This window comes from Mus caroli, unplaced genomic scaffold (genome assembly GCF_978045245.1).
Source record: "Mus caroli unplaced genomic scaffold, Mus_caroli_1 scaffold_11, whole genome shotgun sequence".
In the NCBI taxonomy this organism is placed as follows: Eukaryota; Metazoa; Chordata; class Mammalia; order Rodentia; family Muridae; genus Mus; species Mus caroli.
This window is the reverse complement of record NW_028227266.1, coordinates 36,225,790-36,297,878: the sequence shown is the minus strand read 5'-3', so window position 1 is coordinate 36,297,878 and position 72,089 is coordinate 36,225,790. Positions and strand designations below refer to the sequence as shown.

Below are 72,089 nucleotides of genomic sequence, written 5' to 3'. Positions count from 1 at the left end.
TAAACAGGAGAGGGTCAGTTTGCACAATGTCAAGTAAATAAGTAAAAATAATTAAATTAAGTTTTAAAAAAGATTAAAAAGAAGAAAACAAATGAGATGTATAAAGCCTCTCATATAACTGAGCCCTCTTTCAGAGTTTTCCTTGTCAGAATTGGCTACACTAAGCCTCCTCCTGCAAGTCCTTGTTTACAATTTAGTGTTCCAACACTGGCACTTGTTTCATTACAAGGTTCTGTTTTGGAAAGTTTGTGGTAATGATGTTTTAATCTCTCCATTCTTCTCTTTTGCCTGTAGAGATTTATCCAGGACCTGAAATCCTCTGGTGCATCACATTCTCAAGTGTTTGCTTTAGATACACAATACTATCTTATTTAAATACAGCTTGATGACACCCAACCAATGGACAGACTCAGCTGACCCCTGATTTTGAATTAGTGAAGGCTGAAAGAAGCTGAAGAGAAGGGTGATCCTCTAGGAGGACGAGCCATCTTAATTAATCTGGACTCCAAAGATCTCTTAAATACTAGAATCCTAAACAGGTAACATAGACCAGCTGATATGAGGTCCTCCAAGAAACATACAGTGGAGGACTGCAGGGTCTGTGTTCATTCAGAGATGATGCACCTAACCCTCAAGAGACAGGAGGAGGCCCCAGGGAGTTAAGAGGTCAGGTAGGGTTGGGGATGGAGGTATTCATGTGGAGACAGGAGAATGGGGAGGAGGTATGGGATTAGAACAGTCAGACGGTGGATGGAGGGGGGGGGGATAAAATATGGAGTTTAAAAAATTAACTTAATTTAAAAAAAAGAAAAGAAATAGTTGCTTTTGATTTCATAAAGTGTAATCTAATACTTGCTACATAAAGGTAACATTATTTGTGCAACACACTATTAAATCCTAAATTGCTAGGGAGAAATAGTTTGGCTGACATTGTTAAGGATGTTAGTAAATCTCATTTATAGATTATGAAAAATGAACAGAGGAAACTTTTAAAGGAAAATTACCAGTGTTTACATTTGCACCCCAGTTTGAACCTGAAATGAGATATTTATATCTGCATGATAATTAATATTCAAATGATAAAATGCCAAATATTAAAACAAGGTAAGAATTGTGGTATTATATGCCTAAAATCCCAACACTCAGGAGGCAGAGTTCTATGAAAGCCAGGGATACACAGAGAATTCCTGTGTGATGATTTGTATATGCTCCATCCAGGGAATGGCAAGATTAGAAGGTGTAACCCTGTTGAAGAAGGTGTGGCCTTGTTGGAGTAGGTGTGTCACTGTGGGGGAGGTCCTTTTTTTTTTTTTTTTTGAGCTCCTGATAAACTGTTTATTTCCACATGCCCTGTTAGGTTTTTGTTTGTTTGTTTGTTTGTTTTTAATATTATTTTTATTACTTATTTTCCTCAATTACATTTCCAATGCTATCCAAAGGTCCCCCATTAAGACCCTCATCCTAGCTCTCTGGAAAACAGTATTCTGCTACCAGTCTTTAGATGAAGATGTAGAACTCTCAGCTCCTCCTGTACCATGCCTGCCAGGAAGCTGCCATGTTTCAGTCTTGGTGATATTGGACAAAAGGTCTGAACCTATTAGCGAGGCCCAATTAAGTCCTGTCCTTATAAGAGTTGCCTTGGTCATGGTTTCTCTTTACATCAGTAAAGCTCTAACTAAGAGACCTTATATCAAAACCAAAATATAACAAAACACATACACAAAACATCCCTCCATAACAAAACAAATGAAACATAAAATATGATAATATAATAAAATTTGTACATAATCATTGTTATATGTGATTTTGTGCTTTCCAAACTCATGATACATGCTGAATTTAACTCCTGCTATGATGTGAATAGAGCCATAAAAAGCAGGATAGTATAAAGTCACTAAGCCATATTGTCAGCCTTGTTGATATTCAGAAATACTTTATACCTAGAAAGTCAAAATAAAATTAATATTCATACAATTCTTTAATGCATAAAATTGTACTTTTTTGTGGAACAAAATTAATAGCTCTATTACGAGCTGCAGTGCTTCAATTGGTCTTATGCTTTCCTTAAACCTCCTTGTAGAAACTTTCATGTATAGATACCATGTTCCCTGTAAAACTAGTACTTTTATGGGGCCTCTAATTTCACTATTCTTTCTGGATTTTTCCCTACTGCTTTCATTCAGAAAAACTAGACTTTACAAATATTCCCTGTGTTGAATAGCTTTACATCAGCCAGAAACAAGTGAGATTCATTTGAGAACAGGGAATCTGAAATAACCTAGATATCCCTTGACTAAAGAACAAATAAAAAAACGTGCTATAGTTCTACAATGGAGTATTACAGAGCTATTAAGTACAAGAACATTATGAAATTTGAGACAAAAGGATGAAAATAGAAAGATCATCATCCTGTATAGACTCCACAAACCCAGAAAGACAAACATGGAATGTACTCACTTATAAGTGGATATTAGCAATAAAGTAAATGAAAACTATGGTAGAATCCACAGACCAGAGAAGATAAGTAGCAATCTCACTAGGCATGAGAAACAGAATAGTTTTGTGGGTAGACTAGGGATGGTCTAGAGAGGGGTGAGGTAAGGGTGGGAACAGGAGGGCCCAGATCGGAAGGAAGATGGAGCGAGAAAGTAGTAGGAGAGAAAATAGAAGTGAAGGCCATTTATTGGATTAGCTAGAAGCCTAGGGAAATGGAAAGTCAAAAAAATCTATAAAGGTGACCCTAGCTTCACTCCTTCACATGGTGCATATGAAACCTATACAGGTCATCTCTAACCAGGAAAGACTTCCAGTGGAAGCTTTGGGTCACCAAATCAGCCATAAAATCTTCAACGTATAATTAGTTCTACCTAATAGATGGACTGTGGTATAGATGGCACAGAAAATTGTACAAGTGTCTAATGACTGATCCTTATTGAGATCCATGCCATGAAATGGGGCTTATACTGACACAGCCTGGAGAGCTAGGACCCAGAGGTGGGATTGCCCAGAGACATAGAATTGAATAAACCCAACTGGAAAAAAGAAGTCAATGAAATTATTCTTTTTGATTAGATATTTACTTGATTTACATTTCAACTGTTGTCCCCTTTCCTGGTTTCCCCTTGAAACACCACTGTCCATCCGTCCTTCTCCCTGCTTACCAATCCACCCACACCTGCTTCCTGGCCTTGGCATTTCCCTACACTGAGGCATAGAGCCTTCACAGGAGCAAGGGCTTAACCCGTTGCTGACTGACTAGATCATCCTCTGCTGCATATGCAGCTGGAGCCATGAGTCCCACCATATGTACTCTTTGGTTGTTGATTTACTCCCTGGAAGATCAGGGGGTACTGGTTAGTTCATATTTCTTGTTCTTCCTATGGGGCTGTAAACCTCTTCAGCTCCTTAGGTCCTTTCTCTAGCTCCTTCATTAGGGACCCTGTGCTCAGTCCAATGGTAGGCTATGAGCACCCACCTCTGTATTTGTCAGGCACTGGTGGAGTCTCTCAGGAGACAGCGAGAACAGGCTTCTCTCAGTAAGCACTTGTTGGCATCCACAAAAGTTTCATGCTTTGGTGATGGTATTTGGAAGGGATCTCCATGTAAGGCTGTCTCTGGATGGTCATTCCTTCAGTCTCTGCTTCACACATTGTTTCTGTAATTCCTTCCATGGGTTTTGTTCCCCCTGTTAAGAATGATTGAAGTATCCACACATTGGTCTTCCTTCTTCTTGAGTTTCATGTGTTTTGTGAATTGTATCTTGGGTATTCCAAGCTTCTGTGCTAATAGTCACTTGTCAGTGAGTGGATACCATGTAAAACATTAGGTTCAATATCTGGTCATATTTTCCACTGAAGTTGAATTTTTCTAAAACTATGCCCCATATATAAAGCATCCTTATGATCTACACAGCTTCAATGACACTGTTTCAGCTCTATCCTGGATTCCTCCAGAGGAGAAGAATCTGCCTCTTCAGAACCTATATTAGTTAAAATGCAACTAAACTGTTTGTACTACAATGTCTTCATGAAAAAGGAACATTATTATATTAATGGCACTAGTCATTGGATATTCAAATCAAAACACCGTTCTCACATATATTGAAATCCATGGAAAATTTAATGAATCCAAATAATCTCACGGCTAAGATATCATATGTGAACATAGGATAGTTTCATTGCAAGTAAGACACTCCCTCCTTATGTATATAAAAGCACACCTATTGAAAAGGCTCAGTGTAATTTTCCTATGTATATACTGTATTAATATTCTTCTTAGAGTTCCTTACAGGAAGGATACATATAGTGACTGGATGTTACACTCTCCTACTCACTGTCCTACTCATTAAATTCTGTTGTAAATAGCAATGTGCCTTTTAGATAGCTAAAGAATCCCTGAAGTGTTTGTACAATTGAAATGAAAGTGTTGAAGCATGGTCATAGGCAAAGGCTTAAACATGCTAGAAGTAAACAGAATTTGTCACGAAGCTTCCAGTCTGAGGTTAGTCTATCAGACAGGCTGGCAAAAAGGGGAATGATCTCATTTCTATTTCTATGTTTCTAATGTTTTAATCTTGATGAAGAGTAGTGTAGTAAACTTAAGCATAACTGATTCCCCGGGGCAACTAATGACTAAATCATGAAAATCTCCAAGAAATGATGGAGGGGAAAAGGAAGGTGTTTAAGAATTGAGAGCAGAAATGTGCAATACACATCATTGTACAAACACCAAATTCTAAATACTCAGTTATCTTAAAAAACTTTATTTTTCTGAAAAATTGTTTTAATTAAACTAGTACAGATATATTTTCTTAGGTATATGATTTTATGTAAAAATAAATTATACTTTCTCATAAGCTGTTCAATGTGGTAATCTACCTTGTGTGACACTTGGTTTCCTATTCTTGTATTTTAACCTAAATATTTTAAGGTTATATTAGTGTTCAATTGTGAATGAATTTGCATTTTGATCGATATTGTTAAATGTTTTCCTTATAAATAATTGCCATTTACTTCAAATTTTTTGATGAAAATGATGTTCAAGTCGGTTTCTTGTTTTTCTTGGGGTAGAGAAATTACCTGATTATATTCTTATGCTTAAAAATTACATATACTATTTTGTATCAGATATACAAGTTGTCAACATTTTGCTCAAGGGAAACAAGTTTTTATTGTTTTAAAAGAAAAAAATCATAGAATTTTGTATTAATTCACATTTAATTTTCAAGACAGATTTTCCAAACTAATTTAATTTACAAATATGTAGAAACCAGAGTATCCTGTTATAAAATTTATTACCATTATTTACTGTCAGTACATTGACATTCTTACAGTTCTCCAGCATAGTGTATTAACCTTAATTCCCTTCAATTGTCATTTCATCAATGAATAAGTTATCAAGAAACTCGAGAAATCTCCCATTACTGTTTCTTTGTTTTTCTATTTGGTCCCCTGCTGGCTTTAATTGCTCTGTATTATTTTATTATATTTCATTATTCCAACATAGCAAAATTAATTTTAAAGTAATTCAGTTTGTTTTATTTGAAAATAAATCACAAACTGGAACTCTAATATGAGTGAAACTAAGATTACTAAAAATATTTCTGTTAATACTCATAGGAATTGTATATTCAAATTTTGCAATTGAACTGTGATATATGTAAGAATATTTCTGTATAAGTTAGAATGAATCTACAAAAATTGAGTTTATTTTGTTATTTTCTATATAATTTCTTGTTATTCAAAAAATAATATTGAAAACTACATTCTTGGGTAATTTTCTTTGAATGGTTTGTGGATCATAGCCTAACCATACATATGAGAGTCTTTTTTCTAGATGCTTTACTTGGACCTTCTGAGATATGTCTCTAATATCTTATAGGTAATATCCCTCCGAGATATCAACCCTGAATCCCAACCCACTGCATCCCACACTCAACTCCCACCCTTCACATCAATTCACAAAGGCACACCTTCAACTGAGGCCAAACAGGTAATCGAGTTAGGGGAGCAGGATCCACAGGCAGGCAGGCAGGCAAGCAACACATTCAGGGACAGCCACTGCTCTAGGTGTTGGAGGACCTACATGAAGAGAAACTGCTCATCTGCTACAAATGTACAGGGGGCCTAGCTCCAGCGCCATGTTCACTATTTGGTAAGTGGTTCAGTCTCTGGGAATCTTAAGGGTTGAATGTACTTGACACTCTTAATCTTCCTGTGGGGTTCCTGTCCTCTTCAGGACCAGCAATCCTATCTCCAACTCTCCCGTTAAGACTCCCAGAGGTCCTTCCTATATTTAGCAGTAGGTTTCTGTATCTGGTACAACCTCTCAGTGAACTGTTATGCTAGGTTCTTGTTGACAATTATAAGAGAGTGTCATTAATACTGTCAGAGATTGTTTCTTATCCATGGGATAGGTCTCAGGTTGCTCCAATCATTGCTTACACATTCCCTCAGTCTCTGTTCTTTGTTCCGGTATAACTTTTAGGAAGGTCACATTTTGTGTTGAAGATATTATGGCTGGGTTACTGTCCTTGTCTCTCCACTGGGAGTGCTGCCTGGTTACTGAAAGCATTCACCAGCTGATTTATTTTCCCCACTGCTAGGTGTCTCAGCATGAGTTGCAACCCAAAGACCCCTGATCCTCCCTTCACCCCAAGTTTCCAGCAAGTACTAGTGAATACTGATCCCACCCCACACATCCTACCCCTGACACCTGTTCCATTCTCTCTTTCCTGCTCTTTTCACATCTGATCTGATCACAACCCCAGTATGCTTCCCTCCCCATCCTCTCTCCCACTCAGTTCCCTCAGTCTCTCTACCGCTGATATCTATTTTAGTTCCTCTTCTGAAAAATATTCAGCCATCCTTATTTGGATGTATGGATTGTAGTGTGGAAGTTCTTTGTTAATTTAATTCTTCAAGATATCTTTAACCAGTTTTGACTAAAATGTCCAAATCAATGTCAATGAATGAAGAACATAAATGCTGTTTGTTTGTTGGTTTTTTTAAACTAAAGGTGTCACACTATAGTAGTTGAATTACAGCCCCAAATCAAACTGTTTCCTTTGCTAGTCATATTGCTGGTTAATAGCTATTGGTCTAAATTTGTTTCATTTAGTACTTTCTTAAGGAGCTGCCTTTTACCTTTTACCCTTTGGGGGGAAGAATGTGTGTCTGTGTGTGTGTGTGTGTGTGTGTGTGTGTGTATTCAAATGTTCATGGAAGCCAGGAAATAAATTGAACATTATTTTTTATGGGCCAGTTAGCTGATGTATTATTTTTATTATTATTATTGTCATTATTACTAATAACTTTACATCTGGATGTTGCCCCCTCCTCTCCTTCTATCCCATGCTTCCAGTCCCAGCCACACAAATCCCTTCCCCAATTACCCTTCTTTGCTCCTAATACAAATCTTTCACTTTTTTGGTTAATGTTAACAAAGATAATTTATGTACTATGTAGGGCTATAGTGAAAGGTATTTTTTCCATGGTTTCCTTCTCAATAAATTTGTTATTGGTATATAGGAGGGCTACTGATTCATGTAAATTAATGTTGAAACCTTGCACTTTCCTGACAGTGTTTGTAAGCTATAAGTTTTACTTGAAGGATTTTTTGGAGTCTCTTATATATACTATAATATCATCTGCAAATAACATTATATCAATACTAATTCATTATAAACATTTGTTTTGTGAAATAATCAATAAAATTTTATCATGTAACAGAACAATGAAACAAATTTTTAATTTTTTACTTTCTGTTTCTGTGTCTCTGCTTTGATACTCTCTATTCACAAAGGTTGAAGGAGCAAGAAAAAAATTTGAAGAACAAAATTCTTATTCTGGAAAGTTTGCCAGTAATTCTTTTGTGTTTGTTTGTTTGGTTTGGTTTGTTTTTGAGACAGGTTTCCTATATATATTCCTGGCTGTTCTGGAACTCACTTTGTAAACCAGGCTGGTCTCGAACTCAGAAATCCACCTGTCTCTGCCTCCCAAGTGCTGGGATTAAAGGCATGTGCCACCATCACCTGGCTAATAATAGTTCTTTAATAGATAAGTCTCTTACATTTATATGTTCTGTGCAATTGTTTTTGGAAAAAGCTTTTTAAGTCATGATTCAAATCAACTACTTTATTTTCTGAGCTGTATCTCTTAATAAATGGTGACATTTAGAAATAATATTTAGAAATACTAAGACCAAAGTTTGACAAATTGAAATACTATACAAAAGTTTTTAACAATACAGACACGAAAATATTTTCTTTAAAATATTAATTTTTGGTTAAAATAAACCCTAAAATTTAGAAAATATTAAAGTGAGATGATTACCACATAGTAAATATGGTACAGCTAGAATGTTCATAAAGAATTAAGGTGGTACCTACTTCCAAAAGAAAAGGAACTATGCCCCTAAAAATTCCATATCTTTTTCCTTTCAGAATCTGACTAGAGAGCACGGAAAACAGCAATCACTCCAAAGTGAACAAATTGTTCCTCTCTGGAAACAAAAAGTACTATTCAAAGACTCAACCAAACCAGGAGCTGGTTCTTTGTGAAAATCAACAAGATAGATAAACCCTTAGCCAGACCCACTAGAGGGCACAGGAAGAGTATCCTAATTTACAAAATCAGAAATGAAAAGGAAGACATAACTACAGAACCTGAGGAATCCAAAACACCATCAGATCCCACTACAAAAGGCTATACTCAACAAACCTGGAACATCTGAATGAAACGGACAAATTTCTAGAAAGATACAAATTACCAAAGTTAAATCAGGAATAGATTAATGACCTAAACAGTCCTATATCCCCTAAGAAAATTGAAGCATTCATTAGTAGTATCCCAACCAAAAAAAGTCCAGGACCAGATGGGTTTTGTGCAGAGTTCTATCAGACCTTCAAAGAAGACATAATTCTAGTTCTTCTCAAACTATTCCACAGAATAGAAACAGAAGATCCTCTACCCAATTAATTCTATGAAGCCACAATTACTCTGATACCTAAACCACAGAAAGACCCAACAAAGATAGAGAAATTCAAACCAATTTCCCTTATGAATATCGATGCGAAAATACTCAATAAAATCCTCCCAAATGGAATTCAAGAACACATCAAATGATCATCCATCATGACCAAGTAAGCGTCATCCCAGGGATGCAGGGATGGTTTAATATATGGAATTCAAACAATGTAATCCACTATACAAACAAACTCAAAGACAAAAATCACATGGTCATTTCCTTAGATGCAGAGAAATTATTTAACAAAATCCAACACCCATTCATAATAACAGTCTTGGAAAGATCAGGAATTCAAGGCCCGTAGCCAAACATAATAAAAGCAATCTACAGCAAACCAGTAGCCAACATCAAAGTAAATGGAGAGATGCTGGAATCAATCCCTCTCTTGTTGAGAGACCATGGAATTGATCCATTCTTATTTCCTTTTACAAAGCTCAAGTCTAAGTGGATCAAAGAACTCCACATAAAACCAGAGACATGGAAATTTATAGAGGAGAAAGTGGTGAAAAGCCTCAAAGACATGGGCACAGGGGGAAAATTCCTGAACAGTACAGCAAGGGCTTGTACTGTAAGATCAAAAATTGACAAATGGGACCTCATAAAATTCCAAATTTCTGTAAGGCAAAAGACACTGTCAATAAGACAAAAATACCACCAACATATTGGAAAAGGATTTTTACCAAACTTACATCCAATAGGAAAATACTATCCAATATATACAAACAACTCAATAAGTTGGACTCCAGAAATTCAAATAACCCCATTAAAAAAGGGGTTCAGAGCTAAATGAAGAATTCTAAACTTAGGAATAGTGATTGGCTCAGAAGCACCTGAAAAAAAAATGTTCAACATCCTTTTTTTTTTAATTTTTTTTGATTTTTAATATTTTTATTACATATTTTCCTCAATTACATTTCCAATGCTATCCCAAAAGTCCCCCATAGCGCCCCCCACTTCCCTACCCACCCATTCCCATTCTTTTGGCCCTGGCATTCCCCTATATTGGGGCATATGAAGCTTGCAAGTCCAATGGGCCTCTCTTTCCATTGATGGCCGACTAGGCCATCTTTCGATACATATGCAGCTAGAGACAAGAGCTCCGGGGTTCTGGTTAGTACATCATGTTGTTCCAACAATAGGGTTGCAGATCCCTTTAGCTCCTTGGGTACTTTCTCTAGCTTCTCCATTGGGATCCCTGTGATACATCCAATAGCTGACTGTGAACATCCACTCCTGTGTTTCCTAGGCCCCGGCATCGTCTCACAAGAGACAGCTATATTTGGGTCCTTTCAGCAAAATCTTGCTAGTGTATGCAATGGTGTCAGCGTTTAGAAGCTGATTATGGGATGGATCCCTGGATACGGCAGTCTCTAAATGGTCCATACTTTCATCACAGCTACGAACTTTGTCTCTGTAACTCCTTCCCTGGGTGTTTTGTTCCCAATTCTAAGAAGGTGCACAGTGTCCATACTTTGGTCTTCATTCTTCTTGAGTTTCATGCGTTTATCAAATTGTATCTTATATCATCCTTAATCATCAGGGAAATGCAAATCAAAACAACACTGAGGTTCCACCTCACATCAGACAGAATGGCTAAGATCAAAAATTCAGGTGACAGCAGATGCTTACCAAGATGTGGAGAAAGAGGGACATTCCTCTATTGTTGGTGGGATTGCAAGCTGGTACAACAACTCTGAAAATCAGACTGGCACTTCCTCAGAAAATTGGGTATCGTACTATCGGAAGATCCAGGTATTCCTCTCCTGTACATATACCCAGAAGATATTCCAACTTGTGATAAGGACACATGCTCCACTAAGTTCATAGCAGCCTTATTTATAATAGCCAGAAGCTGGAAAGAACCCAGATGCCCGTCAACACAGGAATGGATACAGAAAAAGTAGTACATTTACACAATGGAGTACTACTCATCAATTAAAAACAACGAATTCATGAAATTCTTAGGCAAATAGATGTATCTGGAAGATACCTTCCTGAGTGAGGGAACCCAATCCCAAAAGAACTCACTTGATATGCACTCACTGGTAAGTTGATATTATCCCAGAAACTTAAAACATCTAAGACACAATTTTCAAAACACAGGAAAATCAAGATGAAGGAAGACCAAAGTGTGGATACTTTATTCCTCCTTAGAATAGGGAACAAAATACCCATGGAAGGAGCTACAGGGACAAAGGTTGGAGCTGAGAAGAAAGGATGGACCATCCAGAGACTACCCCACTGGGGGATCCATGACATAATCAGCCACCAAACACAGACACTATTGCATTCACCAGCAAGATTTTGCTGAAGGGACCCTGACATAACTATCTCTGGTTAGACTATGACAGTGCCTGGAAAATACAAAAGTGGATGCTCGAAGTCATCTATTGGATGCAACACATAGACCTCAATGGAGGAGCTAGAGAAAATACCCAAGGTGCTGATGGGTCTGCAACCCTCTAGAAGGAACAACAATATGTACTAGCCAGTACCCCCTGAGCTCATGTCTTTAGGTGCATATGTAGCAGAAGATGGCCCAATCCAGCAATTTTGGGAAAAGAGGCCCCTTGGTCTTGCAAAGTTTATATGCCCCAGTACAGAGTAATGCCAGGGCAAAGAAGTAGGAGTGGGTTGGCAGGGGTGCAGGGCAGGGGGATGGTATATGGGACTTTCGGGATAGCATTTGAAATGTAAATGAAGAAAATATCTACTAAAAGGTTGAAAAAAAAAAGAAAGCATAAGACACGTTGTATTAAATGAATGAAGGTCCCAAAGGGAAGCCTCACAGAGGTGACATTGAGGCTTCAAAAAGGTAGATGGTATCCCTAATTACATGTGTAGCTCAGTTTTTCAATACAGGAATTAGAATCCCTAGTCACAACTCTTAGATAGTTCAGTTTCTATATTTCACTTCAACATGATAAGAATCTTTTTGGAGTTTTGAATTTGTTTTCATTAAAACTGCTTTTGTGTGTTAATGTGTGTGTAGTATAGGCGTTTATGTTATATACATATGTATGTGCAGACTAACATATACGTGTGTGTCTGTGTGTGTGTGTGTGTGTGTGTGTGTGTGTGTGTGTGTGTATGCATGAATGTGTCTGGAGAAACATGTCAGGCCAGAGGAGGGCATCACTGTGTGACCTCCATAACTTTCATCCTTGATCACATGAAGTAGACTTGCTTGCTGAAGATAGTGCTCATACTTTTGGGCTAGGCTGGCAACCAGCAACCTCAAATGACCTTCTTACTTCTGCCTCATTTTGAAATCCATGGAATATTTAATGAAATCAAATAATCTCTGGGCTAAGATTTAATATGTGAACACAGGATAGTCTCATTGCAAGTAAGAGACTCCCTCCCTATGTATATAAAAGCAAGCCTTTTGAAAAATGCTCAGATGCTTGCACAGACCTTAAATTCACTCCTTTACAGTTTATGTCATTGAGATTTTTTTCTTGATATGCTGCAATGCAATGTGACATTTAAGGAACCCCACAGGGTTTGTTCCTTACTCCATGGATGATTTCATAATTGTCTTAGTTTTCAGAACATCAGGAAATTATGACAGAGTCCAGGAAAGAAGCTTGAAATGCCATGGTTCAGGAATCATACACGGCTTAGCTCACTCCCCAATTTTGTGGTTGAAGCTCCAGTGCATAATTTTCCAACTCTACTAAGTGAGCTCTTTTTAATTTCTTAATAAAAAAACCATTGTACTTATAAAAATACTTTAGAACCTTATAAATATTCAATCAGCATTGATCTTTCAATAAAATCATGTCTACATGGAATACTTTATACTGATTGATAATTTTCCTCTGTATATATGGTAGTACATGCTTTTTAGAGGGCCTTACTAGAAGGATTCATAAAGTGACTGGAAGTTTACACTGTCCTATTCAAAAATTTTGTTCTAAATAGCAATGTGCATTTTAGATACATAAAGAATCCCTGAAATGTTTGTAGAATTGAATTGAAAATATTGAACCATTTTCACAGGCAAAGGCTTTATCATGCTAGAGGGAAATAGAATTTGTCAAGAAGCCTCAGTCTGAGGTTAGTCTATCAGGCAGGCTGGCAAACAGGAGAATGATCTCATATCTATTACTAAGCTTCTAATATTTTAATCTTGATGAAGAGTAGTGTAGTAAACTTAAATATAATTGATCCCCCAGGGCAACTAAAGACTAAATCATGAAAATCTCCAAGGGCATCTGAAAGAAATGATGGAGGGGACAATGAAGGTGTTTACGACTTGAGAGCACACACATGAATGGACATCATTGTTCAAACACCAAATCCCAGAATCCAAGGCTGAGAAACCCTGAAGTACAAAAAAGGGTGACTTGAGTTTCCTTTACAACACAGTAGAAAGTCTGATGTGGTATAAAGTGGCAAGTATCTCCATTTCCAGTGTTCTTGCTGGGATTAAGTTGGACATCATCCAAAGGACATCAAAGTAAGTTCAAGTAAGCAGGAAATGGTGAGACATTGTCTCAGAGAACCCAGACCTGGGGATATAGCACAGTCATAAAGCATAAAGTCATAAGTTTATCTAGTAAACTTAGACACTAGGTGTATTCCTCTGCATTGAGAAGAAATGCAGGTGTGCTCTGGCATGAAAAATGTGTCTACAAGTTTTTGTTTTCTATTAATACTTTACTACACATTCAGTGACCACATGACAATTGAAAACAGGAAGGATCTAAACATTCAGTTATTTTAAAAAGTTTTATTTTTCTGAAATGGTTTTAATTAAAATAGTACACAGATATTTTCTTAGATACTTGATTTTAAATAAAAATTAATTATACTTTCTCATAAGCTGTTGAATAATGTAATCTACCTTGTGTGACACTTGGTTTCCTTAACTTGTATTTTAACCTAAATATTATAAGGTTATATTAGTGCTCAATTGTGAATGAATTTGCATTTTGATCAATATTGTTAAATGTTTTCCTTGTAAATAATGCCATTTACTTCAAAATTTGGATGAAAATGATGTCCAAATCAGTTTCTTGTTTTTCTTGAGCTAGAGAAATTACCTGATTATATTTTTATACTTAAAAATTACACATACTCTTTTGTATCAGATATATAAGTTGTCAACATTTTTCTCAAAGTAAACACCTTTTTATTGTTTTGAAAGAAAATATCACAAAATTTTGTATTTATTAATATTTAATTTCAATCAAGTTTAGACATATTTTCCAAATGAATTTTATTTACAAATGTCTAGGAACCAGAGTATCTTGATGGCAGTGAGCAAGCTGTTATAAAATTTATTACCATTATTTATTGTCAGTACATTATCACTGTTACAGTTCTCCTTGATAATGACTTGACCTTAATTTCCTTCAATTGTCATTTAATGAATGAATAAGTTATCAGGAAACTCCAGAAATCTCCCATTGCATTTTCTTTGTTTCTCTATTTGGTTCACAGCTGTTCTTACATGCTCTGTATTGTTTTACTATATTTCATTATCCAAACATAGCCAAAATTTAATTTCAAATAAATCAGTTTGATTTATTTGAAAAGAAATCACAAATTCCAACTGGTGTATGAGTGAAACAAAGCTTACTAAAAATCTTTCTGTTAATACTTATAGGAATTTTATTTTCAAATTTTGCAAATGAACTGTGATGTGTGTAAGAATACTTTCGTAAAACTTGTTACAAAGAATCTATAATAATTGAGTTTTTATTATTTTCTAAATAATTGCTCAGTTATTCCAAAAATACCATTGAAAATAACATTCCTGTGCTATTTTTAATATGGTTTGCAGATCATAAATTTACCATATATATGAGTCTTTTTTTTCTAGATTCTCTATTTGGACCTTTTGAGATATGTCCCACCTTATAAGTGATACCCCACCAAGGTATCACCCCAGAACCCCAACCCATTGAACCACACAAAAAACCACCATCTTTCACATTTATTCACAGAATAAAAGCAAACCTTAACCTGAGGTCAGACAGGCAACCCAGTTAGGGGAGCAGGATCCACAGGCAGGCAGGCAAGCAACACATTCAGGGACAGCCACTGCTCTAGTTGTTGGAGGACTTACATGAAGACCAAACTGCTCATCTGCTGCAAATGTACCAGGGGCCTGGCTCCAGCCCATGTTTGTTCTTTGGTAGGTTGTTCAGTCTCTGGGAAAGCTAAAGGGTTGAATTTACTTGACTCTTGATCTTCCTGTGGGTTTTCTGTTTTATTTGGGACCCACAATCCTATCTCCAACTCTCCCATTAAGACTCCCAGATGTCCTTCCTATATGTAGCAGTAGGTTTCTGTATCTGGTAGAGCCTCTCAGAGAACTGTTATGCTAGGTTCTTGTTGGCAATTATAAGAGAGTGTCATTAATAATGTCAGAGATTGGTTCTTGTCCATGGGATGGGTCTCAGGTTGGTCCAATCATTGCTTAGCCCCATTCCCTCAGTCTCTGCTTTATCTTTCTTCCTATATATCTTTTAGGAAGGACACATTTTGGGTTGAAGATATTATGGGTGGGTTGCTATCCTTGTCTCTACACTAGGAGTTCTGCCAGTGTACAGAAAGCAGTCACTTCCTGATTCATTTTCCCCATTGCTTGTAGTCTCAGAATGAGTTGCCTTCCAAGGACCCCTGGGACCTTCCTACACCCCAGGTTTCTAGCAAGTACTAGTGATTACTGATGCCCCTCCACACACCCTATCCCTGACACCTATTCCATTTTCTCCTCCACATTTGATCAGATCCCTACTACAGTATGATCTGTTCCCCATCCTCTCTCCCACTCAGTTCCATCCCTCTGTCCACCAAATATCTATTTTAGTTCTCTTTCTGTGAAAGATTGGCCATCCTTGTTTTGGATGTGTGGATTATAGTGTGAAAGTTTGTTGTGAGTTTAATTATCCAAGATGTCTTTGGCCATTTTTTACTAAAATGCCCAAACCAATTTCAATGTTACACTTTTTTTATGGTGTTTTGTATTGTTTTGCTTTGTTTTTTATTTTTTTTATTTTTTTGAGACAGGGTTTCTCTGTGTAGCCCTGGCTGTCTTGGAACTCACTCTGTAGACCAGGCTGGCCTCGAACTTAAAAATCTGCTTGCCTCTGCCTCCTGAGTGCTGGGATTAAAGACGTGCACCACCAACACCCGGCTCAATGTTACATTTTTAGTCAATGAATACAACCCCAAATCTAACTGTTTGCTTTGCAAATCATATTGCAAGTTGATATCTATTGTTCAGGACTCTTTTCATTTAGTACTTTCTTAAGGAGCTGCCTTTTACCTTTTACCTTTTTGCAGGAAGAATGTATGTGTGTGTGTGTGTGTGTGTGTGTCTGTGTCTGTGTCTGTGTCTGTGTCTGTGTCTGTGTGTGTCTCTATGTGTCTCTGTGTGTCTCTCTGTGTTTGTGTGTGTGTCTGTGTGTGTTTGTGTGTGTGTCTGTTGTGTCTGTGTGTGAATGTTTTTGTTTATATGTATATGTGTGTGAATATGTTTGTTGAAGCTAGGAAATAATTTGAACATTGTTTCTTATGGGCCAGTTACCTGATGCTTTATTATTATTATCATCATTATTTATTATTATTATTATTATTATTATTATTATTATTATTATTATTATTATCACTAATCACTTTATATCTGGATGCTGTCCCTCCTCTCCCTCCATCCTCTGCTTCCAGTCGCAACCATACCAATCCCTCCCTCAATTATTCCTACGTTTCTCCTAATACAGATCTTTCACTTTTTTGGTTAATGTTACCCATTATATTTTATGTATTATGTGGAGCTACTATGAAAGGTATTTTTCCATGGTTTCCTTCTCAATAAAATTTTTATTTGTATACATGATAGACACTGATGTATGTCAATTAATGTTGAATCCTCTCAATTTGCTGACAGTGTTTTTTTAAGCTATAGGTGTTGCTTAGAGGAATTTTTGGAGTCTCTTATATATACTCTAATATCATCTGCAAATAACATTAAGTCAATACTAATTCATTATGAATGCTTATTTTGTGAAATAATCAATAAAAATATTTACTATGTAAAAAACAAAGAAACAAATTTTTAATTTTTGCTTTCTGTTTCTGTGTCTCTGCTTTGACACTCTATTCATAAAATTTGAAGGAGCAAGAAGAAAATTTGAAACATAAAATTCTTAATCTGGAAAGTTTGCCAGTAATTTTCATTTAATTGATATGTCTCTGCCACTTATGTGTTATATGCAATTGTTTTTGGAGAAAGCTGTTAAAGTCATGATTCAAATCAACTACTTTATTTTCTGAGCTGTATCTCTTAATAAATGGTGGCATTTAGAAATAGTATTTAGAAATTCTAAGGCAAAGGTTTGGCACATTGAAATACTGTACAAAAGTTTTTAACAATACAAACACAAAGTATTTTTTATAAAAATATTAACTTTGAGTTTCAAAAACTTTCAAATTTAGAAAATATTAAAGTGAGATGATTTCCACATAGAAAATATGATACAGAAGTAGTTTTCATATAGAATTTAAGTTGGTACCTTCTTCTGAAAGAAGAGCAACTGTGTACCTCTGAAGTCCATCTTTTCCTTTCAGAATCTGACCAGAGAGCATGGAAAAAGGAAATCACTCCACAGTGACCAAATTCTTCCTCTCTGGCTTAACAGAACAACCAGAACTACAGCTGCCACTCTTCCTCCTCTTCCTTGGAATCTACCTGTTCACAGTGCTTGGGAACCTGGGCATGATCATCCTAATCCTGATCAGCTCCCACCTGCACACACCCATGTACTTCTTCCTCAGCAGTCTGTCCTTCATTGACCTTTGTCAATCTACTGTCATTATGCCCAAAATGCTGGTGAATTTTGTGATGGAGAAGAATGAAATCTCCTACCCTGAGTGCATGATTCAACTTTACTTCTTTCTCCTTTTTGCTATTTCAGAATGTTACATGCTGGCTGCAATGGCATATGATCGCTATGTTGCCATCTGTAGCCCCTTACTTTACAGTAGCATCATGTCCCATCATCAGTGCCTTTCTCTTGTTTTAGGAGTTTACATTATAGGCTTAGTTTGTGCATCAGCTCATGTAGGGTGTATGTTTAGGATTGATTTCTGCAGATATGATGTGATTAACCATTATTTCTGTGACCTTATTTCTATCCTTAAACTCTCGTGCTCTAATGCTTTTGTTAATGAGTTGATGATTCTAATTTTTAGTGGAATTAATATTATTGCCCCAACCCTGACCATCCTCAGTTCTTATGCTTTCATCATTATCAGCATCCTACGCATAAAATCCACTGAGGGTAGATCCAAAACCTTCAGCACCTGCAGCTCCCACATCTCAGCTGTTGCTGTCTTTTATGGTTCTGCTGCATTTATGTATCTGAACCCATCTTCTTCCAATTCTATGGATGAAGGAAAAGTGTCTTCTATATTTTACACCATTATTGTTCCCATGCTCAACCCCCTGATCTACAGTTTGAGGAATAAGGATGTCAATATTGCTTTGAATAAAATGATACAAAGAAGATAATTTTTCTGACAAATGTAATGTGTCAAGTGTATTATAACCCTTAATTTTGGCTACTACACAGTATGAATTAAATATGTTTAAATTTATTCATCCTATATAAAGTTTCTTCATTTAATTAGATTCTATTACATTATTTTTCTTCCTTGGCCTTACTAATTTTATTTTCCCCAACAACTCACCTTGTGTCTTCAATTCCAGGGTCACAACCTTATTCTTAACATACTGAATATTTGCTACCAGGCCTTGATATTTTTCTTGATTTTATTTTCTCCGTTTCTATTGCACATGAAATCCAATATGTAGCCATCATTTTTTTTCTTCTTAACCATTCTATGTTTTATTCAGCATTTTTGCTTTGGTTAAACACATTAAGCATATATTTCAGAAATTCTTTAAGACTGTGTAAAGCAACTGGCAACACTCGTATAATAGTAGAAAAGTTCTTATAGATTTAGATTTCTCTAGATCTTTCTTTAGATTTCTCTGAAATAAAACATAACACATGTTTGATAACGTGGTTTATTACTTACTTTAATATTCTGCTTTTGGGTTTGCATGCTTATGTTTGTATGTTAATGTTATTGTACACATATATCTGGATGAATGTATACATGTATGAGGAGTTCAGAGGACAAGTACAGGTATTGATCCATAGAAACTGTCTCTCTTATTTCTTTCTATTTCTTTCTTAATTCTAGTAAGAAAATGCTCATGAAGATACAAGAGGAATATGGGGCAGTAAAAAGAGCAAACCAAGGAGAAGTCCCCTTTCTAATGTAACATTGAAAACCCTAAACCTATAGAACAAAGTAAAATTATTAAATGTCACAAGGGATACCAGAGCACATATAAAGGAAGATATATTTGAATATGAGCCATATTTTTCAACATGATCACATCATTTGATGCTTAAAAAGCCTTTGACAAAATCAAACGTATTTCCCTGATATAAGTTATGGAAAAATCTAGGAGTGCAGCATACATATTCTAATATAATAAAATAATAATATACAAGCCCACAGCCAATATTAAATTAAATGGAGAAAATTCAAATAATTTTACTAAAGTCATTGATAAAACAGTGTGTTCACTATTATCCCTCTTGTTAAATATGTATCTCCACACCTTAGCTTAAGAAATAATATGGTTGTAGAGATAAATAAGATAAAAATAAAGGAAGAAATCAAAGTGTCCTTGTTTGCATATGATATGATTTTACACATAGGAGAATATAAAGGCAACACCAGAAAACACATACTGCCACTAGAACATGTGTCAAAATATAAGAATATGCTGGGCAGTGGTGATGCATGCCTTTAATCCCAGCACTTGGGAGGCAGAGGCAGGTGGGTTTCTGAGTGCGAGGCCAGCCTGGTCAACAGAGTGTGTACCAGGACAACCAGGTCTATACAGAGAAACCCTGTCTTGAAACAACCAAAAAAGAAAAAAATATATATAAGAATATAAAATCAGCACACAAAGACCAGCACATTTTCTATATACAAAAAAAAAAGGAAGAAGGAAGGAAGGAAGGAAGGAAGGGAGGCAGGGAGGGAGGGAGGGAGAAAGAAAGAAAAAAAGAAAGAAACAAAGATACAAACAAACAAAGAAACAAAGAAAGAAATAACAAAAAAGACAGAAAAGAAAAAGAAAGAAAGAAAATGGAAAAAAGGAAAGAAGGGAAAAATGGAAAAATACCTTTCACAAGACCGTCCAAAGTAAAATATATTAGAACAAATTAAAGTAAATGAAAAATCAGTTCAATGCAAATTTATGATTTTTTTATCAAAAAAATCAAAGAAGATACCAAAAATTTTAGACCACCCACACTCTTGAAGGGTTAATATTGTGGAATAGACTTCCTTCCTATAAAATAAATAAATAAATAAATAAATAAATAAATAAATAATCTACTGATTTAATATAATCTCTCCTTTCATCAATTCTGGAAAAGAATATTTTTCAGTTATAACAAATACCAAAATACCCAAAAAATTCTGAACAAAAATGGGGGAAGAAATTAGAGGCATCAAGTTGGTTATAGTGTTTTATTAATCAATAAGAGCCCTAACTAAAAGTTATGATCCAGATCTTGATGGTAATACCTCATTGCTGAAGACACCACATACTTGAGTCACTGCATATGGAGAAGTCATGTAGGACTCAACCTGGAAGTGTTAACCCTACTGGTTTGTTTTCTTAATATCTATGGGTTCTACATATCCTAGTATAGAAGAAAATTCAACAGTCTTGCTTAGCAACAATCCTTGATTTTCCTAGAAAACTTTGTGCAATGTTATATTAAGGACACAAATGTTATGGGAGTACACAAAAGTTACATCTATGTACTACTCTCCAAGATAAAATTCCTTTCTAGTACTGTAGACCCCTGAAGCTGGGCCTCAGCTCAAGTCCTGGGATGAGCTGGCCAGCACTCCAGTGACCTGAGAGAAAACCACACCTGATGCAAATCACAAGAGGTTTTATTATCAGCTAGCTGAGGATGAAGTCCCTGTGCCAAGCAGGGCAAGGGAGTTCCACCCAGAAAGGTGACAGTAGGGGGCTTTTAACAGCTAGCTGAGGAATTGTGAGGAGTTGGGAGGAGAGTTGGGAGGAGTTGGGAAGAGTTGGGAGGAGTTGGGAGGAGAGTTCTTCTCTTCTGGGTGTCCTTGGTGAAATTTACAAGGCAGGAGTGGGGAGTGAGTTCTTTCTGAATTTTTATCTCCATGTCCTCGGCACAGTAAGGCAGGCATCTCTGGTTGTAAAGTATAGAAATAAAAAGGCTTTTTGCTGGCTATAGAGAACAAAGAGCTTCTTTCTGACTGTATTTTTAGAGATCAGGGAAAACAAGCTTGGGCTTTACCTTCCATGGAGAAATGCACTAAGTCGGGGTCCCACAGTACCATTAACTGAATCACAACCCCATGCATAGGTAGATCATAAGCAGCAGAGTTGGACCTACTACTAATCAAATATATATATATATATATATATATATATATATATATATATATATATACTGCTAGACATGGGAAGTTGGATTCATCTTTACTGCTGTAATTCCCTTGCTTGTACATACATACAACGATAATTTAATTCATTGCTACTATAATAATTTTTGAACAATATATCATCTGTTAGATCAATTAGGACTATGAAATATAGGGACTGTTGAGATCATGCAGTTAATAAGAGTGCTTCCTGCAGGGTGCAGAGTAAACACTGTAGTATAAGTGGCTAGGTGAGTTATTAAGCATTAATGCTTAATTTCCTTATATACTAAATGAGCTGCTTTTAATTCCATGAGAAAATAGTCATTGTACTTGAGGAAATACTTCAGCTCCTTACACATGCTAAATCAGTATTGATCTTTAAATAAAATATAATATCTACATGGAATAGTTTATATCCTCATTTCTTATTTATAATTTTCCCCTGTATATACTCTTTTTTCACATTTTTAGTAGATATTTTCTTCATTTACATTTCAAATTCTATCCCCAAAGTCCCCTGTAGAGTTCCCTTGCCCTGCTTCCCTACCCACTCACTCCCACTTCTTGGCCATGGCATTCCCCTATACTGGGGCATATAAATTTTGCAAGACCAAGGGGCCTCTCTTCCCTATGATGGTCCACTAGACCATCTTCTGCTACATATGCAGCTAGAGACAGGAGCTCTAGGGATACTGATTAGTTAATATAGTTGTTCCACCTATAGGGTTGCTGACCCCTTCAGCTCCTTGGGTACTTTCTCTAGCTCCTCCATTGGGGGCCGTGTGTTCTATCCTATAGATGACTGTGAGCATCCACTTCTGTACCTGCCAAGCATTGGCATAGCCTCACAAGAAACAGCTATATCAGGTTCCTTTCAGCAAAATCTTGCTGGGAAATGCAATAGTTTCTGCATTTGTGGTTGATTATGGGATGGACATCCGGGTGGGATAGTCTCTGGATGGTCTATCCTTTTGTCTTACCTCCAAACTTTGTCTCTGAAACTCCTCCCATTGGTATTCTGTTCCCTCTTCTAGGGAGGAATGAAGTATCCACACGTTGGTCTTCCTTCTTCTTGATTTTCTTGTGTTTTGCAAGTTGTATCTTGAGTATTCTATGTTTCTGGGCTAGTATCCACTTATCAGTGATTGCATATTAAGTGACTTCTTTTGTGATTGGGTTACCTCACTCAGGTAGCTAAAACCATCCAGTGGAAAAAAGACAGCATTTTCAATAAATGGTGATGGCACAACTAGCAGTTATCATGTAGAAGAATGCTAATGGATCATTCTTACCTCCTTGTACAAAGCTCAAGTCTAAGTGGATCAAAGAATTCTACATAAAACCAGAGACACTGAAATTTATAGAGGAGAAAGTGGGGAAAAGCCTGGAAGATATGGGCACAGGGGAAAAATTCCTGAACAAAACTGTAATGGCCTGTGCGGTAAGATCAAGAATCGACAAGTGGGACCTCATAAAATTGCAAAGCTTCTGTAGGGCAAAAGATACTCTCAATAAGACAAAATGGCCACCAACAGATTGGGAAAGAACTTTTACCAATCCTAAATCAGAGAGGGGACTAATATCCAATATATACAAAGAGCTCAAGAAGCTGGACTCCAGAAATTCAAATAACCAGATTAAAAATAGGGTACAGTGCTAAACAAAGAATTCTCAACTGAGAAATACTGAAGGGCTGAGAAGCACTTGAAAACATGTTCAACATCCTTAATCATCAGGGAAATGCAAATCAAAACAACCCTGAGATTCCACCTCACACCAGTCAGAATGGCTAAGATCAAAACTTTAGATGACAGCAGATGCTGGCAAGGATGTGGAAAAAGAAACACTCCTCCATTGCTGGTGGAATGGCAAACTTGTACAACCACTCTGGAAATCAGTCTGGTGGTTCCTCAGAAAACTGGACATAGTACTACCAGAAGATCCAGCAATTCCTCTCCTGGGCATATATACCCATAAGTTGTTCCAACTGGTAATGACACAGGCTCCAGTATATTCATAGCAGCCTTATTTATAATAGCCAGAAGCTGAAAAGAACCAAGATGTTCCTCAACAGAGGAATGGATACAGAAAATGTGGTACATTTATACAATGGAGTACTACTCAGCTATTAAATACAATGAATTTATGAAATTTTTAGGCAAACGGATGTATATACTCTTTTTAAAGTATCTTACTGTATAGATACATTAAGTGTCTGAATTTCTTTGTCCTATTCATTAAATTCAGTTTTAAATGGCAATGGGCATTTTAAATAGCTAAAGAATCCCCCAAAACTTTGGTAGAATTGAAGTGGAAGTTTTGGAGCCTTGCCACAGGAAAAGATTTTAATATGGTAGACAGGCAGTAGAAGTTGTCATGAAGCTTCCAGTTTGAGGTTAGACTATCAGACAGGCTGGCACACTAGGAAAAGATTTTCTTATTTCTATTTCCAAACTTCTATTGTTATAATCTGAATGAGGAATGTAGTAATCTTAAGTCTAATTGGTCCCCAGGGCTACCAATGACTACATTATGAAAAATGCCCAAGGGCATATGAAAGAAAATGAAGGAGGGGGCAGTCAAGATGTTGAAAACTTGACAGCATGTGTGTGCTATGAACATCATTGTACAAACACAAAATATTAGAGCCTGAGACTAGAAAACCCTGAACTCCTCTAAGTACCAAAGAAGAAGACTTACGTTTCCTTTAAAACATAGTAGAAAATCCCACGCTTCATAAAGTAGCAAGTATCTCTAGTTTCAGTGTTCTTGCTGGGATTAGGAGCACTTACAAGTGAGAGCATCATAGTAAGTTCAAGGTCAGGATGAACTGGTGATACACTGTCTCAGAAATCCCAGGGCCTGGGATATAGCACAGCCATAAAGCCATAAAGCATTGCCTAGTAAGCTTAGACAATGAGTCTAATCTTCTGCATTGAGAAGAAATGCTCCCAAGTTGTGGCAGGAAAAGTGTTTCTGTATATGTTTTTCATTTTTCTATTAATACTTTACTACATATTCACTGAATACATGACATCTGAAAGTAGGACATTTCTAAATATTCAGTTATTTTTAAAAACTTTATTTTTCTGAAATGTTTTAATTAAGATAGGGATTTATGCAAATATAAATTATCCTTTATCTCTCATGAGCAGGTAAAAGTGGTGATCTATGTTCTGTGATATTTGGTCGTCTCATCTTGTATTTTAACCCTAATGTTATAAGTGTATAATAGTGTCCAATTGGGATTTAATTTGCAATTCTATTGATTAATATTGTTGAATGTTTTTCTCATAACTGTCATTTACATGGCAGTTTTAGTGAAAAATGTGTTCAAATAAGTTTCTTGTTTTTCTCGATCTAAAGTAAAAATTTGAGTAGTTTTGTTTGCATTTAAAAAAATACGTATACTATTCTTTTGTAAAAAAAAAAGTATTACAGAAGTTTGTGTTTACTAATGTTTGATTTAAATCAAGTTTCAGCAGGTTTTCAAAAAGTATTTAATTTATAAATATCCAGGACCCAGAATATCTTGATGGCAGTATGTATCCTGTTATAAAATTTATTACCTTTACTTATTGTCAGTACATTAACATGGTTACAATTCTACTGGCTAATGACCTAAATTTAGTTTCCTTTGTTTGTCATCTAGTGAAAGAATAAGGTGCCAGTAAACTCAGGCAATCTTCCACTGCATTTTCTTGGTTTCTCTCTTTAGTCCCCTGCTGGCCCTAACTGCTCTGTATTCTTTTGCTCTCTTTCATTATATCAACATAGAAAATTTCAATTTCAGGTAATTCAGTTTGTTTTCTTTGAAAAGAAATCACAAATTACAATTGGTATATGAGTAATGCTAAGGTCACTAAAAAAATTTCTGTTAATATTTAGAGGAGTTGTATATTCAAAATTTGCATATGAACCATAATGTATGTAAAAATATCCTTGTATAAGTTGTTAGAATGGATCTATAATAATTGAGTTTTTATTTTCTATATAATTGATCAGTTTTTCCAAAATATATTGAAAAGGCTATGTTGGGCTATTTTCAGCATATGGTTTGTGAAACATAAATTAACCATGTATAAGAGAGTCTATTTTCTGGATGTTCTATTTGGACCAGCTGAGATATGTCTCCACCCTCACTGGTGCACATGAACTCAATAATGTGATGCTAAAGTAAGTATTAAAATTTGGTTATTTGAAATTTTGCTTCGTTTTGTGTATCAATGGGAGAAATGATTAATTGAATCATTATTATATTAAAATTTAAGAAAAATTACCTCTCCGTTATAGTCCTTTAGCTTTAGTGTAAACTATGGAATAAAATTGTTATTGTCATTAAAATTGTATTATTTTTCAAATTGACATTGTATTGATGATATAGTTTAGTTTTAAAAAGTAATTTCTTCGCAAATCAAGTTTTCCAATATCTGAAAGTAATATTTGACTCTATATGGATGTCTTTTCTGAATATATTCTGCAAATATAAACAGTTGAAAAATTATTGAAAATTTGCCCATTTGGTCAGCTTTCTTTTCAAATCAATTTATGTGACGAATTAATGTATCAATTTATCTATTTTTTCTCTGAATTTTTGTGTACATGTGTGCCTATAAGATATGTGTGTAGTAATGTGTGTGTGTGTGTGTGTGTGTGTGTGTGTGTGTATACACACACACATACATACATACATACATACATACATACATACATACATACATACTTTGGAGATCAGCTTGAGACAGTAGATTTTCTCAGTCTGTCTTCTGTGTTATATGAATTGGATCCATATCCTCTGTCTAGGAAGCAATTACCTCTATGCCTTGAGCAACCTAGCTGGTGAATCTCTGAGTCCTGAAGCATTGGTTCTCAATCTTCCTAAGGCTACAAACGTTTAATACATTTCCTTACGTTGTGGTGAACAAACCCATAAAGTTATATCACTGCTACTTTCTAACTGTAGTTTTGCTATTGTTATGAAATCATAATGTAATGATCTGAGATTCAGGATATCTTATATTCCACCCTCAATGTGGTTATAACTTACAGGTTGAGAAAAGTGTCTTAAAAATATGTATGATGCTTCTGTTATAACTGAAACAATTTAATTTTAATATCTTTCTTTGTTTTTTATATAACAAAATGCTGGCTATTTTCTACATATTGTTTTAATATTTCTCTAATTCTACTATTTTTTATATAGGCTTTCCTGTGGGATCTTAGAGGTTTATTTACAAATGTGAAAATTGATTTGTTCTTCAACACAACTCCCCCATTTGGTTTTCTTTCCTTTATTAAATGGCTAGGACTGCTAATTTCATATTAAATGTATCTATTTTTTAAAATTCATTATATTTTCAATGTCGATTTTTGTCTTAAGTTTTTATGTCTTTCTATTGTGGCAGACTATCTTTCTATATATTTCATTTCAAATCTCTATATCATTATCCTTACTTCAAAGAACATTATAATAAATGTAATATCGAAAATAATACCTCTGTAATCTCAGGTCTAATGACTGGCAATTTATGGCATTTTCTTATTTGCTTTTTTAGATTTGCAGTCAAAATATTTCATGAGTTATTTAGATTCTAGATTGTGTTGAAAATTTCCAGACATCATTAATTTGTGTTTGCTTTCTTGTGTTAATCAAAAGAGCTAGTACCAGTCAATCATACCTGTTTTCCTTCATAGGCAGTGCTTCTAGAACTACCTGTAAATCCTTTGTAGTGCTCTATATTCTTTTTGCCACCAAGGGCCCATTGAAACATGAACATAAGACAAGTGTTCTGAATTCTCCAAATCCTTATTACATTCTAAGCACATAATACCTAGAAGAAAGCTCTATCTTCATTTGCTTTCATAATTTCCTTGTCTATAGAAATACACTTCTACCAACACACACACACACACGAGAGAGAGAGAGAGAGACAGAGAGAGAGAGAGAGAAAGAGAGAGAGACAGACAGACAGAGAGAGAGAGACAGAGACAGACAGACAGAAACAGAGACAAAGACCAGAGAGAGACAGACACAGAGTGAGACAGACAGAGAGACAGACAGAGACAGGGACAGAGACAGACAAACAGGCTGACAGAGAAAGAGACAGAAACAGAGTCAGAGAGAAACAAAACAGATATGAGGATAGGTCAAAGTAAGGATCCTCTGTCTAAAAAAAAAAAAAAATTTATTATGTTTTTTATTTACATTTCAAATGCTATCCCCTTTCCTGATTTTCCATCCAAAAACCCCTATCCAGTCCCCCTTCCCCTTGCTCACCAAAGCCCCCACACACACACTCCTACTTCCTGACTCTGGCATTTCTCTATACTGGGGCATAGAACCTTCAGGTGCCTGACAAATACAGAAGTGGATGCTCACAGCCACCCATTGGATGGAGCACAGAGTCCCCAATGAAGGAGCTAGAGAAAGGACCCAAGGAGCTGAAGGTGTTTGTCATCCCGTAGTAGGAACAACAATAATGAACTAACTAGTACCCCCAGAGCTCCCTGTTCTTGTTCTTTTTAAATTTAATTTAATTTAATTTTATTTTATTTTATACATATTCACTTTACATCCTGTGCACTGACCCCCCCATATCACCCCAAACCTACAATCCATTCCCCATGTTCCCTTCCATTCTGCTCTGAGTCGATGGAGGACCCTTAATAACCCAGACCCTGGCACTTTACATTTCTGTGATTCTAGGCTCTTCCTCTCCTACTGAGGCCAGACAATGTAGCCCAAAGAGGGTAGGCCTAGATTCAGCTCATGTACATTCTTTGGTTGTTGGTTCAGTTCTGAGAGCCCTAAGAGTCTAGGTTAGTTGAATCTGTTGGTCTTCCAGTAGAGTCTCTATCCACTTTAGGGCCCGAAATCCTTCCTCTTGTTCTTCCTAAAGAGCCCCTAAGCTCCATCCATTGTTTGTCTGTGGGTCTCTGAATCTTTCTGAGTCAGCTTCTGGGTGGGGCCTCTCAGAGAACAACATGTTCCTGTCTGCAAGCATAGCAGAATATGACTACTAGTGTCAGGGATTGGTGTTTGCCCAGAGGATGTGTCTCAGGGCCAGTCTCTCTCTGCTCCATCCCCTGTGCCCACATTCTTGTAGGTAGGATGAATTCTATGTTGAATGTTTTGTGGGTGGGTTGGTATCTCTATCAGTTCACTGGGGTTATTTCCTGTTCTACAGGAGGTGGCCTCTTCAGGTTCCATATCCAATGTTGTGAGTCACATCTAAGGTCACCCCAGTTGATTGTTGGGCTTCTCCCTTGTCACCCCCAAAAGGTTTTATCTACAAGCTTTGTTTTTTATGCTGTTTATTTATTTTTCCAAACTCATAAGAGTTGTAGGGCCACAGCTAGGATGAAGCAGGAAGAAAGTACAGAAGGAAGTACTGGGAAGGATACTAAGGAATAAATGTAATTTTATTCATTTTCTGTAGACACTGATGTACTGCATTAGAAAATATGGGTTACATTATATATTTTAGATTGATTATCCCAATCGTGACACAATCCTATATTTTATTTACTTAGTTTTATTTGAGATTGTAATACAATTAGGTAATTTCTTCCTCTTTCTTTTCCTCACAAAATCCTGGCATAAATCTTCTCCTTGTTCTTTTACAAATTCACAGCCTTACTTTTTATTACATGTTGTTACATATACATATGTTCCTAAATAAAATCTGCTCAGTCTGGGTAATTTTTACTTGTATGTCCATTTTTCAGGCAGACCATTTGGTATTGGATAAACAGTTGGTGTACTCTTCTTAGGCAATGACTGTTTCTTCCGCTTGTGTCCTAGTTATGACAGAAACTGCACACATCAAATTTCTGTCCTATAATGTTAACTCACTTTACACCAAACGAGAGAGCAAAGAAGAAGCAGAGTCTCTCTTATGAATGGAGTGTTCTTTGGTTGTTTATCTCCTTTTCCATGTTTGCTTTTTTTGCTTCACAAAGTCCTTAACAAAATGAATTGTATTCTGGCTATAATCTTAATCATAATCTTAACATATCAAGATCAATATAAATAAAGTTCAAATCAAGGATGGACTTTTGTCCAACTCAGTAAAAATTTGAAGTCCTCAGTTATTCTAATATACTTTATTGTTTTCATGTCTTTTTCTCAATGTAGATCTGCTCCTGTAACATAAGAGTGTTTGTTAAGCAAACAACAAACAAACAAAAAACATATTCATGAGACAAATTTTTAATTGGGCTTCATTGTCCATCTCTTGAAGCTATGAGGAATATCTCAGTTGTGACTCAGTTTATTCTTCTGGGCATCCCTCATACAGAGGGTCTGGAGATCATGCTCTTTGTCCTGTTTTTGTCTTTCTACATCTTCACCTTAGTGGGGAACTTGCTCATACTCCTTGCGATTGTCTCCTCCAGTCGGCTTCACACTCCTATGTACTTCTTCCTGTGCCAGCTGTCAGTGTGTGATATATTTTTCCCTTCTGTTAGCTCTCCCAAGATGCTGTTCTACCTCTCAGGAAATAGCAGAGCCATCTCCTATGCAGGCTGTGTTTGCCAGCTCTTCTTCTACCATTTCCTTGGCTGTACTGAATGTTTCCTATACACAGTGATGGCTTATGACCGCTTTATTGCCATATGCTTCCCTCTAAGGTACTCAATAATCATGAACCACAAAGTGTGTGCCATCATGGCTGTGGGAACATCATTTTTTGGCTGCATTCAGGCTACTTTTCTGACCACTCTCACCTTCCAGTTGCCCTATTGTGGTCCCAATGAAGTGGATTATTACTTCTGTGATATCCCTGTGATGCTGAAGCTGGCTTGTGCAGACACATCAACCATAGAGATGGTGGGTCTCATCAGTGTGGGACTGATGCCCCTCAGCTGCTTCCTCCTCATTCTCACCTCTTACAGCTTCATCCTTTGCTCCATTCTTCAGATACGCTCTACTGAGGGGCGGCATAGAGCCTTCTCTACCTGCAGTGCCCATCTCACTGCCATCCTTCTGGCCTTCATGCCAGTAGTCCTCATATACCTCCAGCCTACTCCCAATCCCTGGCTTAATGCAGCAGTTCAAGTCTTGAATAACCTGGTGACACCTATGCTGAATCCTTTGATCTATAGCCTAAGGAATAAGGAAGTAAAATGTTCTCTAAAGAAAATGCTACAGCAAGGGACTATTCTGTCTAAAAAGTGATAAAGGCTTAGATCCTAATACTTTAATACTATAACGTCTTCAAAAACCTTTCCTTTCTGTGCAATAGATAACACAGATGTCACCACTGCTTTGAAATCTTAAAGATTAAGGGAAAACAACTTAAGATGAACTAATAAATTATTTTATCAGCAAGGACTATCTCTTTCCAATTAGCAAAATGTCTGGAAATTTCTCTTCCTTTGCCTGACTTAAGCTCTTATCTATACAACTGTACTTTTACCTCTTAGTTACTACTTCATCAGCACATGATTTTCTCATTATTTCCCTAAATATCTGAAATAAATGAGCTTTTATCTCAATGTCTTGGTGTTCTTGGTAGAAATCGAAGAATTTCTGTCACATGTCTTTGCCATGTATTTGTGATTTCTGAACCATAATTTAAAAGTCATGAATCATAACTAAGATATTTTGGAAATTTAAACCTAGATGGGACCCAATTGTGCTTTTATGAATGAAAGAGAGTACTTATATCTTCAGTCACCTATGAAGACTTTGTGTTGTTCATACACCAGGAGTGGTAAAAGAGAATTGATAGGTAGTGGCTGAAGAAACTTTGAGAGTGGCAGGCAGATACTGTTGGTTGCCATTTCTAGAAAATTTGAATTTGGATCTGGAATTGTCAACACCTATAAATACCTTTTCATCATCTAAGCTGTAGTTCATTTGTCATTTCACACCCTATCCTTACGCAGGAGCTGTCATTTCTATCCTGTGGATTTCCTTTTCTCCTGTGTGCATCAATGATATACATGTAGAATCCCTGTCTTATTTATTTATTTATATCTATTTATTTGTAAATAAACAGTGTGTGAGTTTGTGTGTGTGTATGCATGCATGAGTGCGTGTATGTATGTGTGTATGTATATATGTAAATGTCTGTGTCTTTGTGTTACATTCTGTGTATGTTCATATGCTTTATTGTCCAGAAGATAATCACAAATTCTTTTGAGGGAAAGTTAGAGAACATGCCCTAAGTAAATTCTGGGATCTAAGTCAAAGTCTCCACTTCATTATATTTAAAATTATAATTTTTTCAGATGTCTTTTCTTTTCTTTTTTTCTTTCCTTTTTTTTTTTTTTTTTGCTTTTTTTTATATCCCTCTTCTTTTAAAGAATATTTATTATCTGTGGGTATAAGAAAAACTATTTATACTGTAGCTACATATTTTAGTTATGTAGTAAAATGTCAATTGCAAGTTTTCTTCCAAGATTCATGAATTCACTTAGCTCTATGTAAGAACAGCTAATGAAAAATAGATTCCATGAACTAGAAAAAGAATAAATAGGGACATATAGGTGGGTTTGGGGAAAGGGAAAAAATGGGAGGGGAAATGATATAATTATAATATAATCATGAAGAGTATAATAAATAATTTCAAAAAACATTCATTAAGGAATGAAGTATGATATAAGCAGTGTTTTCTATTTACTGAACAAATAAACATTAATGGAGTGCTTGCTCACTAGATGGGATGCTGAAAAATGGAAGCCAATTGCTGATTAATGAAGTGTTAGGAAACAGTACTGACAGTGGGCAGATCACAGAGATGGCAAAACCCCGTCAAAGGCTACCTTGTTCTAGATGCCTTCTCTAGTCCCAAAATAAAATGGCTTGGTTCTATAACATGTACAAAAACAAAACAAAACAAACAAACAAACAAAAAACCAAAACCAAAATCAAACATATAATCATATAATGTATTTGGTAGGTGGAAGAAGTGATCTATTTTACTTCACTGTCACAATTTATGAGAATTATATTGTCCTCAGTAACTTGGGTATAATAATATTTTTGTTTAAAAACGCCTTTCAAATTTTTACTAAAATTCTTTTTAGAAATTTAGATGAAAGTTTTGTGATACATCAAACCTTTAATCTAGATCTCAAATTTGGAGCTTTCCTTAAGTATCTATATTCTCTGAATGCTTGTAAAAATAAGAATTATTAAGAAAAATTTCTAATCTAAAATTAATAATCTGTTAATTCATAACAGAATCTTATGGTTCTTGGTAGTATATTTATTCATTAATGCAAAAGAATAAATCTTCATGAATCTGATTCATAACAAATCACACCAATAGTCAATAGTTGGAAGAGACATGTGGGGTCTTTTGAGTATACTCCTGCCTGATTCAATTATTAACCAGGGTTGTCAATATGAACACAACTGATACAATAGGATAAATAATTATTGAGCACATAACACATTTTGTATCTTTTATCATTGGAAGATGCAAATTCCAAAAGCATGTAATAGACATACATTAAAATTGATAACATCAAAATAGCCATAGAAAATCAAATTTTGGCTTTAGATTATACCAAATAACTCTTACAAGTGCTAAAAATTTTAAATTTATCTCATTCAGAAGCAAACTGGCTGTCTGTTTAATGACTAAGAACTCATTTAGCATAATGTACAAATATTTCAACCAGATATTTCTTTAAATTATCATACCATGATGGAACTGATAACAACTCAAATTGTAATAGACTAAAATACCCTGATGATCACCAATAACTAAGTAAATATAGTGTCATGAATCCATACACACAATAAAATCAAAATAATAACAATATGTTTATATATAATATTATATGATTATATTGATAAAGAAAACCTAAATACATATTAATAAAATATCTATTTGAATGTAATGATAGAAAGGCCAATCTCCAATTTACTGTGACTATGTGAAAACCAGCTATTTTCTATGGGGTGAGGTCAAAAGAAGAGTCATGAAACATAATCAACTGCTTGTCATTTTGACAACAGCAATAATCCCAAAAATTTATGTGTATCAAAAGTGAAGTTTGTTCCATAAATATGTGCAGTTCCATGTGCTTGAATTTCTCCGTGATAAATTTGTATGTATGATGTTTCCCTGAGTAAAAAATAAATGGCAAGAAACATAAAAATTAGTATAAAGATTCTGTTAGTGTTTTGTCAAATTTGTAAATTAATTTTAAAACTAGAATCTTTAAATGTTGACATATTCTATTCAAGGATTAAGAGGGTTTTTTATTTGTTCATTTAAGTTTGCTTTTGTATGTATTGGGTGTATTTGAGAATTTCCTTCAGATAAATTCTTCACTCTTTTTTCTTCAGTACATATACATATATTCTATTGTCTTTTCATTCCAATGGGGTTTGAATCTTGTAGCTACATATATTTCCTACTGAATTCTGGGTATTAATTTATCTCTCAATAGCTTACTGAAGTTTTAGATTAGTTTTATTACTGATTGTCTAGGGATTTAGGAGCAAGCTATTATATTGACTGCAATTAAAAATAACTATTTTCCTTCTATCCTCATTTTTACACTCTCAGGGGATTCCTTACATTTCAGCTTATTGAATGACAATTTATACTTAATAATGGTCATAATGTGGTGGGTATACAGTCCTTTATCATTGTCTTAGTGTAAGGAGCTATTGGCACATGAAAGTCAAGACCTAATGGAAATTGAGAATCTTAAATATTTTGAATAGAAAACCATATATTAAGTTACACTAAGCAAAAACTACACACTGAAACTGCCCATCTGCAACTGTTTCTCTCCTGTGTTGTTTTTCATTTTCTTGTGTATTTCTCATGTCCTCTCAAGTATTAATGAATGGACCCCACAAGCCAGTTGCATATTTTTAAATATTCAGTATTAGTAACCAGTCTGTTTTCTCTAATATTTCAGGTTTCCTTTTAAAAATTTGTTTCTTTTATGCAATTTGTTCCTTGTCTACTTCATATATATGTTTCTTTTAAAAATTTCTTTTATGCAATTTGTTCCTTGTCTACTTCATATATATGTTTTATGCATCTTGCATTTTTATTCTTTAAATTCCAACCTCTCTCATCTTTGTCCTTCTCATTTTGGTCCTCTTTTCCCTAACAGTCTTATTTCACATTATCTATACATTTTGCTGTCCTCTGGTTATGGCCAAGAACATTTGATTTGCAATCTTGGGGTTAGAACCATGTGTTGGATTTTCATGGCCACTGTACTGATACTACTAAAGATAGTGGCTCCCCAAACTCCAGACTCCATCAGTAGTCTACTGATCAGTTCTGTGATGGGAAATGCTAATATTGATTTTCCAAATAGTCATAATTACAAGTTATCTTCTATTTTTGTTTATACCCTTAGTCAAAATATATTCTCAATACTAAAGAAGTTTCCATTTACACTGAACAGTGGTAAATAAAGACTAATGGTTACGTGAAGTGCTGGGGAAAAGTGAAAGGTAAAGCCTGAAGCTTAATCAAGCCATTTGCACTACTATCCCCTCTAAGGCTCAAGAAATATTAAAGATGGAAGGTAAGGAGGGAGAATAAGGCCTGGAAGATAGGGAGAAAGGAGGTAAAATTGTATCATCCAAATATGACACAGTCATTGAAACCTTGAATTAAAGAAGCTGAGCTTTTTCTATTGAGGCTGTTTGACAGAGCCAGTCAAAATTATTTCTGGATCCTGAAATGGTCCCTGAGACCACACACCCTATGTCTGAACTCCAAACATAGAAACATTTCAGTAATCAACACTGAATATTAGGATGAGAAGTTTCAGATTAAAGACTATCTGCCATATCATTCTTTTTATATAATAGAAATTGTTTTTTCCTGTCAAACAATGGTATGATGTTTACAAAATCATTTTCTATTTTGTTGAAAAATTGAACATGGTGTGGCATTTTAAAAAAACATGGATATTAGATATAGCTACATTGTATAGTGTTTGCCTAAACATGAAATCCTCTGAGATTAATCCCAGTACGACAAGTGGGGTTATACTGAATATTTCAAGAGAGAAATAAAAATGAATAGAAAAAATATATTTGCATTAGTACAATTCACTTCTACCATGTATCATATGTTGAATGTAAAACTTATCTCCCTGCCAGAAATTTGCCCAATGCTTTCTTTACATCTTTGTTCCTCAAACTATATATTAATGGGTTCAGCATGGGGATCACTGTGGTATAGAACACAGAAGACACCTTTTCTTGCTCCAGAGAGTTACTTGAAGGAGGCTTGAAATACATGAAGGTGATAGATCCAAAGAATATCCCCACAGCCATGAGATGAGAGCTGCAGGTTCCAAAGGCTTTGGACCTGCCCTTTGATGACTTGATGTGAAGGATGCTGCAGAAAATAAAGACATAAGAGATGGCAACAGCTAGTGTGGGCACCAAGGTATTGAAGCCTGCAATGATAAATAGAAGAAGCTCATTCAGCTTTGTGTCAGAGCAGGAGAGATTTAGGAGGGGAAGAACATCACAGAAATAATGGCTTATGATGTGGGATTTACAGAAGCTCAGATTCATCATAGCACTTGTGTGTGCTAAGGCAGAAACAAAGCCTAAGATGAAAGCAACCAACACTAGCAGTGAGCAAAGTCTGGAGGACATGATCACATTATACAGCAATGGTCTACAGATAGCCACATAGCGATCATATGCCATGGCAGTCAGAAGGTAACCCTCAGCCACCACAAAGATCACAAAGAAAAAGAGCTGGGCCATACACTCTGTGTAGACAATCAAATTTTTCTTCCCAAGAAAGTTCACCAGCATTTTGGGTGTAATGACAGTAGAATAGCAGAGATCAACAAAGGATAAGCTGCTGAGGAAATAGTACATAGGAGTATGCAGCAGTGGACTGACTGTGATGAGCAAGATCATGCCCAGGTTCCCCACTGCTGTCACCACATAGATGCCCAGGAACAGAATGAAGAGGGGCAGCAGGAGTTCAGGCTGCTGTGTTAATCCCACCAAGACAAACACAACTGCTGCAGAATGATTCCCAGTGCCCATTTTTTGAAAGTTTCTGGAGAAATAGAAAATACGTATTTAGTTTAGTATCATACTACAATGAACATGCCTGATCTCACATAAAAACTAAATATTTCTTTTTGGAAGACCTTTACTTCTCTTCCAAATGAAACTAAAAGTTAAAACAGAGGTTACCAAATTACCAATTTATTATTTTCATTTCCTGTCAAAGGCCTACTACATATATCTCTTTTAAATTTCTAGCTTGTGAATTTTGATCATAAAATAAAGTGTTATCTTACTGAATTTGAAAGACTCCTCTCCTGTATGTAGCAGCAAAATAAATTTTGCCCCAAGAAGAGAAAGAAGCATGTGAGGGCACATGAAGAGCAAAAATTCTGAGTTTGTTTTCTTACCAATTTAAACTACAACTCAAGGAGCTGAGACAGGATTGATGTGGCTTTGACAGCAGTTGTGGCCTTATACATTATAGTATCACTCCTGGTTCCATTGTTCAACCCATTCTCAAAAACAGCACAAGATATATGAACCTATCCAATAAAATTTACATGAAATGAATCAAGAAAATAAAAAGAGGAATAGACTGTGGAAGATTCTAGAACTGTTTCTCCAGTTTCTTTACATAGAGTTATCTTCAAAATACCTACAAACAAAGAAATGGTAAAGTCTCAACTCCACTGCACTTAAAATTACTTTTTTTCTTCAATCTCCATCTGGAGTGAAGGTGGAGATATACATGTGGAAAAAGCATTTAGTCACTACAAGAAGGAAACTGCCTCTCACTTAACAACCTCTGGATCCCTACAATGTTTATGAATGTTTATAAATAGCTGTTTCTATAGTTCATTGTGATGAAACTTGGCCTCCTGTTCTACACTTGCTTATATCAAGTTTCACAAGTATTTTCTCCATCTCAACTATTCTCAAAAGTGTCACCTGTGTAGCACCCTAATCATAAGCTAAAAAGCCATCACTCATAAAACACCAAAATCCAAAGGACAATCATTACAAAAAAGGAGCATTTTCTTCAGAACATGCTAAAAAGAATGTTGAAAATATACTTGACTCTTCTATTAACTAATGTCTACAGTGGTTTTGACCCTGGATCTAAACATATAAAGGCATGTGCTACATTTCTTTCCTCAAGAAACAATCAAATGGGTCAATCTTTTTCTCTCTCATGGAGCCATTTTTTGATGACAGTGTATGTTGTTAGAGTACAGTTACATCTTTTATTTTGATGGAGATAATGGTTACCCTCCTCCCTTCCCCTGTTCTTCCTCTCCCTCCCTTCCTATCTGTCCTTTTACACACATTGTATGTTCATTTCATGTGCCTTACATACATACATTATGACACTGTATTCTTTCAAAACCCTTGAAGGTTTAGACATTTCTAATTTAGATATGTAGGTTAGGACAATATGAGAGTAGATTTGGAACTAGAGTCAAGGCTATATGATAATATATTCTCTGGTTTTACGTAAGAGGTGTTGACATTTCACTGACATTTGTCATTTAACTAACCACAAACCTAAGAGGAAGAGATATTGCCAATGTGAACTATTTTAGATGTCAAAGGATGGTCCAGATTTCAAAGCTTCTAGATGATATACAAGAGGAGGGACTTGTGGTCCCATTGAAGTGAACAATTGAAGCATGGAGCTCATTCTCAACAGGATTAAACAACAAGAGAGTAATCTCAGCAAAGAGTACATTATCTCAGAATTTTATATAATTTCTAGAAAATTGGGTTTGAGAAAACCATAGAAAAGGGAAAATAGATATTTCTGGCTTCAAAAGATTTTATCAAAAGGAATATTATATATTTGGAAAAACATGAAAGAATGTTCTTCCAAAGCACTCTTTAAAGAAAAGAAACCCATGTGTATAGCTTTGAGCTATATTTCTTAGAATATGGTCTCAAGATGATCTGTAAGGACAAAGAACACAATCACAAATGAATGGTACTAATGAATTCAAATGAGTGTTTTCAAAATAGTCTCATAGTCATTGAGAGTTTGCATGAGTGTATTGAAATCAACTAGTACTCCCGATGTAAATGAAGCTGTCAAACTTTCTTCCTAACCTCAGGATTTTACATATATTTTGCAAGAAAAATAAATTAAAAGTTAAAATTTTTGATAGTCTCAGAAGCAATATGGGTTTTATTTCAGAGGCTGACTTTATTGTCGATAAGTTTGACACTTTGGACAAGTCATTTAGTGAGTTTTAATGTGAATCAAGAATGAGAACACAACTTTGTAAGAATTACTTTGACTAACCAAATTATGACACTAATCAATAGGTAATATACATTTAAAAACTTGAATATTGTCATATAGTACAGATATGTGAAAATATACAAGCTTAGAATAAGAAGTATAGATTTGTGCATTTCCTTTTCATGCCAACCACTTCATCTTTGCAGATGTGAATATTTTAACATTGAAGAATATATGCCTTTTATACATTTGCTAACTTCTGAATTTTGAAGTGAAGTTAAATGTACCAAGCATTATTCTGGAGTCTGAGAGAAATTGTGGCATTGACACTGTCTCATAGAGTTAATTCTGTCTAGTGCTTCTAAGGCCAGGAGGAAACTAAGAAGATTAATGATCTACCTCTAAAATAATTCCTTCAAAATAAGAAAGCAGGAATTTCAGTTTAACAAGGAATGATATTTTTAAGGTCATTGTTTTTCTGCTCTCTTTCTTTCTGTGTCTTTCAGCTAATGTGCAAGACACAGAGTCCTATTAAATACATCCTACAGAAAAGCTTTAGGAAATAAAATGCTTCAGAGTCATCGATTCCTAGTGAGGTTTTCTGTACCACAGCTGGTTAAATTTGGACTGTAAACCATTCTTTCAAATTGTGCGACCCAGTCATAAATAAATAACATCAAATGATGGTAGAAAAATAGACAGGGGCTGTTAGCTACTGTAGAGAATACTGAAACAAGTAATGCCATGTAAAACTGAGATGTTACGTGGGCATGAACATGATGGTTATCCCAACAGTTCCTCTATGAAATATCATATTGTCATAAATGACACTGGGCACTTACCTAAGTACTGCACATAAAATGAAGTTCTTATAAATTGCTTGGTTTCTCTTTTATATAGCAAACTATTATTATTATAGTCAATGAACTATCTCCTGATTTCTTACACACATGTGTCAAACACTGTATTAAAAAATTTTTGCTCAAGTTAATTACCAATATTCATCTAACAGAGCAAATACAATGTCCTAAAGCAGATCACGTCTAGGTTCTAAGGACCTATAAGCATGAGTATATTGTGATATACCTTTTTATGTGATGCTCTTGAGACTTGAGATTTACTATGAGTACAAAAGAGTAATAAACTTACAATTCCCTATAATCCCCAGCATTTAATAGCAGCCAATAGGAATGACTTTGGGGCCTCATGTTTCCATCTGTCCCAGGAGTAATGATGATGGTTGGAAAGAAAGTACTTATTATGTATTTACAAATTATCTATCAGGACACAAATTAAGTTATATATCAGTTCCTTTTTAAACTATGTTTATTGATTTTCTTTTACAGAAAATAATTTATTTTGCTTGTCTTTAGGCAACTTAAAATTCAAAGAGAAAAAATAAAATAAAGAATTGTTTATACTTTCCTTGGGGCCTTTGAGAGAGGTGCTAAGTTTAAGAAGGGAAACTAAACAAGGTAAAGTACTCAAGATATCATCACCATGTGGCTGAGACAAACATGTGCATGAACTCCCCAGTCTCAAGCCCAGACATTATGCTTTTGAAAAATTTCCTTCACTAATATATTCAGAGATTTGGACCCCACTGTTAGATACAGAATTCCTCTCACGGTTTGTTGTTGTTGTTGTTACCCTTCTGTTTTATATTTTAGGTACAACCTTGCAAAGGAGTCCATAGACTCAAATATGCAATTTTCTTAACTCAGCATACAAGTGCTTAGATCACCTATGATCTAAATGCTTTGGTTTCTTTTTAATTATTTTTATTGAAAATATATTTCCATACATATTATATTCATACTATGATTTCCTCTTCTACTGATCCTCCTCAACTAACCTCCTACCTGAATTCAAAACCTTCCTATCTCCCATTAGAAAACAAACAAGCTTCTAAGGGATAATAACAAAAATAAAGTAAAATAAGATAAGATAAAAATAACATATCAGAATAGGGCAAAACAAAGAGAAGAAAATAACCTAAGAGAAGGCACAAGAAACAGGCAGAGATAGATATTTGTTTGCAATCTCAAGGATCTCATAAAAATCTAAACAGGAAGTCACAGTATATATGCAAAGAATACACACACACACACACATATATGTGTGTGTGTGTGTGTGTGTGTGTGTGTGTGTGTGTGTGTGTGTGTATGTATGCATATACTCCATTTAGTATATTCCATTTAGGGACATTAAGAGAGGAAGATGTTTGTTTCCATTGGCAATCTATACCTGGACATGCAGTCTGCTCTTAATTGTAGTTTATTTACCCATAGAGACTTGGAGAAAACCAAATTTTCATTTGCAACTTGTTACCAATAGCAAAGAGTTCTGGGTTAGGGATAGGCCATGTGGCCATGTGTCTACTTCTCCATTCACCTATAGGACATCTGTTGCAGATTCCAACTGGCCTTATGAATGCTGCCTCAATTTCTGTTCACATGTAAGCCAATACCATTGATGTTGTCCCTTGACGTTCTCTATCCCCTCTGGGTTTTATACCCTTTCCGATTCTTCTTCTACTTCCAGGATATTTCCCTAACAAAGTCATATGCTATGAAAAGAGACATACTACAGATATGGTTTTCTAAGTTATGTACTTAAATATCACTCTTAAATATTTTTTAATTGTTAGAAAACTGATTAAATTTAGCCATATTTTACATATACTTTTTAAATTTATTTTCTTTTTTGTTATTAATTAATTAAAATCTCAAATGTTGCTTTCACTCCCAGTCCCTCTCTCACAGATTTCTTTTCATGGGATTGCTATTCTTCACTGTGTTAATACTACCAATCCATGCATATGGAAGACTTTTTCATTTTCTGAATTCTTCCATTTCTTTCTTCAGGGACTTGAAGTGCTAGTATGAGATCTCTGTAATATCATTATGAAGATATTTAGTGCTAAGAACTTTCCTCTTAGCACTGATTTGATTGTGTCCTATAAGTTGGCGTATGTTGTCCCTTCACTTTCATTGAATTATTGGAAGTCTTTGATTTCTTTCTTATTTCTTCTCTGAACAAATTATCATTGAGTAGAGAATTGTTCAGTTTCCATGAGTATGTGGTCTTTCTGTTGTTTCTGTTGAAGTCCAGCCTTAGTTTGTGGTAATCAGAAACAAAGAAAACTATACAATGAATCAACAAAACCAGGAGCTGGTTCTTTGAGATATTCAACAAGATAGATAAACCCTTAGCCAACCTAACCAGAGGTCACAGAGGCAGTATCCAAATTAACAAAATCAGGAATATAAAAGGAAATAAAACAACAGAAACTGAGGAAATTCAAAAAATCATCAGATCCTACTACAAAAGACTATATTCAACACAACTGGAAAATCTGGAAGAAATAGAAAATTTTCTAGGCAGATACAAAATACCAAAGTTAAATCAGTATCGAATAAACCATCTAAACATTCCCATAACCCCTAAAAAAAATAGAAGCCGTCATTAATAGTCTCCCAACCAAAAACAATCCAGGACCAGATGGGTTTAGTGCAGAATTCTATCAGACACTCAAATAAGTCCTAATATCAGTAGTATTCAAACTATTCCATAAAATAGAAACAGAAGTAATACTACCCAATTAGTTCTATGAAGCCACAGTTATGCTGATACTGAAACCTCACAATGATTCAACAAAAAAGAGAACTTCAGACCAATCTCCCATATGAATATCAATGGAAAAATACTCAATAAAATTCTCAACAATTGAATCCAAGAACACAACAAAATGATCATTCACCACAATCAAGTAGGCTTCATCCCAGGGATGCAGGGATGGGTGCATCAATGTAATCCACTATATAAACAAACTCAAAGGAAAAAAAAAACACATGATCATTTCATTAAATGATGATAAAGTATTTGACAAAATCCAAGACCCCTTCATGTTAAAATTCTTGGAAAGATCAGGAATTCAAGGCCCATACCTAAACATAGTAAAGGCGTTATACAGCAAACCAGTATCCAACATCAAACAAAATGGAGAGAAAATTGAAGCAATCCCACTAAAATCAGTCACTCAACAAGGCTGCCTCTCTCTCCCTATCTATTCAATATAGTACTTGAAGTTCTAGCTAGAGCAATTAGACAACAAATGGAGGTCAAAGGGATACAAAGTGGAAAGGAAGAAGTCAAAATATCACTATTTGCAGATGATACGATAGTAGACTTAAGTGACCCCAAAAACTCCACAAGAGAACTCCTAAACCTCATAAACAACTTCAGTCAAGTAGCTGGATATAAAATTAATTCAAACAAATCAGTCGCCTTCCTATACTCAAAGGATAAACAGGCTGAGAAAGAAATTAGGGAAATGACACCCTTCACAATCATCACAATCAATATAAAGTATCTTGGTATGACTCTAACCAAACAAGTGATAGATCTGTATGACAAGATCTTCAAGTCTCTAAAGACAGAAATCGAAGAAGACCTCCGAAGATGGAATGATCTCCCATGCTTATGGATTGGAAGTACCAATATAGTAAAAATGGCCATCTTGATGAAAGCAGTTGACAGTTTCAATGCAATTCCCATCGAAATTTCAACTCAGTTCTTTATAGAGCTAGAAAGAGAAATTCTCAAATTCGTTTGGAATGACAAAAAACCCAGGATATTGAAAACTATTTTCAACAATAAAAGAATTTCTGGGGAAATTAGCATCCTTTGTAAGACTCCCGAAGCTGGGCCTCCGCTCAAGTCCCGGGATGAGCTGACCAACACCCCAATATCCCGAGAGAAAACCACACCTGATGCAAACTGCAAGAGGTTTTATTATCAGCTAGCTGAGGACAAAGTCCCTCTGCCATGCAGGGCAGGGGAGTTCAACCCTGAGTGGTGACAATAGGGGGTTTTTAACAGCTAGCTGAGGAATTGGGAGGAGTTGGGAGGAGAGTTGGGAGGAGTTGGAAGAAGAGTTGGCTACAGTTCCTTTCTGGTGGGGGGGGGCGGGAGTGAGCTGCAGCCTCCTCTCTGGTGTCTATCTCTATGTCCTTGTAGGTCTTCCTACAATTATCGCATCTCTGGCTGTAAGGCACAGAAACAAAAAGGCTTTTTGCTGGCTATAGAGAACAAAGAGCTTCTTTTTGGCTGTACTTTTTAGAGATCAGGGAAAACAAGCTTGGGGAAAGTCCAGGGGCTTTACCTTCCTGGGAGAAACACTCTAAGTTGGGGGTCTCACATTCCCCACTTCTTCTAATACATAGTTCTAATCTTAGAACTAGGAAAATTAAACCTCTGGCCCAGCTGTCAAACAAAGTCAATATGAGGTTGTAGCTTTAGGATTTGTAACATTGAGAGCCTCAGAAGCTCCTCGAATGAGAATAGAGAGTCTCTCCTCAGTGGTAGGAAGGAGGGAGGAGGTTTCTGTGCAGTGCCTGGTGAGTGTGAACAGAGCAGGGCCAGTGGGCCGTGACCAGGCCAGGAGGGGGAGCCGGGGTTTGCCAGAAGCACCAGGTAGGGTCCTTTCCATCTGGGTTCAAGGTTGCTGGAACAGTGGCGCCAGACCAGGACAGGATCCCCTATTTGAAATGTATGTGGTACTGCAGTGGTTCCTGGTTTGTATGTTTTTTTCAGCAATTCCCAGGCGTCTTTTTTTTTTTTTTTTTTTTTTTTTTGACCAGTTCTAGGGCCTTCAAGCAAGCTAACAAGGTTTGGGAAAAAGGAACATCAGAGTCAATCCCCCACAGAGGAGTTCAAAGGGTCTAAGTTTAAATTTCCCTGGGGTGTTCCGTACTCTTAGCAAGGCGAAGGGAAAGAGAGCTGTCCAAACTTTTCCACCAGTCTCTAAAGCCAATTTAGTTAAGGTTTTTTTAAATGTTCTATACACCCGCTCTACCTGACCTGAACTCTGGGGTCTATAAACACAATGTAACTTCTAATCTATCTCCAATTATCTGGCTAACCCTTGGCTTACCTGGGCAACAAAGGAGGGGCCGTTGTCTGACGAAAGTACCTTAGGGATGCCAAATCTTGGGGAAATTTCCTCTAATATCTTCTTTGCCACAACATTGGCGGTCTCTTTCTCAGTGGGGAAGGCTTTGACCAACCCTAAAAAAGTGTCTATAAAAACTAATAGGTATTTATTACCGTACTTGGCTGGTTTAACTTCAGTAAAATTTATTTCTCAGTATGCTCCTGGTGGTCACTTCTTAGCCATCTTCCGGGGGCGTTCTTGTGGTGCCCAGCATTGGTGAGGGCACAGGCTTGGCATTTATTAACAATCTCCTAGGCAACATTGAACAGTTTTATAACATAGTATTTTGAGTTCTTAACAATTTCTTTGAACTTCTTAATTTCAAAGAGCTGGTGTAGATTGGCTACATATTGTTGCCTTTCTCTGGTGGGCAGGACCAAGCAACCATCTTGGGTTTTAGCCACTCCCTGGGGAATATACCCACATATCTCAGGTATTTTGCCTATTAGTTCCTGATCTTCTGGAGTATAGTCAAAGCCTGTGTCTTTGAGTTCATAATGGTCCTTAAGTTCTTTTTTTTTTTTTTTTTTTCCCCTAGCTATGAGGATCATAGCTCTTTGGGCCGCCTGTTTGGCAGCCAGGTCAGCCATCTGATATCCTTTTGCTATGGCATCATGGCCTTTCTGGTGACCAGGGCAATGTATGATGGCCCGTTTTGTTTTTTTTTTTTTTTTTTTTTTTTTGGCAAGTGTATGGCTTCTAATAGGCTCAAGATTTCTTTTTTATTTTTAATATCTTTCCCAGCAGATGTGAGAAAACCCCTTTGCCTATAGATTGCCCCATGTATGTGAGTGGTGGCGAAAGCATACCTGCTGTCTGTGTAGATATTAATGTTCTTCTTTTCTGCCAGCCGCAAGGCTTGGGTGAGTGTGATTAGCTCTGCTCTCTGGGCTGTCTTCTCTTTAGGCAAGCTGCTGACCCAGATGGTTTGTTTTCCGTTGACCACTGTTGCCCCGCTTTTCGCTTTCCTTTAACCAAAAAGCTGCTACCATCTGTGCACCAGTTGGAGCAGCCTGGCTATGACTGGTCAGTGAGGTCTTTTATAGTTCTGGTTTCTTCTGCCAGGATGTTCATACACTGTTGCACTGGTAGGGAGTCGTCAGCTTCTGGCAGCAAAGTGGCAGGATTTAGGATAGCAGGGGGTGCAAACTGCACTCTCTCAGTCAGTAAAAGGCTCTGATAATTCGTCATTCGAGCATTAGTCATCCAGCGATCAGGCAGTTGTCTAATGATGTGTTCTAAGGCATGGGGGGCTACTACTATAGTTCGTTGACCTGGAGTCAGTTTGTCTGCATCTTTGAGAAGTAGTGCCACAGCAGCAATAGCTTTTAAGCAACATGGCTATCCAGTGTCTACTGGGTCTAATTTTTTTGACAAGTATAGGCCACGGGTCATTTTTATGGCCCCAGAGCTGGGGTCAGGACCCCTCTCGATATTCCTGTTCTTTCGTCTACATAGAGTGAAAGGCTTGGTCAGGTCCAGCAGGGCTAGGACTGGAGTATTAAGCAAGGCCTTTTTAATCTCTTTAAAGGCCTCCTGGTGTATGGGGGTCTATGAGAAAGTCCCAGTCTCTTTAGTAAGGGGGTAGAGTAGGGTTGCCAGGGTGGCAAAGCCTGGGATCTAGAGCCTATAAAACCCAGCCATGCCCAGAAATTCCCTCACCTGCTTCGAAGTTGTTGGGATGGGGATTTGAGTCACAGTCTTTTTCTGAGCTTTTGTCAGCCACCATTTCTCTCCCCTGAGAGTATAACCCAAATAAGTTACTTCTGTCTGGCAAATCTGGGCTTTTTTAGTGAATGCCTTGTATCCCAACTAACTCAATTATGCCAGTAATTTCAGGTAATCAACATACTGAAGGAGAGAAATTTGGGAGTTTTCTGACCTGAATGGTGCCAAGTTCTGGTGGAGGGCCTCATCAAAGAGAGTAGGAGAGTTCTTGAATCCTTAAGGCAAACGTGTCCAAGTTAGTTGTCCAGCCTGTCCCAAATCTGGGTCTCTCCACTTGAAAGCAAAGATTACCTGACTTATGGAATGTAGTTTTAGGCAGAAGAATGCATCCTTCAGGTCCAGTACCGTATACCATTGTCTGTCAGGTTGGAGAGAACTGAGTAGATTGTAGGGGTTAGGGACAGTAGGATGAATATCTTGTACTCTTTTGTTTACTTCTCTTGAGTCTTGTACTGGCTGATAATCATTAGTGCTTGGCTTTTTAACTGGTACTGATGGAGTATCCCAGGGAGACTGACAAGGAACCAAAACACCTAGTTCTAAGAGCCTTTGAATGTGAGGTCTGATTCCCTCTCAGGCTTCTTTGTTCATGGGGTATTGCTGTACCCTGATAGGAGTCGCACCAGTTTTTAGCATCACAACGATGGGGACACCTTCTTTGCCTCTCCCATACCTCTAGTCTCTGCCCAGGCTTGAGGATATCTCTCTAACCAGGTCTCTTCTAGTACTTTTTTCCATGGGTCTTGAGGCTCATGTAATCTATATTCTTCTAATTTTAAAGCTAAAATTATAGAGATAAGGGCTTGCCAAGAAACTGAAGTTCCTTCCGAAGAGAATCTTATTTGGGCTTTTAATTTGGATAGTAAGTCTCTCCCCAACAATGGGGTGGGGCAATCAGAAATGATGAGGAAGGAATGAGTGACTTGACTTCTTCCCAAATCAATTTTCCTATCAGTGGTTCAAGAGTATGGTTTCTGACCAGTAGCCCCGATTACTACGGTTTTCTTGTTCCTCAATTTCCCCAGTGGCTCCTTTAAGACTGAAAACTCTGCTCCAGTATCAACAAGGAAATCCTGGGAGAAACAGTCTAGGTTGGGGTCTCACACCTTGACTTCAAGCTGTACTACAGAGCAATAGTGATAAAAACCTGCCTGTTATTGATACAGTTACAGGCAGGTAGATCAATAGCATGGAATTGAAAATTTAGAAATGAACCCAGACACATATGGTCACTTGATGTTTAACAAAGGAGCTGAAACCATCCAGTGAAAAAAGGATAGCATTTTCAACAAAGGGTGCTGATTTAACTGGAGATCAACATGTATAAGAATGCGAATTGATCCATTCTTATCTCCATGTATAAAGCTCAAGTCCAAGTAGATCAAGGACTACATAAAACTAGATACAGTGAACCTTTTAGAAGAGAAAGTGGGAATTTTGGTCTTTTCATTGTGTCCTGAAATTCCTAGATGCTTTGGATTAGAAGTTTGTTATGCTTTAAACTTTCTTTGACAGTTTTGTCAATCTCTTCTATTAAATCTTCTACACCTAAGATTCTTTCTTCTATCTCTTATATTCTGTTGTTGATACTTACATCTGTAATTCATGACCTTTCCTAGGTTTTCCATTTCCAGGTTTGCCTCCATTTGTGTTTTCTTAATTATCTCTACTTCCACATGTATATCTTGGACTGCTTTATTCAATTCCTTCACCTTTTTTATTGTGTTTTCCTGTATTTCTTTAAGGGATTTATCTGTTTCCATTTTAATGGTTTCTGTGTTTACCTGTGTTTTCCTGTATTTCTTTCACTGAGTTATTTATATTCTTCTGAAAGGACTCTATTATCTTCATGAGATAGGATTTTAGGTCAGCTTCCTGATTTTCAGATGTGTTGCTGTATTCAGGGTTTGCTGTGGTGGGAGAACTGGGTTGTGATGATGCCCTCGTATATTGGCTTCTGTTGCTTATGGTCTTGTGCTTGCCTCTCACTATCTGGTTATCCCTAGTGTTTGCTGGTCTGGGTGACTCTGTCTGGAGTTTGACTCTTTTGTCCCTGGGTTGCTTCAGGTGTCCCAGTAGGCCTGCCCACCATCCCCACTCCCCTTCACCCCCCCACCCCCTGCAGCAGACCCCCTGTGGAGCCTTCCAACTGGGGGCATTTCAGAGAGAAAAAGAAGTGGATTACCTGTTGCCCTGGCTGCAGTAAATCTCCTGTGAGGCCTGTTAGATTCCTTTCAGACTTTTGGGTCTTCAGAGGAACAGTAAAGCTATTGCTAAGACATTCTTCAGGGTGGCCTACAGACTGTGGTTTCTGTTTCCCTGTGTACAGCAGAATTCCCAGAAGCCTTTCATTCTGTCATGTCAGTTGCCTTGCATGCTTCAGAGTCCCCAGGAGGTCTTCTGACTGTGCTATCTGTTGCCCAGTTGCCCTGGGTACAGAGGAGCTCCTGGATTCCTTTAAACTGTGGTGTCTTCGGGGGAGCAGACAAACTGATGATCAGTTGCTCAGTTGCCCTATGTACAGCAGATCTCCTCAGATGTCTCAGGCTGTGTGTCAATTGCCTTATTGCTCTGAGTGCAGAGGATCTTCTGTGTGACTGCTCTGGTGCAGCATATGGTGTCAAGTGCTCTGAGTGCAGCAGATCCTCTAGGATGGCTCTGAATATGTAGTCTTCATGGGAGCAGATTAACTAGGAGTCTGTCCCAGCAGAAAGGGGCCCGAGGAGCAGGGTCCAGCGCCTCTGTCCATCTCCACTGAGGCTCTGAGTGGTGACTGAGGTTCATTTAGAAGGGAGCAAAGAGCGTTTTAAACTTTGAAAAGACCACAAAACAAACTGACCCTCCTATTTTTAACTTGGATATCTGCTATTCTGCCAAAAGACATTTTCTAGAATAGTTTTTAATGGAGTACTCTCCTTACCCTTCACCCAACAAACTCTGAAGCCAGTCTCTAGCTTACTGCAAGAAAAAGAAGTGTACATAATATTTAAGATGTTGAGTATTTCATAGGAAAGCTGAATGCTTCTGTAAAGTGCTCTTTAAGTCTTTTTTTAAATCCCCTCTAATTAATGGAATTAGGGGAATTTCAGGGGACAAAGATGGGATTTGTTGTGTGATAAACCATATGTAGGTTAGTCTTTCTGTGGAAAGGCAGTGGTTAGGGCATTTTTAAATGGCTGGCTACACTTGTTTTCCCTCATGATAATTTGTTATAACTCAGTAGCATGACCTGCTCCTATAATGTAGTTAAAATTTGTAAATGCTAAGGCGTTGCCAGGTCCAGATGAGTCAGACCTTTACTACTGATTATTAAGCAGGACTGAGCTTTCTGCAAATAGCTTGAAGGAGGAAACAATTTCTGAACACACAAGTAGCAACGTGTCTTTGCTCTTTATCTTCATATTGATAAAAGACTGTATGTGGATCTTGTAAAACAGAACCAGATCTCCTTCTGTGGAAGGCCTTGCCTCTAGGATGGGCAAGGTCATCTAGGGATAGTACCAAAGCATCACCACAAAGTAGAGAGCACATACATGGTTAGAAACTACTTCATCAGAATGTGTAAGTCCTGGGGATGCACGGGGCACAGTTGATGCTGCTTGGGACATGTTTCTTAGAGGGCTTACAGTATGTAAATAATTGATATTGGTGTTAACATGACTGTCTGGGATTCACTGAAATCCACATGATTCAGTCCTAGCTCTGGATTACCTCAGTTGACCTTTGTGGAGGTTTTATCTGTAGAGTAATTCTTTGCCTTGTCATAGACCTTATTAGGGTTTGAGGTTTTGTTCTTTCATTGTTTTCCTCCCACTATTTAAAGTTGATTATAGGAGAAGAGTTGTGTGTTGAGGCTAAGTTGGTGGGTTGGGTTGGCTTCTTAACATCAAGAAACAGAATGGAGCTCCACACCTCTAGATCTCAATGATTCGGTTGGCTTCTCAGTGGATCCCAACTGAAGTTGTCTAATTGCCTCTTCTCAGAGTTCAGGAAAAAGAGTAATGCCACTTGGGAGCTCGTAGAGGAGGTGCATGTGGCTGCCTTAGTATTCTGTTCCTCATGGTTATTTTAGAAACTGGATTTTAAAGTCTTATAGAGTTTCACAACAAGGAGAAGCCACAGTTTGTGGCATCCTATAGTTTTACATTGTGTATTTCTTCCTTTTAGGAAAAACCTACCTAGTACAAGCTACCACATGCACAGACTGCCCAATGAGGGGGCCATTTCTCTACAACCCTGGTGTAATACAGAATCCAGCCATTACCATTCTCCTGCGTTACTTTGACATGGGATTTTTTTTTTTTTTTGTACATTTTGGCTGCAGTATTGGTGGTAGAATATACTTCGATGGATCAACTCTACTTCTGTGTTTGTTTGTTTGTTTATTAATTTATTTACTAATTAATTAATTTATTTATTACTAGACCTCAACCACAGCCTTCTCCTCCTCCATTCTCTGCCTGTAGGATGTACTGCATGTAGATTTGCACTTTGTATTAATATATTAGAACTCTAAAGATCTGTTTTGTACTTTTTATACTGTTGGATACTTATAACCAAAACTTTAGGGTATTGAATAAATTTAGTCTTATTAGAAAAATAAAAGCTGTCTTTTGACTTTGAAAAAAAATTGCAAAGCTTCTGTAAGGCAAAAGATACTGTCAATAAGACAAAAAGGCCTCCAAGAGATTAGGAAAAGATTTTTACCAATCCTAAATCTGATAGGGGACTAATATCCAATATATACAATGAACTCAAGAAGCTGGACCCCAGAAATTCAAATAACCCCATTTAAAAATGTGGTACAGAGCTAAAGAAAGAATTCTCAACTGAGGAAAACCGAAGGGCTGAGAAGCAAAAAATGTTCAACATCCTAAATCATCTGGGAAATGCAAATCAAAACAACCCTGAGATTCCACCTTACACCAGTTAGAATCACTAAGATCAAAAATTCAGGTGACTACAGATGCTGGCAAGGATGTGGAGAAAGAGAAACACTCCTCCATTGCTGGTGGGTTTCCAAACTTGTACAACCACTCTGGAAATCAATCTGTGGTTTCCTTGGAAAATTGGACATAATACTAACAGAAGAGGATATCATCCTTAGTTAGGTAACCCAATAACAAAAGAAGTCACTAGATATGCACTCACTTTGGTTGTTCTTTCATCTTCCCCCATCTTTGGTATTTCCTCTGCTCTTTCCTTTTCACCATTATCCATATTAATCTCTTTTTTATACTCTCTACTATACATGTCTTTGTCCCTGATTTTGGCCAGGAATATCTGTCTCTTTGGGGTTAGAACTATGTGTTGGAGATTTGTGAGCACTGTGGTGACACAGATGAAGATAGTTGTTCTCCTCCTTCAGATTCCATCAGTAGTCTATAGATAATTCTGTGATGGGAATTACTCCTATTGATTATCTGACGGAACACTCAGGGGCTACCTATGATGCTGAGAATAAATGATAGAAAAAGTCTTATGCCTAAACAAATCATTTGTACTACCGTCCTCTCTAAGGCCTAAGAAACATTGCAGATGATGAGAAAAAAAGAAAAAATAAGAGCTAGAAGATAGGGAAAAGGTGGTAAAATTATATCTTTCAAATATGAAATAGTCATTGTAATCATGAATCAAAAGATGTGCCTACTTCTCCTGAGCAAGGCACAGACCCACTCACAGTTATTCGTATATCATGGAAAGGTTTATTGGACCACAACCCTTCCTACAGTCATAGAACTATGGATATAGAGAGGGTTCAATATGTAACTATTGGATATTAGGAAGAGAAAATAAAGGTGAGAGACAAATCTGAATTATTATTTTATTTATATAAGAGAGAAAGACCAATTTTCCTATCAAAGCACTAATACCTGCTTTATAAACTTATTTTCCATTTTACTGGAAAAAAATCAATGATAAATGGTAAAGCACTTCATTAAAAAAATGAATGCTAAATGTTGCCCCATGGTATAGGGATTGTGCAAAATGCAGGATGCTTTGAGATTAATCCTAGCACCCTAAATATAGATATCCTATATATTGCAAGAGATCAAAGTATATATATCATACTTTCATTAGCACTATTCACTTCTACTTTGTAATATTTGCAAAAAGTAAGACTTATCTTCCTATTGAGAATCTGCCCAGTGCTTTCTTCACATCTTTGTTCCTCAAACTGTATATTAATGGGTTCAGCATGGGGATCACTGTGGTATAGAAAACAGAAGAAACCTTCTCTTGCTCCAGAGAACTACTTGAAGAAGGCTTTAAATACATGAAGGTGATAGACCCAAAGAAGATCCCCACAGCCATGAGATGAGAGCTGCAGGTTCCAAAGGCTTTGGACCTGCCCTTTGATGACTTGATGTGAAGGATGCTGCAGAAGATGAAAATATAGGAAATGGCAACAGCTAGAGTGGGCACCAAGGTGTTGATCCCTCCAATAATAAATATAAGAAGCTCATTGAGATGTGTGTTAGAGCAGGAAAGTTTGAGGAGAGGAAGAGCATCACAGAAGTAATGACTTATGATGTAGGCTTTACAGAAGTTCAGACTCATCATAGCACTTGTGTGTACTACAGCAGAAAAAAGGCCTAGGGTGAAAGCAACTAGCACTAACAGTAAGCAGTGTTTAGAGGACATCATCACATTATACAGCAATGGTCTACAGATGGCCACATAGCGATCATATGCCATAACAGTCAGGAGATAACCCTCAGTGACCACAAAGATTGCAAAGAAAAAGAACTGAGCCATGCACTCCGAATAGGTGATGAAATTTTTCTTCCCAAGAAAGTTCACCAGCATTTTGGGTGTAATGACAGTGGAATAGGAGAGATCAACAAAGGATAAGCTGCTGAGGAAATAGTACATAGGAGTATGCAGCAGTGGACTGACTGTGATGAGCAGTATCATGCCCAAGTTTCCCACTGCTGTCACCACATAGATGCCCAGGAACAGAATGAAGAGGGGCAGCAGGAGCTCAGGCTGCTGTGTTAATCCCACCAAGACAAACACAACTGCTGCAGAATGATTCCCAGTGGCCATTACTTGAAGATTTCTGGAGAAATAGAAATTAAGCATTTTGTTTAATATCATACCACCATGAATATGCCTCCTTTCATGTGCAACTAAAGATTACATTTTGGAAGAGTTTTACTTCACTTCCAAATGAAATTACATCTTCAAAAAGAGATTATTAGCAAAATGTCAATGTACTATTTTCATGTATCACCTGTAAATTTGTTTCCAAGTTGGATGTGAACTCAGATCACAAAATAAAATGCTTTCTAACTTATTTAAAATGACTTACCTCCTGTATTCAGAAGCCAAATTAATTTTTTCCCTAAGGAAGCAGGTTATTTTTTCCCCAACAGAGTCAATTTTTACTGAAAGATGAAGAGTACAAATTCTTTGTGTGTTTGCTTATGCATTTACACACACAACTCAAGGAGCTGAGACATGATTGTTGTGGCTTGAAGCCAATTTTAGCTACTTAGGATATAGTATCAAATTGTTTCCATAGTTTAACCCTTTCTCAAAAATGCAAAAGAAGCTCTGTGACCCAACTAAACAACATTTCAATGAAAGAAACCCAGCAATTGCAGAAATGGGAAACAATTGTTGAAGTTACTAGCAGAGTTTCTCCAGAATCTTTACATACCACAAAGAAGGAAGGGTGAATCTTCTTCAGTCCCACTGCACTTAAAATGGTTTCGTCTTTGTTTTGTTTTTAATCTCCAGCTGGAGGGGAGGTAGACATATACTTATCTAAAAAGCATTGACTCATCCTAAGGAAAAAAAAATGTTCCTAACCAAGAATACTCACCTAACACCTCTTGCATGCTTACTATGTTGAAAAAAGGCTGAGACACAGCTATTTCCCTCACTGTGCCATGATAAAACACAGCCTTCTGTGCTACAATGTTCACAAGGGGTGTTTCCTCTCACTTAATCATTTTCAAAAGTGTCAGTTGCTTAGTACTGTAATCATAATTATAAACCAGGTCTTATGAAACACCTAAATACAATGGACAATTGTTACAAGACAAGAACCTTTGCTCATGAACATACAAGAAAAAATGATGTAACTAAATATCTAACCATTCTATAAGTGGAACCCCATGGTGGTTTTAATCCTGGATCTGAAAGATAAAAGCATGTGCTGCATGTCCTCCCTCAAGATGTATCACAATCTTGTGGGTACCCTCTTTTACAATGTGAAATGTTTTTCTCGTGAAACCTTGTTAGATGGCAGTGTGTATTGTCAGGTTATAGATTTCTCTTCTATTTTGATGGAGATAATTTTTATTGTCTTCCCTTCTTTGATTCTTCCTCTTCCTCTTTCCTACCTACCTGATTTCATGTGGTTTACCTACATCATGACATTGAGTTCTTTACACCACTTGGAAGGGTATATATTTCTCATGTAGAAATCTAAGTTAGAAGATTTAAAGAAAAGACTCAGAACTTGAGTTCAGGGTAAATGGTTTCAGAACAATACTTCACTGGTTTTACCTAAGAGATAGTTGCTATTTTACTGACACTTGTCATCTGACTAAACACAAAACTGAGAGTATGATAGATTCCCAGTGTGAATTATTTTAGATGTCAAAGGATGGACCGGATTTCTAAGCTTCCTTAAATGGCCAAATCTAAATGATGTACAAGAGGAGGGTCATGGGATCTCCTTGCAGTTGACAACATGAGCATAAAGGTCATTTTAGACAAACTTAAAGCAGCAAGAGACCAAATCGAGCAAAGAGTACTTTATCTCATAATTTTATTTACTTTGGAGAAAATTTGGTTAGGGGAAAAATAGAAAAGGGAAAATAGATGTTCCTGGGTTTAACAGAGATATCAAAGGGGATACTAAATATTTAGGGAAAAATTAAGAGAATATGCTCTCAAGCCAGCCTTCAAGAAAGAAAAACCCATTTGTGAAAAGCTTTGACCTATATTTCACATACTTTGGCCTCAATTGATCCTTAAAGGCAAAGAACCAAACCAATGAACCAAATCAATGTTTATGATTTCAACTGAATGCTTACATTGTACTCTCAATGACATTCAGAGTGAACCTGTGTGTTTTGAAATCACTGAAGAGACCACCTGTAAATAAACTTCTCAGTATTCCCCATATCTCTGGGCAACAAAAAGATACATTATACTAAGAGACTGAAATAGTGTATAGGTGCAGCATCAAGAAAGGCTTAATTTTAAAAGCCAATTCATTGCTAATTTGTTTGTGACTTTCAGCAAGTTATTTTGTGAGTTTTTACATGAACAAAGAATGAGAATATAACATTTTCAGAATCTCTATGATGAACAAAAGTCATGAGTGTAAATATTCAGTATATAAAACAGTAATCAATATATATTTAAAACATAACATGGTCACACAGTGTGATTATGTGAAAATATTCCAGCTTAAATGAAGTATAGAGTTTTCTGTATTTCTTTATCTCAAACTCTTCATATAGGTGTGGGTGATGAAAACATATTAACATTTAAGAATAGTTGGCTTATACACAGGTTCAAATTATGGAGGTTCAGAGTGAGGCTAAAAGTACCAAGCACTATTCTGGAGGTCTGAGAGAAATTGTGATATATATTCTTTACCTTGTATGGTATACTCTGGCTAGTGCTTTGAGGACAAAAGAAAAATTAAGAAGTGATTCATGCAGTAAATATGATCAATCTTCTCATGCTCTAAGATGATTCCTTCAAGGTAAAGTCAAAAGGAAGAATTTCAATATACACAAAGGTGATATATTTAGTGTTGATTTTTCATTTACTTTCTCTCTTTTGTATATGTGTAAGTTAATATGCAAGATATAGAGTCCTAGTAAAAACATCCTACAAAAATGTTTTCAGAAATGGAATGCTTCAGTCATAGATTCCCAGTAAACTGGGGTATACTGGTTAAATTTGAATTGGAATCATTCTGTCAGATTGTGAGACCCCATCATAGTAAAGGAACAGTGAAGAATGATAGGAAAAGAGACAGGATATACTCACTACCAGAGAAAATACTCAAACCAATACTCCCAGGTAAAACTAGGATGTTGCCTGTACATAAAAATGATCGTCAAAATCAACTGCTCCTCTACAAGATATTATACTGTTGTCATAAATGATATTAAGAACTTACCTAGGACAGGCACAGAAAATAAAATTCTCATAAATTGTTTGGTTTCTTTTTCATGTAACAGATAATTATGCTGATGTTCAAGGAAATGTCCCCTGCTTTCTTACACATGTTGTGTCAAGTGCTGAAATATATTTTTTTCCAAACTGAATTATCAATATTCATCTAATAGAACAAACTATCAATATCATAAAGAAGATCACCACTAGCTTCCCAGAACCTATGAGTGTGCTATAACCTATGAGTGTGCTATGAGCCTTTATGTGATGCTCCTGAGACTTGGGATTTGTTATGAATTCAAAACACTCATAAGTTCACAAATTCCCTATAGTCTAGACCATTTAAGAAGAGCCTCCAAGAATGACTTTTGAGCCTAATGCTAACTTCTGTCTCGAGAGGAATGGTGATAGTTCCAAAGTAAGTTCTTATATATTTACAAGTCATCTATCAAGATGCAAAATTAAATTAGATGCCATTTTTTTTACTAAGTTTTTATTGATTTTTTATATACAGAAAACTTCTTCTGTTTAGGCTCAGGTAACTCAAAAACATTAAAAAAACAAAACAAACAAAAAACTGTTTACACTCTAAGTGGAAGCCTTGAGAAAGGTGCTATATTTATGAGGAGGAAATAAGCAAGGTCTCAGACACTCTTGAACTCATCACCATGTGGCTGAGTCAGACATGTGCATGTTCTCCCCAGATTCAAGCCCAGATACCCTGTGCTCTTGAAGATGTTTCTTCAGCATTGTTTTCAGGGATTTGTAACCCCACCATTAGATACAAAATTTCTCTGATTTCCTTATTCCTTCATGTTTTGTTTTCTTTTTGTTGTTTTCTTTCTTTTTTGTTTGTTTGTTTGTTTGTTTGTTTGTTTGCTTGTTTGCTTGTTCATGAGGTAGAATCTTGTTATGCAGTCCAAGGACTCAAATGTACAATTCTCTTAACTCAGTGAATTTGGATCACACATGACCCAGCTGCTTTGGTTCTCTTTTAAAATTTTAATGTACTGAAAATGTATTTTTCTCATATAATATATCATGAAAATGGATTACCCTCCCTCTGTTCCTCCAAGTTCCTCTTTATATCCTGTCCCATCTTTATCCAATCCCTTTCTGTCTTTCATTAGAAAACAATCAGGCTTATAAGGGACAATGATGATACAAACTATGATATAAAAAACATAACACATCACATAAGAATAGGAAAAAATAAAGAAAAGGAGGAAAAGGCATGAGAAAGAGATACATACACAGAGATCCACTCAATTTTACACAGCGTTCAGGAAAAAATTACTAAAGTGGAAGACATAATATATATGGAAAGGAAGTATAGGGTAAATATATTATTGATTTTTTAATTTATTTTTTCACACTCCATATTTTTATCCCCCAGCCTCATCTACCCTCTGACTGCTTCACATCCCATACCTCCTCCCCACCCACCTGTCTTCACATGGATGCCCCAACCCCACCTGACCTCCAAACTCCATGGGGCCTCCAGTCTCTTGAGGGCTAGGTGCATCATCTCTTACTGAATACAGACCTGACAGTCCTCTACTGTATGTGTGTTGGCTGCTTCATATCAGCTGGTATATATTGCCTGCTTGGTGGTAAAGTGTTTGAGAGAACTCGGGTGTCCCGATTAATTAAGACTGCTGGTCCTCCTACAGAATCACAATTCTCTTCAGCTTCTTTCAGCCTTCCCTAATTCAACAACAGGGGTCAGCTGCTTCTGTCCATTGGTTGGGTGCAAAGTCGTGATACAACATGATAAGACAAGAATTCCCCAAATTTCTCACTGATTTTTTTTCTGTTTACCATCTACTAGTGCATGTCGTCTACCCTAAAGAGTAGACTCCCTTGGAGGGGGGTGGGGTGGGCAATTTTCATTTGCAAGCAGTTATCAATTGAAGATAGCTTCTGAATTAAGTATGGAGGCATATGTCCACTTCTCCATTGAGCCCTAGGACAGAATCTATTGCAGACACCTATAGGTCCTGTGCATGCTACCTCAATCTCTGTGAGTCCACATGTGAGTATGATCTCACTTATTTAGGGGGCCCTGTCTCCATGGAGTTCTCCATACCCTCTGGTTTATATAATCTTATTGTGTAATATTCCACTTCCAATATATTGTAACAGGAAATTTTATGTGCTGTAAACAGATATTTTACAGATAAAGTTTTTTTAGGTAGGTTGGGGAAATCTTAAGTCTTAAATATCATTTTGTTTGCAAGACTACTGATTAAATTTAATTAAACTGTATGTGTTCTTTCATTTTAAACACAATTAGATGACTTGTCAAAATGCAGACTACATGAGTCAAATTAAACAGTATAAAACCTGAAAACAACAGAGAGCAGAAAATGAGAAGAAATTTTAAAGTATGCATTTTAATGGGTAATATTAATTTTCCTCAATGTAAGAGATGGTGATGTCAAGGGTGTTTTTATTTTGTGGACATTTTGATATTTTTTCCATATTTACCATTTCAATGTCATTATGTTGTATAATCAGTGATGTGTCCTCAATCATTACAGCTTTTATTGCCAAATGAAACCACATACTTATGGTCACTTCATCTTTGACAAAGGAGCTAAAACCATCTGATAGAAAGAAGACAGCATTTTCAACCAATAGTACTGGTTCAACTGATGGTCAACATGCAGAAGAATGCAAACTGATCTGTTCTCATCTCCCTGTACAAAGCTCAAGTGGATCAAGGACCTCCACCTAAAACCAGATACACTGAATCTAATAAAAGAGAAAGTGGGGGAAAGCCTCAAATACATGGGCACATATGAAAATTTCCTGAACAGAATACCAGTGGCTTATGTGCTAAGATCAAGAATGGACAAATGGAACCTCATAAAATTGCAAACCGTCTGTAAGGTAAAGGACACTGTCAACAGAACAAAATGACAACCAACTTATTGGGAAAAAATCTTTAACAATCCCACATCTGATAGAAGGCTAATATCCAATGTATACAAAGAATTCAAGAAGTTGGATTTCAAATCACTAAATAACCCTATTAAAAAAATAGGGGAACAGTCCTAAATAGAGAATTGTCAACTGAGGAAACTCAAATGGCAGAGAAAAACCTAAAGAAGTATTCAACATCCTTAGTCATCAGGGAAATGCAAATCAAAACAACCCCAAGATTCCACCTCACACCAGTCTGAAGGGCTAAGATCAGAAACTCAAGTGACAGCAGATGTGGGAGAGGATGTGAAGAAAGAGGAACACTAATCCATTGTTGGTGGGATTGCAAGCTTGTACAACCACTCTGAAAATCAGTGTGACAGTTCCTCAGAAAATTGGACATAGTACTACCAGAAGATTCAGCAATATCTCTCCTGGGCATATACCCAAAAGATGTTCCAACCGGTAATAAGGACGCATGCTCCACTATCTTCATAGCAGCCTTATTTATAATAGCCAGAAGTTGGAAAGAACCCAGATGCCCCTCAACAGAGGAATGGATACAGAAAATGTGGTACATTTACACAATGGAGTACTACTCAGTCAGTAACTGAAGAATGGTTCATAGTAGTCATTTTTTATAAAATGTTATATAAAGGAAAGGGGAGATAAAAGGTTAAAGATGAGTATTATATTCTAATTCTCTTTTGGTGTATTCCAACTCTGATAACCTCCTTTGCTCTGCCTTTCTGACATCCAAAGACCTTTTGAAAAATTACTTTTTATCTTTTGAATTTATAATATAATGACATTGTTTTTCTTTCCCTTTCCTCCACCAAAGCCCTTGTATATAATTCCCCTTGCTCTATTTCAAATTCTTAAACCCCCTTTCATTGATTATTATGCATGAATGTATTTGTGTGTGGATACATATATAGTCCTTATTACAGACTGTTCAGTTTGTATCATGTTACTTGTATGCATGTTTTCAGGGACGACCATTTGGTATTTAATAAGAAATCACTGTTCTCTTCCCTAGGTAAGATGGTGTCTCCTGCTTTCAAAATTCCTTAGTTTCCTGAAATCCTTTGTACAGATTTGAGGCCTCATAGGTCTTCAAAACCTATAGACAAATAATTTAACAGGTTTGTTTGCATCCCACCTTATTAGCTGTTCCGTCTCTAACCTTTGTCTTGCCATTTTGTTCATTAAACTTTGTAAGTGCATTAAATTAAGAATAATTATTCTAATAAATATTAGAATAACCGAAGTTTTATGTTTGCATAATTAAGATGAGACCACTAATCATTTACACCTGAGTACATACCAATGGAGCCATCAGGTTTATAAAACTGTCACATGTAATATAGCTCAGATAATATAAAAAATAATAATCTAAAAACTACTCCTTTTTAAATTATTTTTATTAGGTATTTTTTTCTTTTACATTGCCAATGCTATCCCAAAAGTCCCCCACATCCTCCCCCACCCACTCGCACTTCTTGGCCCTGGCGTTGCCCTGTACTGAGGCATATAATGTTTGCATGACCAATGGGTCTCTCTTTCTACTGATGGCCAACTTGGCCATCTTCTGATACATATGCAGCTAGAGACATGAGCTCTGGGGGTTACTGGTTAGTTCATATTGTTGTTCCACCTATAGGGTTGCAGATCCCCCCAGCACCTTGGGTACTTTCTCTAGCTCCTCCATTGGGGGCCCTGTGATCCATCCAATAGCTGACTGTGAGCATCCATTTCTGTGTTTGCTAGGCCCCGGCATAGTCTCACAAGAGACAGCTATATCAGGGTTCTTTCAGCAAAATCTTGCTGGTGTATGCAATGGTGTCTGCGTTTGGAGGCTGATTATGGGAAGGATCCCCGGGTATGGCAGTCTCTAGATTGTCCATCCTTTCGCCTCAACTCCAAACTTTGTCTCTGTAACTCCTTCCATGGGTGATTTGTTCCCAATTCTAAGAAGGGGCAAAGTAAACACACTTTGGTCTTCGTTCTTCTTGAAAACTACTCCTGTTTAATTTCTCAGTGCATTTGCATAAGTTAACACCATGGTCCCTAAAACTGGGAGCACAGATATAGTAAAAGAGATACTGTGTATAAAAGAAAAGAGTATAGAAAAAGCTTTTTCTATCCCAGACTTGCAGTCTTTCATGACTCATATCAGAAGATATGAATGATTAGGGCATTATCCATCTTGGTGTAGATGTAAAATGAGAAGTATATTGCTACAGTACATAAAGTATAGCTAAGGACAGGCATGTACAAATAGCAAAGTAGAGCTTACTTCTAGGTGTACTATCTGAACCACCAATAAACCAGTGTTCTTTTAGGACTTTCATGCATCATTTGAAGCCAAAGTCTCACTGACATTTCTTTCAAAGCCATGAATATCTTCTGAAAACCTGAAATAGTACATGAGGGTGAGGGGCCTAAGAAGTGTGACTGAGTCATCGTTAGAACACTGTGGAAAATTCCATGGTAGATCAGGTGACTCATATCTGTAATTCCAGTATTTATCAGAAATATGGTGTGTAGATCAGCAGGGAGGGTTCTACCCTGAATTCAAACCTAACACATTGGTGATGTAGCTTAGTGTTAAGCATTTGTCTGGTATATCAAAGACACTTTCAAAGATACCGAGGAACAAAATTGTTGTTCCTCAATTTTGGAGAAAAAAAATACCTTAATTCTTTATTTTTATTTCTTTTACTTTACTTGACACCTTTTATATTTTAAGGTGCTGTCATCTAAAAGAAGAAAGTTTGTACATTTTCAAGTTCTTGAAGATTTTTATTTTCTGAGAATTTTCAAATGAAGAGAATTAGAAACTCATTTTCTTAGGCATGTGTTTTGATGTCAAAATAAATGCAGCTCAGTGATAAAGCTTTTGACTCACATGTAAGGGGATCAAGGTTGAAGATCTAGTACTCCTCCACCCGCAGATTAAATTATAGATGCTCTTATTTAAACCCATGGAAGTGGTCTACAGTCTGTGAAGTTGCCTCCCTCACTTTGTAGTTTATCTCATCATAACAGGTGCACAGTGATATCTAATTATTGTTTCATTTGTACTTCTATGGTAAGGACAATGGATGCCTTCTACAATATTTATTCACATTCATGTACCTTACTTGAAAAAACATACTTTCAAAGAATTTTCCATTTTTTCATGAAGCTGAAGAATTATGTGATTTTTATCGAGTATAAAAAATTTATAATTTTTTCTTTTTGAATATGTAATTTGTTTATTTTACTCAGTATGAATTTCTCAAAATTTTATTATAGACAAACATTATATAACCTTTGACGTTTTAACTTTTAATTTGAGATCAATTTTAGGCATAAAGTTCCAAATATGATATATTTTACAAATAAACAGTAGCACAATTCTCTTAATGATATATGAAACGTATTATACATTTTAACTTTTATTTAAAGTTAAGTAATTGTATTGTTGAATTTATTATTGCCCAGTATCCTGATTTTTATTTCATAGGTTTGAAAATTACTCTTCTATTTTTGTGCCAGAAGCCTCCATGTTTATTCCATTACATGTTATTAGGTTCTTTTTATTATTTTTTTTATTCACTTTACATGCTGAACACAGAGCCTACTTCCTCCTCTCCTCCTAGTCTCATCCTTACATGCCCTTCCCCCTAGTGTCTCCTCCCTCTTTTCTGTAAGAAGGGGATGCCCATCATGGCTACCAACATATGCTAGCACACCAAATCACAGCAGGACTAAGTTCATCCTCTCCTTTTGAGGCCAGACAAGGCAGCCCAACTAGGGGAAGGGGATCCAAGGGCAGGTAACTGAGTCATAGAGAACCCCTGCTTCAATTGTTAGGGAACCCACATGAAGAGCAAGCTGTGCATCCACTACAAATGTGGGGAGATCTAGGTTCAGTTCTAGATCACTGGTTGGTTGTTTAATCTCTTATTCCAGTTTAGTCTACTCTGTAGGTCTTACTGTGGTGTCCTTGACCATTCGGGTTCCTTCAATCATTCCCCCAACTCTTCCACAAAATTCAGAATTCTGCCTAATGTTTAGCTATGGAATTCTGTGTCTGTTTCCATCAGCTGCTGGATGAAGCCTCTCAGAAGATAGTTTTGCTAGCCTTCTGTCAGTAAGCATAGTAGAATATCATTAATAAAGTCAGATTGGTACTTTCCCATGGGGTGGGTTTCAAGTTGGGCCAGTCATTTGCTATATGTTCTTTTACTACAGAGATAATGATATTTTTAGCTAATTTGTTTGTTTTTACATTGAATAATTTTTATTCACTTAGAATACTTCATATTATGTTGCCTAGACTTTAATTTATGTTAAGATTTTCTGGCATACAATGACTTATGTTTGCTTTTATGTTTTAATCAATGCAATTTAAATCAAACAAGCAATTCGTCTCCCAGTTTCTATAGACAATGACTCTAGATCAGTTTCAACAATGTTAATATACTGCTATGTGTTTTTTTTTCCTTCAAATATTTCATCGAGGGGCTAGCATGGGATTTAATTGATGTTAGCATTCTCCAAATTTCTATAGTAGCACTTTTATACCCATTACACAGTCACAATGATGCTTAGTGTGAGCCAGCATTGTTCCTTGTATGATCCCTTTGTTTATATGCATATGTACATATATATATACACACGCATACTCACAAAAGGATATGCATGCCGGAATTGTCTGTGCAACAAGGTTCTATACAGTTATTTTTTATTTATGTTGCTTTCACATTCCCAAAACCTAATAATTTCTATTTCTAAAGCACAGCTGTGGGACAAAGGAGGGAGAAAATGAAAAGAAAAAAAGATAGTTTCCAAATGGAAAAAGAGTGAGAGAAAACAACATGATTCCTTTACACTTTAGAAAAAGGAAGCCTGCTGGGTGTGGTGGCACATGCCTTTAATCCCAGCACTCAGGAGGCAGAGGCAGGCAGATTTCTGAGTTTGCGTCAGCCTGGTCTACTAAGTGAGTTCCAGGACAGCCAGGGCTATACAGAGAAACCCTGTCTCAAAAAAACCAAAAAACCAAAAAAACAAAACAAAACAAAACAACAACAACAATATATATATATATGGAAGCCTATAGTATCAAAAGATTGTCACTATCCCGAGCAGCCATGACATAGTTTATTTGAATGTCTTCATCTCAAAAACACCAAGCGAACAAAAAGGAAAAGAAACAAACAAAAACAAGAGTACCTAGTACATACAAAGGTTCTAGGGAACATACTCTTTATCTTGTTTTTGTCTTTCTAAATCTTACCCCTAGTTTGGAACCTTCTCATATTTCTAATAATTGTCTCCCCCACTAGGTTTCTTAAACCCTCGTGCTTCTTTATGTGTCAGCTGTCCATGTGGGACATATTTTCCCTTCATTGAGCTTTCCCTAGAAGCTGTTCGACCTCTAGGGAAATAGTCAAGCTGTAATATTTGTTGTCCAGCCTCTATGTGCTGTGAAAATGCATGCTTAAACAAAGTCCTGATTGGAACAGTCTGAAAGGCTGGACCAAGTGAGTTAGTTGCTTTGAAGTTGTCCTGGAAGCAAGTTTTGATGGAACAGCAGTTGAGGTAGTTCCTTCTGTGAGGCTGTATCACATGGGCTACTTGTTTTGTCTTCAGTGGTGACTGGCCGTTTTGATCTGAAAACACATAAATTCTCACAAGAAATATACATTTCTGTAGTAACATATGTAACAAATGCGTACACATATCAGTTAAAGATAATCCTCCGTTCTTTCTTTGAGCAAGTGAAATATATCTGTCTTTCTTAAGTTAGTTTAGACTGTATAACCAAACTGCAATATAATTTCCCATACAGGACATATGAAAAGATGTCTTACAATAATAAGTCATAAGGACTCTGTAGCTAACAAGATTTATTGTTAACATACAGATATTTAAGTCTCAGTCAATCTCAGAGCTGTTGAAATGTAGAGAGATCAGCATGTATTAACCTGCCAGGTTAATCCTACAAATTTCTTTCTTCCTGTCTGTAGCCAAGATCTTCATGAGGTCTCTTCTGTCAATTTCTGAAATTTTGGATGTAAGACAAGTTTTTCTTTTCCTGTTGGAACAAATGCAAAATCTCCTCTTCAATGCAACAAATATCCTTTTTTCAATTCTGAAATTAGAACTTCTATAGGCAGAATGCCTGTAGTATTTGTAGAATTTAAGTGAAAGAGTTGGCATGTTGCTACAGGCAAAGACTTTATTATGTGAGAAGGCAATAGAAGTTGTCTAGAAGCTTACAGTTTGAGGTTAGTCTCTCAGGCAAGCTGACACACTGGAAAAGATCTTCTCATGACTACTTCCAGACTGCCATTGTTTTAATCTTGATGAGGAAAGTAATAAACTTGAATTTAAAAATTCCCTAAAGGCATATGAAAGAAATGATGGAGGGGACAATGAATGTCTTCAAGACTTCATAGCATGCACATGCTGTGAACATCATTGTACAGATGCATCTTAGATTCTGAGGCAGAGACACCCTGAACTCATCTAAATACCAAAGAAAATAACTTGAGTTTCCTTTGCAGTACAGTAGAACATCCCTTGTTGTGTAATGTGGCAAGTATCTCCAGTTCCAGTGTTCTTGCAGAGATTGGGTTGGACATCACCCATAAGTTCAAGTAGTGAAGAACTCTCAGAAAATCCAGGGCCTAGGATATAGCTCAGCCACAGAGCACTAACCTAGCTAGCTCAGACACTGGGTCAAATCCTCAGTACTGGGAAAATATCCACTTGGCTTCCAGCAGAAAAAACGTTTTTGTATGTTTTATTTTTCTTTTCTCTAACAGTATTTCACTATGTATTCACTGAATATCTAAAACATCTAAAAGCAGGAAATATCTAAATAGTTATTTTAAAATGTTTTATTTTCTGGAAAATAATTGTTTTAATTAAAAATAGCACAGACATATTTTCTTTATTGGTTTTTTCATTTTTAATTGGTTATTTTATTTATTTACATTTCAAATGTTATCCCCCTTCCCAGTTTCCCCTTCACAAGCCCTCTACCCTCTCTTCTTTTCCTGCTACATCTATGAAAATGCTCCCCCACCATCCCACCCACTCCTGCCTCAGCAGGCTAGCATTCCCCTATTCTGTGTCATCAAACCTCCACAGGACCAAGGAGCTCTCCTCCTAGTGATGCCAGATAAGGCAGTCCTCTCCTACATATCCAGCTGGAGCCATCGGTACCCACTGTGTATTCTTGTGTTGGTGGTTTAATTCCTGGGAGCTTTGGGCGCGTCCAGATGTTTGATATTGTTGTTTTTCCTATGTGGTAGCAAACCCCTTCAGCTCCTCGAGTCCTTGACCTAACTTCTTCATTGGAGTCCCCGTGCTCAGTCCAGTGTTTGGCTGTGAATATCCGCATCTGTATTGGTTCAGCTCTGGCAGAGTCTCTCAGGGGACAGCTATACCAGGCTCCTTTCAGCCAAGCACTTATTGTCATCAGCAATAGTGTCTGGGTTTAGTTTCAGCAGATTGGATGGATCCTTAAATGAGGAAGTCTCTGGATGGCCTTTCCTTCAGTTTCTGCTCCATTCTTTGTCCCTCCATCTCGTTTTGACAGGAGGAATTCTGGATTAATATTTTTGAGGTAAGTAGGTGGCACCATCCCTCAACTGGGAGCCATGCCTATTCACTGGATATAGTCTCTAAAGGTTCTATTTCCCCTTTGTTGTGTATTTTGGCTAAACTCCTCCCTGTTGGGTCCTGGGGAGATCTTGAATTCCTGGCATCTGGGACTTTCATTTCCCCTCCTCCACTACTACACACCTACTTTCAAATTCCTGACCTTCTGTACAATTTGCAATAATCCATGATATGCATAAGTATAGTTTTTGTCAGTTGTTAGACATGAATTTAGATTAATTGACTTTTTATTTTTATTTTTTATATAATGGTTCATTTATCCCAAAAGAAATATTGAAAAGGCTACTCTTTGGCTACTTTCTTATAGAGTTTGCCAAAAATAAATTATTCATGTATACAAGATTTTACATATATTTTTACATTATTTTACACTAAATTATACATATATGCAATAAAATATATTGTTTTCTGAGTTCTCTATTTGATCCTGTTGAGGTATATCTCTACCTTCACCTGTGCACATGAACTCAAGGAAACAATGATTAAGATTTAAATCTGTGTGATCTTTAACACTTTGTTTTGTATATGAAAGGGAGAAATGATTAACTGTATTTTAACTATAATAAAAATGTCAAAATTTGCCTCTCAATTATGATTCTTTGTTTACATGCAACCTATAGAATTAACTTATTATCACTAAATATTTTAATATGTTTCAAATGGGCATTTTATTGTTTATATGGTTTAGATTTAAAAAAAAAACATTCTTAGCAAATTGTGTTTTCCAATCCATGAAAATAGTATGTTTCTCCAATATCCTCTGGGTGTGGATATTGGAGGACAACTTGAGGGTTTTTTGTCTCTCTGGTATGTGGCTCCTGTGGATTGAATCTATGCCCTCAGTTTTGGAAACAAGTGCTTTTATGCCTGAGCCACCAGGCTAGTCAATCTATATACCTTAAAGGAGAGTTTCTCAACCTTCCTACTACTACAAATTTTTAATACAGTTCCTCATGCTGTGGAAATTGCCAACCATAAAATTATATCATTGCTACTACAAAACTATAATTTGGCTAGTGTTGTGAGTCATGCAACTTTCTGAGATTCAGGAGATCTCATATGTATCCCCTATCACTGTCTTAAGTTGTGCATAATGCTTCTGCTATAACTGGAACTATTTAGTGTCTTTGTTTATATAAAAAAAATGCAGGGTGTCTTCTGTTCTTATTGTTCTTCTAATTCAACTATTTATTGCTAGAGGCTTTGTGTGGTATCTCTGAGACTTATTTACAAAAATATAAACTGTTTTTTTTTTTTTCAAAATATCCTCTTGCATTTGGCTTTCTGTCCTTTGCTACAATGGCTAGAACTCCCAATATCTTATTAGGCGTATCTATTATCTAAGGATTCAGTATATTCTAATGCCATATTTTTGTCTACTAAAGTTTTTATGTGTGTTTCTATTGAGGAAGTCTGTCTTTCCAGTCATTTCAAATATCCACCTGCCTATAGATATCGCATGGAACATTATAATAGATGTTTCAATATTAAAAATAATATCTGTACAATCTCAGAGCTAATATCTGGAAACTGAGTGCATTTTCTTATTTGCTTGGAAATTTGCACCCAATACACTTCTATGAATGGAGTATTCTTTGGAATTTTTTTTCCTTTTTCTGCTTCCTATGGCTTAGCAAAGTCCTTGAAAAAATGACTGTTTTCTGCCTAAACTCTTTTTTTTTTTTTTTAAAAGATTTCTTTATTATATGTAAGTACACTGTAGCTGTCTTCAGACACTTCAGAAGAGGGCGCCAGATCTCGTTGCGGATGGTTGTGAGCCACCATGTGGTTGCTGGGATTTGAACTCTGGACCTTCGGAAGAGCAGTCGGATGCTCTTACCCACTGAGCCATCTCACCAGCCCCTGCCTAAACTCTTAAATATAATCATTGGAAAAAAAAAAAAGAGAGAGCTCAATATGAGTAAAGTACAAATCAAAGTTAAACTTTAATCCAACTCAGCAAAAACTAAAATTCTTCAATTATAACAACTAATATTTATTGTCTTCATGTTTTGTCTTTTTTTTTTTTTTTTTTTTTGTGTAGATCATCTCCTATAAGGTTTGGCAAACATAAAACCAACAAATGCATGAAAGAAATCCTTTGCTTGCCATCAGTGTTTGTCTTAGAGGTCTGTGTTCTGCTTTGAAACCAGCCATTCTCAAAGTTCTGAGGAATCTTTCGGTGGCGAATCAATTTATCCTACTGGGAATGGCACACAAAGAGGTTTGAAACTATGTTTTTTGTGCCAGGTCTTCTTCCACCATTTCAGAAAATACAGTGATTGATGATGGCTGCTTTGTTGACATATGCCGCCATTTAAGGTACACAATAATCATGAACCACACAGTGTGTGTCCCACAAAGTGGGGACATTATTTTATGACTACATTCTGGCTTTCCATCTGACAAATTTCACTTTTCAGTTGCCCTACTGTGGTTTTAATGAGGTAGACTATTATTTTTGTGGTGTCTCTTTGATTCTGAAACTGGCTTGTATAAGCACATCAGCCCTGAGAATAATGGGGGCTCATTAGTGTGGGCCTGATGCCCCTAAGATGCTTCCTCTTCATTTTCACCACCTTCAACTGCAAACTTGGTACTCTTCTGCAGTGCTGCTCAGCTGAAGGGCAGCATACAGCATTCTCCACCTGGAGTGCCCACATCACAGCAATCCTCTTTACCTTTATGCCAGTTATCCTCATATAACTCCAGCTCATCCCAATACCTGGCTTAATGCAGTTGTTTCAGTCTTAAATAATCTGTTCACCACTATGGTGAATTCTATAGTCTATGGCCTGAGAAATAAGAAAATAAAATATTCTCTGAAAAAGGAACAATAAGTGCTGATTCTGTCCCAAAAATGATAAAGAAAGGCTTAGATCATAATACTATAATAATAATTTATTTTCTTTTAACAGTATGCTTTTCTGCCCAGTGGATAACACAGTTATCACCACTGCTTTGAAGATTTGAGGATAAAAAGAAAATTATTCTAGGTGAGGTAATAAATCATTTTATTATTAAGTTCTATCTCTATCCCACTGGCAAATTATCTGAAATTTTATGGTCCTTTGCTAGACTTAAGTTCTTTTTTTTTAATTTTTTATTAGATATTTTCTTCATTTGCATTTCAAATGCTATCCCAAAAGTACCCTAGACCCTCCCCGTGCCCTGCTCCCCTACTCACTCACTATATGCCTACAATGTTTCATGTTTCATTTACTTCTTCCTTACTCTGCTTTTCTTCATTAACACATATTTGTCCATTTACCACTCTAAATGTTTGCAATAAATGAGCTCTCATTTCAAAGTCATGAACTTCGTGATAGAAATGAAAATATTTCAAACACATGACTTTACTATCCAGTTGTGATTTCTACAACATAACTAAGTAATGAATTGAAAACCTTACTGGCTGGGCCCCAATTATGTTCTTATAGATGAAACAGAGTACTAATATGCTCAGCTACATATGAGCCTTTGTGTTGTTCATATACTAGGAGTGGTAAAGGAGTCTTTATACATAGTAAACAGGGAGACACTGTGAGCAGGAAGTAGATTTTGTTGGTTTTCATTTCTAGATCTTTTAAATTTGGATTTGGAATTGTCGGCATACCTAAATGAATCATGGAAGTCCAAAATGCAGTTGATTTGTCATTTCAGTCACATTGATTGCATACAAACCATAGCTATGTTTTCTTCTGTAGTTTTCTTTTAGTCCTGTGTGCATCAGCGATAGACAGATAAAGTTACTGTCTTATTTATTTATTTACATATACAGTATGTGTATGTGTGTATATGTGTGTTTGTATACATCTGTTCATGAGTGTGTGTTTGCCAGGGTCTGTGTGAGTATATCCAGTTGCTTTTGTAGTCCAGAAGATGATCTCAGACCTTTGGAGATAGAGTTACAGGAATTTGTGAGATTCCTGAAGTAGATTCTGGGTTCTGAGGCACATCCTTATTTCATTATTTTTTAATTATATTTATTATTATTTTACATATTATATTTGTAAATCATATTATATTTTAAAATTATATTGTTACTTAATATACTGAATATTATTTATTATTTTAAAATTATATATTATTATCATTATTTTAAAAACATATTTATAATCTTTTCTTTCAAAGGATATTTATTTTCTGTGGGTATGAGGAAACTTTATTAAACGTTGTTAAATAATTTGGTAATATCAGAAAGTGGTAATTACAAGTTCTCTTCCAAGATCCTGGACTTCACTACCTCTATGTAAATACAAGTAATGAAAAACAGGGGCCATTAAACAGAGGAGCACAGAATTCTTTGGGGGATGAAAAGAGAGGAAAATTTTGTAATTATAATATACTTTCAAAAAAGTAAATAATTTCAAAAGACACTTATTAAAAGAAGAATATGACATAAGCAATATTCTCTATTTTTAACAAATAATGATTTATGGAATGCTCAGTCACTAGATAGAATAGTGAACAAGGGAAGTAAAATTCTGATTAATAAAGTGTTAGGGAACCAGTACAGATACTCAGTGTATCCTAGAGATGGCAAGGCCAAGTCTAAGGTCAACTTACACAGTTGCCTCATTTAGGCCCCAAATAAAATTGCTTAGTTTTTTATCATGTGATTTATTTTATGTTCTCTGTCACAATATATGAGCATTGCATTTTCCATTAGTACCTTGTGTATAATAACAATTTCCCTTAAAATATGTTTATTTTAAAGTTTTGTTAAAATATTTTTCTTAGAAACTTAGATGAAGACTTTTTGATACATCAAGCCTCTAACCTAGTTCTCTATTTGGTGATATTCTCAAGCACCTAAATTCCCACAAATTTTGTAAAAC

General features: G+C 36.3%; 4 protein-coding genes and 1 pseudogene across 4 annotated transcripts; 3 read left to right on the top strand and 2 right to left on the bottom strand.

Annotated features, from left to right (window-relative positions):
• The first annotated feature begins 17,626 nt into the window (after window positions 1-17,626).
• On the top strand, window positions 17,627-18,553 carry LOC110302635 (olfactory receptor 8G17-like). Its single transcript, XM_021173435.2, has one exon. The coding sequence runs from the start codon at window positions 17,627-17,629 to the stop codon at window positions 18,551-18,553; it is 927 nt and encodes a 308-aa protein (XP_021029094.2).
• An 11,238-nt stretch (window positions 18,554-29,791) lies between these two features.
• LOC110302184 (olfactory receptor 10D1B-like) lies at window positions 29,792-30,724 on the top strand. The gene has a single exon (XM_021172991.1). The coding sequence runs from the start codon at window positions 29,792-29,794 to the stop codon at window positions 30,722-30,724; it is 933 nt and encodes a 310-aa protein (XP_021028650.1).
• A 4,905-nt stretch (window positions 30,725-35,629) lies between these two features.
• LOC110302292 (olfactory receptor 8D1) lies at window positions 35,630-36,556 on the bottom strand. The gene has a single exon (XM_021173135.2). It carries the CDS (start codon window positions 36,554-36,556, stop codon window positions 35,630-35,632), a length of 927 nt encoding a protein of 308 aa, XP_021028794.1.
• A 16,052-nt stretch (window positions 36,557-52,608) lies between these two features.
• LOC110302286 (olfactory receptor 8D1-like) lies at window positions 52,609-53,535 on the bottom strand. Its single transcript, XM_021173128.2, has one exon. The coding sequence runs from the start codon at window positions 53,533-53,535 to the stop codon at window positions 52,609-52,611; it is 927 nt and encodes a 308-aa protein (XP_021028787.2).
• A 10,097-nt stretch (window positions 53,536-63,632) lies between these two features.
• LOC110301534 (olfactory receptor 10D1B-like) lies at window positions 63,633-70,112 on the top strand (annotated as a pseudogene).
• The last annotated feature ends 1,977 nt before the right edge of the window (window positions 70,113-72,089 follow it).

What these genes read in the sequence shown, in the direction of transcription:
- LOC110302286 (XM_021173128.2), bottom strand. Translation starts at nt 53,535, where the DNA reads ATGGCCACTGGGAATCATTCTGCAGCAGTTGTGTTTGTCTTGGTGGGA.
- LOC110302292 (XM_021173135.2), bottom strand. Translation starts at nt 36,556, where the DNA reads ATGGGCACTGGGAATCATTCTGCAGCAGTTGTGTTTGTCTTGGTGGGA.
- LOC110302184 (XM_021172991.1), top strand. Translation starts at nt 29,792, where the DNA reads ATGAGGAATATCTCAGTTGTGACTCAGTTTATTCTTCTGGGCATCCCT.
- LOC110302635 (XM_021173435.2), top strand. Translation starts at nt 17,627, where the DNA reads ATGGAAAAAGGAAATCACTCCACAGTGACCAAATTCTTCCTCTCTGGC.